Source organism: Hibiscus syriacus, unplaced genomic scaffold (assembly GCF_006381635.1).
Source record: "Hibiscus syriacus cultivar Baekdansim isolate YM2019G1 unplaced genomic scaffold, ASM638163v2 tig00116962_pilon, whole genome shotgun sequence".
NCBI classification, from domain to species: Eukaryota; Viridiplantae; Streptophyta; class Magnoliopsida; order Malvales; family Malvaceae; genus Hibiscus; species Hibiscus syriacus.
In genome coordinates, this window is record NW_024063488.1 from 1,400,145 (window position 1) to 1,472,233 (window position 72,089).

At 34.5% G+C, this 72,089-nt stretch overlaps 6 protein-coding genes across 6 annotated transcripts; 3 read left to right on the forward strand and 3 right to left on the reverse strand.

The window, feature by feature from the left end:
- The first annotated feature begins 21,029 nt into the window (after window positions 1–21,029).
- On the forward strand, window positions 21,030–23,902 carry LOC120190162 (probable transmembrane ascorbate ferrireductase 2). Its single transcript, XM_039193287.1, has 4 exons — window positions 21,030–21,325; window positions 21,801–21,849; window positions 23,145–23,344; window positions 23,449–23,902. Exons 1-4 carry the CDS (start codon window positions 21,182–21,184, stop codon window positions 23,761–23,763), a joined length of 708 nt encoding a protein of 235 aa, XP_039049218.1. The 5' UTR covers window positions 21,030–21,181; the 3' UTR covers window positions 23,764–23,902.
- Window positions 23,903–24,413: 511 nt separating this feature from the next.
- On the reverse strand, window positions 24,414–26,670 carry LOC120190397 (cyclin-B1-2-like). The gene is made up of 4 exons (XM_039193481.1): window positions 26,497–26,670; window positions 26,049–26,149; window positions 24,797–24,888; window positions 24,414–24,685 (listed from the first exon to the last, which is right to left on the reverse strand). Exons 1-4 carry the CDS (start codon window positions 26,620–26,622, stop codon window positions 24,585–24,587), a joined length of 420 nt encoding a protein of 139 aa, XP_039049412.1. The 5' UTR covers window positions 26,623–26,670; the 3' UTR covers window positions 24,414–24,584.
- A 4,076-nt stretch (window positions 26,671–30,746) lies between these two features.
- LOC120189983 (LIM domain-containing protein WLIM1-like) lies at window positions 30,747–34,980 on the forward strand. The gene is made up of 5 exons (XM_039193117.1): window positions 30,747–31,006; window positions 33,779–33,875; window positions 34,065–34,105; window positions 34,294–34,380; window positions 34,549–34,980. Exons 1-5 carry the CDS (start codon window positions 30,869–30,871, stop codon window positions 34,759–34,761), a joined length of 576 nt encoding a protein of 191 aa, XP_039049048.1. The 5' UTR covers window positions 30,747–30,868; the 3' UTR covers window positions 34,762–34,980.
- Window positions 34,981–35,858: 878 nt separating this feature from the next.
- Window positions 35,859–41,352, reverse strand: LOC120190160. Its single transcript, XM_039193285.1, has 10 exons — window positions 41,181–41,352; window positions 40,890–41,071; window positions 39,884–40,792; window positions 39,719–39,796; window positions 38,494–38,830; window positions 38,210–38,409; window positions 37,901–37,977; window positions 36,762–36,863; window positions 36,348–36,534; window positions 35,859–36,070 (listed from the first exon to the last, which is right to left on the reverse strand). The coding sequence occupies exons 1-10, from the start codon at window positions 41,350–41,352 to the stop codon at window positions 35,981–35,983; spliced, it is 2,334 nt and encodes a 777-aa protein (XP_039049216.1). The 3' UTR covers window positions 35,859–35,980.
- A 1,867-nt stretch (window positions 41,353–43,219) lies between these two features.
- Window positions 43,220–53,549, reverse strand: LOC120190161. The gene is made up of 5 exons (XM_039193286.1): window positions 53,366–53,549; window positions 52,804–52,874; window positions 44,384–44,679; window positions 44,019–44,304; window positions 43,220–43,937 (listed from the first exon to the last, which is right to left on the reverse strand). Exons 1-5 carry the CDS (start codon window positions 53,547–53,549, stop codon window positions 43,248–43,250), a joined length of 1,527 nt encoding a protein of 508 aa, XP_039049217.1. The 3' UTR covers window positions 43,220–43,247.
- Window positions 53,550–57,239: 3,690 nt separating this feature from the next.
- Window positions 57,240–59,337, forward strand: LOC120190366 (plasmodesmata-located protein 7-like). The gene is made up of 3 exons (XM_039193451.1): window positions 57,240–58,012; window positions 58,801–58,914; window positions 59,061–59,337. The coding sequence occupies exons 1-3, from the start codon at window positions 57,268–57,270 to the stop codon at window positions 59,066–59,068; spliced, it is 867 nt and encodes a 288-aa protein (XP_039049382.1). The 5' UTR covers window positions 57,240–57,267; the 3' UTR covers window positions 59,069–59,337.
- The last annotated feature ends 12,752 nt before the right edge of the window (window positions 59,338–72,089 follow it).

The window sequence follows — 72,089 nt, forward strand, 5'->3', positions numbered from 1 at the left end:
TACATACAATCAATGTAATACAGATAATCACATATAATTATAACAACACATAATCATGTCCATGACTTCATGCATATTACTCTAGGAAATAGACTTATCGCAAGTCTTATTTCTATTAAACACTACATATCACTAGTATGCACTCAGCTTGGCCTCACTAGTCAATTCCAATCTCTTATCTTTCCCTTGATCGATCTTACTTGCCAAATGTTCTGGAATTGCTTTACGCGCAGAATCTACATAAATGTACATTTTGAGGCAATCATTAGATACCTACACCTTGTAATTGGATACTAGCAACTTAAACAAACTTATTAAACCAATATTCACATTTTTCCTTTAGGGGGAATCGATTCCCTCCTGTGGGGGAATCGGTTCCCCTATGAGATTCTGGAATTTCTGGTTCGCTTGAGGGGTATCGATTCCCCATTGAATGGGTACCGATTCCCTTGAATGGGTATCGATTCCCCTTGCCCAGAAATCATATTTTCAGCACGAAATTTACTTCATTTCATCTTAAACACTTCATATTTCAACCTCCCCTACATACTAAACTCAAACACATACTTAAGCCCATTTGTACTCATTTAATCCATCTTAATTCTCAAAATCCTCTCCTCTTAATGAAATTCAAGAATTATACTCAATTTTCAACATGTTCTAAATTCCTTTCTATCACTCCAAATCTCTTAATTCAACTATTGACAAGTCAAATTCAACTTAAAATTCAACTTATCAACTTTATTTCAAGATTTTATTCAAAAACTCAAAAACTTTAATCTCTCATATACCTTTCATCTTGTTGTTTTATAACCAATTAAGCTTTCCTTAAGCTTAATTACTATCCAATGAACAACACCCAACCTTTAGTTGAACAAATAATCAACTAATGAAGAAACTTACCTTTGCCCTTGAGCTCTTACGGGAGGAGAAAGAAGAAAGGAAGAAGAGATGAAATGTTTTCATCTTCCACGTTTCAATCTCCTATTAAAGGGGATAAAAAATATCTTTATTGTCAAATGACCATTTTGCCCTTTACTACTTTGGATAATTACTAAAAACTTCCAGGGATTATCTCCACATAAATCATTGAACTTTTCAACTTTTCCACTTTAATCACCAAATTCTAAAATTTTACAATTTAGACACTAACCTATAATTTGGGATGTTACACCTTGACCATGTCTTTTTGTTTTTTTTCCTTCGTCATTTATTTATTTATTTACTTATTTTTATTTTACTAACCTTTTTGCTTTTTTGTTTGTTTTTTTAGCATTTGTATCATAACAAGAGGCTATTGATCCTTAAAAAGCATTTATTACACACAACATAATCTGAATAAATGGACAAAGGTATTGTAATACAAGAGATTAAGAACCCCGAGGTACGACTATGGTCCGAGAAGACTCAGACGGAAAAGGAAGATAATCTTTAAGGAAACTATGTGTCAGAGCTGGTTAACTACGCCTCTATCAGCCTAAAACAGAATAATGTGCAAGAACTTCGAGACATTTGGGACAGTTGGAAGAATGATCAGAAACAGAAGTTCAGTCAGCGGTATGGTGACATTGCACTTTTGCTTCATGTTAAGATCGATGAGCCCTTAATCAGAGCATTGGTTCAATTCTGGAACCCGGGATACAGTTGCTTCACCTTTAACCGAGAGGACATGGTGCCCACCATCGAAGAGTATACTACACTACTGCACTGCGAAAGCATTAGACTAGAGAGGGCATATATCAAACACATAAAGAGTCAGTCTTTCAAGAATGGACTGGCCAAGATTGCAGGAGGTGATGAAAAGTGGGTGACTGATCGACTCCGACACAAAGGTAGCGGGGAAGGAATCGAATGGATCCACATAAAGCAACTAATGAAGAACCACCTTGATGAATGGAAGACTATAGATCTTTTTACATTGGATTTGTACGGTTTGATTATCTTTCTGAAGACCTTGGGGTGCATCGACGCAGCCGTGGTGGAATTATTTGAACAACTTCCAAGGCGAGTCAACCCAGTACCAACCATCTTAGCCGAGACCTTTCGTTCTCTTAATCATTGCAGAAGAACTGGTGGAGGAAGGTTCATTGGGTATGTTCAGCTCCTTCAAGTCTGGATTCACAGTCACTTGTGGAAGACTAACGAGGTTGCCTACCGCCGATTCAGCACTACCTATTCAACATTGAGAAAGTTCATCACTATGAAATGGCATGAAGGCGCTTTGAAGGAAAAATGGATGAAGGTCTTCATGCATCTTCAGGATCGGGATATTACCTAGAGAGCCCCCTGATTGTTCCTTAGTGATGTTTTTTTCAAGTGTGGGGATTCTGACACTATAACCCTACTTGGACTTTGGGGTGCAGTTGGGTATGCTCCGTTGTTGGCACTTAGACAGTATGAGGCACGTCAGTTTGTCCCAGTAATATATGGATTATCTACATCGGAGTTTATGTATCATGGTGACAGTTATAAGAAGATGATCAAATAAGCAGTCGAGTCATGGAAGAAAGTATCCCGGATGGATGTCGTGGCTGCCAGAGATATGCTTACTCTGGATTATATGGAGTGGCGAAGATTGAGAAAGAATGATAACATCCCGGTGCCAGACTGTGAAGACACACGGACCATGGAGGAACATCTCAAGCATGTCCCTTCTGAACTTGAGATAGTCTGAACTTGAGATAGTCAAGGCAGAGTTTGAAGTTGTAAATAATGAGCTGAAGCAGAGATTTAAGGAACTTGAAGCTGAACGTTATCAATGGAACCTGGATGCCGACTCTCAGAAAGATAGAGCAGACAAACTGGAAAAGGAACAGAAAAGAGTCCGTTTTGAGCTTGAAGACTTGAGAAATGGGTATCAAGATAAAGTCAAGGATAACTCCAAGTTGAAAGTGGCCTCTGAATACTGGAAAGACGAATATCCTAGCCTAAAAAAGAAGTTTGAGGGGTCTGATGAAAGAGCTTGGAAGGAACAGTTGAAAAATGCTCAGAGGCGCTTAGCAGACAGTCAGCATCAAAACCAATGCTTGAGAATCCAGATGGCTGACTTAGAAAAAAACATGAGAGAGATGGAAAAACAATAGCTGAGTTAGAAGCTATCGTAGATGGATTCAAGAAGCAAGTAGCTGAGCTTCAGATAGTGCCCTTTGATGGAGGTCTGCAGTGGCGTTTCCGTTGGGAGCAAGCACAACAAAGAGTAAAGGCTAGAGACGCAGTTATCCGAGATTTCCTAGATCAAGTTGAGAAGGCAGCCCGTCATCTTCACGGCCTGGCAAGGGAAGCCGGAGTGGTTCGACAAGGCATTCAACCAGTGATAAATGAAGGTAGAAGACTTGTTAACCTACTAGAAGCTGTTCGGGGTCTAGAGGATTTAGTCTGAACGTACCTTTGATTGTTTTTTATGTCTCTTACAAGATAAAACATTTTTATCTAAATAAGGATTATTTATAATAATGGACACTTTTCTAGATCAATGCCTCTAAATTACATACATCATGCATTGCATACTTTGCATTTTTATTTTCATATTTTCTATGTTTTTACATTCGTATTAACAAACATAACATGTCTCATAAAGAGAAAGAGCAAACACCAAGTTTACCACCGCAAGCATTAAATACTCATCATCCACACAATACTCGGGCAAAAAAGAGACTAATGGAGGCCAGAATGGAAAAACTCGAGGAGAACATGGCAAGACTACAAAAAGAACTAGAAGATAAGATGGCTCAAAACTGTCAGAGCACTTTGGAATCCATCAAGAAAAACCAGGAATCATTGGTCGACCAAATTGTGGCCAAGTTATCGGGATTACAATAAGATAGTGCAGTAGGGGAAAGTCCCTCCGAGAGGGTAACCATATCACCAACTCCACAGGTGGTTATTTCACCCGGGGTCTTACCCAAAACACAATAAAATTCTTCTGCTGTCAAAAGAAAATCATCATCTTCTATGAAGGTGCAAACTTCCGCAACTAATCCTTATAACCATCCAGATGATTACAATATCCTAGATTTCAATGAAGATGACAAAGCAAGAAAGATGGAAGAGAAGATCAGGATGTTAGAAGATCGAATGAAGATGGTTCAAGGGTACCATGATTATTATGGAATGGACGCAAGAGAGCTGAGCCTAGTTCCTGATTTGGTGCTTCCGCCAAAGTTTAAAATTCTGGAGTTTGAGAAGTTCGATGGGAACAACTGCCCATCATCCCATGTCACTATGTTCTGTCGGAAGATGACAGGATATGGAGCGAATGACCAACTCCTGATCCACTGCTTTCAAGAGAGTTTATCCGGTTCAGCTATCCGGTGGTACAACCAACTCAGCCGAGCTCACATCAAGACATGGAAAGACTTAGTCAAGTCTTTCCTGGAACAATATAAGCATATCAACGATATGAGACCAGACCGAGTTATGCTACAAAGCCTGGAGAAGAAGTACAACGAGAGTTTCCGATAATACGCGCAGCGATTGAGGGATTTGTCTGTGCAGATTCATCCACCCTTGGATGAAAATGAGACTAGAAAGTTGTTTGTACAAACCCTGAAGGCACCTTACTTTGGGCACCTACTGGCAATTACATATGGAGGTTTCTCAGATTTAGTCATGGCTTGTGAAATGGTTGAGTTTGCCATTAAACAAGGAAAAATCGAGGGAGGAGACCCCAGTAAAAAGCCTTCCATGAAGAACAAAGATAGAGAGATCAACAATGTCAACACTTACAAGGGTGTTACGGTCTCAAACTCAAAAACTACTACAGCTGTACCATCTGGTACTTCAAACCAAGTTCAGAGAGAACCAATGAAAGAAAGGGAAAGGGAACAGTTCGATCCCATTCCCATGACATATAAAGAATTATATCAACAACTCCTCGACACTCACGCAGTTTCACCTTACCCAATGGATCCGATAAAGCCTGTGAATATCATGGTGGTGTGCAGGGGCATTCGATTGAAGGTTGTCTCGTATTCAAGAGGCTTGTACAACGAATGCGGAATAAGAATTGGATCACTTTCAACTCTAAAACACCAAATGTCACCCAGAATCCCTTTCCTAATCATCCAGAGGCTGGAATTAATGCAATCATCACCGAAAACGGTAAGAGAATCAAAATTAGTGTTTCAGAAGTCAAAGCTCCTTTGGCTTGGGTATGGACCCAAATGGCGAAGGCAGGACTTCTTGCACCACAGTCATGTGCAACAAAGAGTGAAAGTGGTAACTCTTGTTGTTATCACAACGAAGAGGGGCATAAATTGCAAGAATGCTCCGAATTCAGGACATTAGTCCAGCTCATGATGGACCAGAAGGAGTTGGAGTTTTATGAAGAAATTCAAGATTCCCCGGAAGTAGACATTTGCGCTACCGGAGAATCATCACACAAAAGACTTGGTAGGGGTAGTCCTTTGATCATTACCCCTAAGGCAAAGATGATAACAGTAACTCCGCAAACAAAAGTGGTGAACACGGCACCTCAACCTTTTCAATACAAGGATAGTCGGCAAGTGCCTTGGAAGTACAAATGTCAGTTAAGTACTTCCAAAGAATGTGACAACAAAGTAGGGCAGAGATCACTAGAGCCCTTTAAGGAAGATGTGTTGGCCATCAATGAACCTATAAAGGAGGAAGAAGCTAAAGAATTCCTCAAGTTTCTGAAGCATAGCAAGTATAGTATCATAGAATAGCTCCACAGCTTGCCAACACGCACTTCAATGTTGGCACTTTTATTAAGCTCAGAAGCACATCGGGAGGCACTGTTGAAAGTCCTGAATCAAACATTCGTGCTACAAGACATACCGGTCAGCAAGATGGATCGACTGGTAAATAATATTCAAGCTGATAATCTCATCTCATTTTCAGATGATGAGATTCCATCCGGAGGAAGAGGCCGAATGAAGGCATTACACATCACTACCTACTGCAAGGGGCATGCTCTGCCAAGTGTATTGATTGACAACGGATAATCTCTGAACGTAATGCCTTTAGTCACTTTGAAAAGGCTGCCAATAGATACCTCTCATATAAGAGCCTGCCAGAACGTGGTCCGAGCATTTGACGGGACCAAGAGAGAGGTAATTGACAAGATTGAGGTACCGCTAACGATCGGACCAGCCACCTACAACATTGATTTTCTGGTGATGGATACTATGCCTTCTTACAACTGTCTTTTGGGAAGGCCATGGATTCATCAAGCTGGTGCAGTACCATCCACACTGCACCAAAAGGTTAAATTTGTTATTGACGGGGCCTTAGTAATTATCAATGCTGAGGAGGATATCGTGGCGAGCGTGACCACGGAGGCCCCATACATCGAAATAGATGAGAAAGCGGTGGAATGTTCATTTTTCTCCTTAGAATTTGTGAATGCCACATTTGTAGCAGAAGGAAGAACGATTCCTGGACCCCGGCTTTCCAAGTGTACCAGAATGAAGATCATGCAAACATTGGGACGATGTGCCAAGACTGAAAAAGGGTTTGGGAAGTTTCTGCAAGGGAGGATCGATCCAGTCCTTCCTATTTCAAAGCCAGATCAGTTTGGGCTCGGCTTTCAGCCCAGTTACCATCAGAAAAGAAAAAAAGTTCATAAGAACTGAGAGAGAAGACTTGCCAGGTTGACTGGAAGTGAACTTTAATGGGAACCCATGACATTCCCGCCTCTATACCACACATTCAAGTCAGGTGGTTATGTATTTAAGACCACCTTGTAAGATTTAGAAGCGGCTTTAGAAGATTTGAGCATCAATGCCATAACCACTGGAAATGCTGACAATGAAGATAGATCTGGGATATGCCCTCTGCCACCTGGGTTCGTGCCTAGCCGTTGGTTGGTCGAAGAACTACCTGTGGTTTATAAGAGTCTTTCAGAGTAATATTCGAACTATCCATATTTTCCTGTACCCGAGGAAATAGGTGATCTTTTGTAAGGGTTAATAAACGTTATGTTTAAGTTCAATAAAAGATGCATTTTTTCTTTTCCCATGGCAAACAAATTTTTCCTTTATTTCCTTTTGAATTCATTGTAGGCACTAATGATCCTGATCCGGAGGTGGATTTTGAATCGGCCATTTGTCTCGGGGAATTTGATGAATACGACACTGAAGAGGAGTGCAACTTTCCTACTGAATTGTTGAGAATGGTAGAAAGAGAAGATAAACAAATATTGCCCCATAAAGAAACAATCGAAATCTTGAATCTGGGCACTGAGGAAGATCGAAAGGAGGTTAAAATCGGCACAACTCTTTCGCCTGAAGCAAGACAAAACCTGATAGATTTACTTCATGAGTACAGAGAGATGTTCGCTTGGTCATATCAAGACATATCGGGATTAGATACAGATATGGTAGTCCACAAATTGCCTATCAAACCAGAATGCAAACCAGTGCAGCAGAAACTGAGAAGGATGCGACCAGAAATGCTGCTTAAGATCAAGGAAGAACTCAAGAAACAATTTGATGCCGGTTTTCTTCAAGTGGCCAAATATCCGGAGTGGGTAGCCAACATAGTGCCTGTGCCGAAGAAGGATGGAAAAGTAAGCATGTGTGTCGATTACTGGGACCTTAACAAAGCAAGTCCCAATGACAACTTTCCACTGCCACACATAGACACTCTGGTGGACAATACAACCGGGAACAACTACTTTTCATTCATGGACGGATTTTTAGGATATAATCAGATCAAGGTGCACCCTGAAGACATGGAGAAGACCACTTTCGTCACAATGTGGGGAATTTTCTGTTACAAAGTGATTCATTTCGATTAAAGAATGCTGGGGTAACATATCAGAGAGCTATGATGACCCTGTTCCATGACATGATGCATAAAGAAATCGAGGTTTATATCGACGACATGATTGTTAAGGCACAGACCGAAAATGAACACATCAAGCATTTGAGAAAACTCTTCCAAAGGTTGAGGAAGTTCCAGCTATGACTAAACCCTAGCAAGTGTACTTTCAGGGTGATATCCGGAAAATTATTAGGCTTTGTGGTCAGGAGAAAAGGCATTGAGGTTGATCCTGACAAAGTTAAAGCTATCCAGAATCTACCTCCACCTCGAACACAAAAAGTGGTCCGAGGTTTTCTAGGAAGATTGAATTACATAGCTCGGCTCATATCTCAATTAACCGATAAATGTGATCCAATCTTTCTCCTTCTCCGAAAGAACAGCCCTGGAGCATGAGATGAAAACTGTCAGATTGCATTCAAGAAGGTGAAAGAGTACTTGTCTCATGCTTCAATCTTAATGTCCCCCATCCCAGGCAAACCTCTGTTCTTGTATCTCTCCATATTTGAGAACTCAATGGGGTGTGTTCTTGGTCAACATGACGAATCTGGAAGAAAGGAAAGAGTCATCTACTATCTGAGCAAGAAGTTCACCGATTGTGAGGTCCGATATCCTCCTATCGAGAAGGATTGTTGTGCTTTAGTCTGGGCTACAAAAAGACTTAGACAATACATGTTGTATCACACCACTTGGTTGATTTCCAAGTTAGATCCTTTAAAATACATTATGGGTGTACCTGCTCTTTCTGGAAGGTTAGCCCGATGGCAGATGTTATTATCTGAATTCGACATTGAGTACGTTAGCCAGAAAGCCATAAAAGGAAGTGCCATATCGGATTTCTTAACAAGCAAAATCGACGAGAATTATGAGTCACTAGACTTTGATTTCCCAGATGAGGACTTGATAGCTTTATCTTTAGAAGAAGCAGGTACTTCAACAGACAGTTCCTGGAGAATGTACTTCGATGGGGCATCTAATGCATTAGGACATGGTATCGGGGTAATATTGATCTCTCCAGAAGGGAGTCATTACCCATTTACCAGTAGACTGAACTTTGATTGTACCAATAACATGGCAGAGTATGAAGCCTGTGTCTTGGGAATTCGAGCTGCACTGAGGCAAAATATAAAGACCTTAAGGATATACGGGGATTCAGCATTAGTAATCTATCAGCTCCGCGGAGAATGGGAAACCAAAGATACAAAACTGCTGGAATACCGTAAGCTAATATTGGACATGCTCGAAGAATTCAATGAAGTTACCTTCCACTATGTACCGAGAGAAGAAAATCAAATGGCTGATGCTTTAGCTACCTTGGCAGCCGCATTCAAACTTGGCGGGGAATTTGAAATGATGCCAATTGACATGCAGTCGTATGAGTACCCGGCTCATTGCTACCAAATTGAAGGAGTAAAGGACGCTAAGCCTTGGTACTACGATGTTTTGCAGTATATCAAGCATCAGAGTTATCCAGAGGAAGCCACTGAAACCGATAAAAGAACTATTAGAAAGATGTCAACTGGATACGTCCTTAACGGGGAGGTCTTATACAAGAAAAGCCATAATCAAGTTCTGTTAAGGTGCGTCGATGTTGAAGAGGAAAAAATGATAATGGAAGAAGTACATGATGGAGTTTGTGGAGCACATACAAATGGACATATGATGCCGAGACAGATAATGAGATGTGAATATTTCTGGTCAACACTGGAAAGTGATTGCATTAACTATGCCAGAAAATGTCATAAATGTCAGATTTACGGAGATAAAATAAATGTTTCACCTCATCCGCTTCATGTCATGACATCACCATGGCCTTTCTCCATGTGGGGCATGGATGTTATTGGGCAAATCCATCCAAAGGCTTCGAATGGTCATCACTTCATTCTTGTAGCTATCGATTATTTCACCAAGTAGGTAGAGGTTGCTTGCTATGTCAGTGTCACTCAATCTGTTATTTGCAAGTTTTTAAGAAAGAGATCATATGTCGGTATGGTTTACCTGAAAGGATCATTACCGATAATGCTACAAACTTGAACAATAAAATGATGAAGGCTGCTTGTGAGCAATTCAACATAAAGCATTACAATTCTACTACCTACAGATACAAGATGAACGGTGCAGTGGAAGCAGCAAACAAAAACATCAAAAAGATAGTGGAGAAAATGACCGAGACCTACAAGGACTGGCATGAGAAGTTGTCTTTCACCTTGTTCGCTTAACGAACCTCAGTATGAACCTAGACTGGGGTAACTCCATTTTCACTAGCTTATGGAATGGAAGCAGTGTTGCCCATTGAAGTAGAAATTCCGTCACTACGGATCTTGACAGAAGTTAAACTGGATGACGTGGAATGGGTGCAATTCAGATATGATCAGCTTAATTTGATAGATGAGAAGAGACTGAAAGCCATTCACCATGGCCAAATCTATCAGAAACGAATGATTCGAGCACATGACAAGAAGGTACGCCCGAGAATATTCCGTGAAGGAGATCTGGTGCTAAAGAGAATTTTGCCAGTTCAGAAAGATTTTCGGGGAAAATGGACGCCAAATTGGGAAGGACCTTATGTCGTAAAAAAGGCCTTCTCTGGAGGAGCCCTTGTCCTGGCTGAAATGGACGGACCCGAATTGCCACATCCCATCAATTCGGATGCAGTCAAGAAATACTTCACTTAGGATGAAAACCCGAAAGGGCGTCCTAAGTCAAAAAAAAGGAAAATATAAGAAAAAGAACAAAAAGTGAAAAACGTTTAGGGTGAAAACCCGAAATGGTGCCCTAAATTGAAAAAAGAAAAAGAACAAAAGGTGGGTTCAAGATGAAAACCCGTAAAAGGCGTCTTGCAACCAAGGATGGGTCCAAATTGAAAACCGAAAAGGGCGATTTGGATGTTTCAAGAAATCCAAACGGTTGAAACTCCTCGGCATCTGAATGTTCCACAGACTTAACAAGTCAGAGAAATGTTGCACTCTACCGAATGTTGTCGCATTTTCAAAGACCCTTTGGCAAAGGCCATATTCAAGATCACCTAACGGCTTTTCAGCTCAGAAGTGCCCACATTATTGAAATCTAAGACATTCATTTACACCTCGTCATATCTTCACCTTCCAGAATGTTTGTCATGTATTATTTGTTCTTTTTTTTCCATGAATAAAATACAATCTTCTTCTCTAGACCAATTCCATTTGAGCATCTTGGATTGAGCTTAAGCTTAATGATTTATTTACTTATGCAAAATATATTCATATATTACTGTACAAAAATTCATTGAAAAGTACAGGTACTCGGAAGCCGATCAAGGCTCATGCACATACTTGAGTTGGTCGAGAAGTATTTCTCAGATCAAGAATAAAAAACATCAGATTTGAAGAATTTAAGACCAGGGATCGAAACTTCAAGATTCCAGAGTCAAGATTCCAGAAAGATTTTAGCTAGAGTCAATTTCAACTTCGCGGTGAAGGATATTGAACTCAAAGCGACACAATTTGCTCGAGAGTAGATTTCAACTTTATGACGAATGATATCTAGCTCGAAGCCGAATTTCACAATAATGAGGTCAACCATGGTTTCAACTTCACGGTTTTAACTTCACGATGAAGGGAATCATGTCCACCCACAACATATGATACTTGAATTTTGACTTCACGATGAAGGATATTCAAGTCAAAGCTCAACTTCACGACGAAGGGGGGCCATCAGCGATTTCAACTCCAAGACGGAGGATATCACGTCACTCGAGACAACACAAGTTCAACTTCAGAACGAAGGGACGATTGGTTGTCAATAAACGATTACTCAGTTTTATTCAGAGCCAATTTCAACTTCACAGCGAAGGATATTGGACTCAAGACAACACAAGTTCAACTTCGCAATGAAGGGATGACTGGTTGTCAATAAAACAACTTCCCAATTTTAGAGCCAATTTCAACTTCACAGCAAAGGATATTGGACTCAAGACAACACAAGTTCAACTTCACAACGAAGGGACGGCTGGTTGTCAACAAATAATTTCCCAATTTCAGAGCCAATTTCAACTTCACAGCGAATGATATTGGACTCGAGACAACACAAGTTCAACTTCACAACGAAGGGACGGCTGGTTGTCAACAAATAATTTCCCAGTTTCAGAGCCAATTTCAACTTCACAGCGAAGGATATTGGACTCGAGACAACATAAGTTCAACTTCACAACGAAGGGACGACTGGTTGTCAACAAAAAATTTCCCAGTTCCAGAGCCAATTTCAACTTCACGGCGGAGGATATTGGACTCAAAACAGTACAACTTACTTGGATTTCAACTTCACGAAGAAGGATATCTAATTCCCATGCTCAACTTCACAACGAATGGGCCATATACAACTTCACAACAAAGGGTATTGTACCTTAGCAGATTGACCCAACTTCACGACGAAGGAGTCATTTGTAACACAACAATACCAAAGTCTTCAGGTCAAGTTTCACCTTCACGACGAAGTATCTTGAGCCAGAAGACGATCCATGAGCTACTGGTCAAAGCTTTGAGTTCGATTATAACTTCACAACGAAGGATTACCTGCTCAGAATTTCCCAGTTTTGACTCAACCTCACAGGGAGGAGGTCATTTTTGGATTTAATCCAAATATCGGGTTTCAACTCTACAACAAAGGACATTCAATATAGTCGAAACTGGTGTCTTTTAATCTTTACTCTATTTTAGTTACAAGGCAATAAGCAAAGAGGGGCAGGTGAAGACACCTAATTTCATCTGCTGGCCTAGCAACCCATGACCCACATCAAATTAGGGTTTCTAGAAACCCTCATCCAAGTCAGCATCGTTTCCAAGAACCATGGTAGACAAGCCTCCAACGCCATTTCCTGCAAGGACTCTTCATCACCATCAAATAACAGTGTTAGAGTTCTGATAGGAATCAAACTCTAGAATATTAGGCTATATATCCCATGTAAATAGAACACACAAAGACATGAAGTTTGGTACACGATTACGAGATCAAAGCAAACCGTGAATACTCTAAGCATTTTGTAACAATTCGAAAGCAATAAAGGTAGTTTTTTTTAACTTGCTGATTTCTTTTTCTCTCTCGCATGTTGTATTTCCTTTGAGATTTGGTGCGAATCGAACCCAAAAAATCATTTCTTTTAGCCGATGGACGGAAAAGTTGTCGAGATCTATTCATTTAGATCTAGTAATCCCAAGGCCTATTTTGAGGAAGAGAACTCGGTTTTTTGACAGAGAAAGAGAAGAGCTTTTTAAAAAATCGAATCTTTTTAGAGGTTTACCGTCGATGAACGGCGGCGCGAGGCGGCGCGGTGCCGGAATCTGGAAAACCGGGTTGTGTTCTTCATCCTCGATGAACAGGCGAGAGGATGAAGAAATAAAGGGGAGGGGCTCTTAGTTGAAAACCTTACAAATGAAGGTTAAAAGAAATTTTTTAAATTTTATACCAAAACCATCAGACCGCTCTATTCGGCCCAAATAGACTCAGATCCGCGTGTTTTTGAAGCAAATAGGGTAAACTACAGTTCTGGTCCTTCTCTGTTTTTTTGAAATTCATTTAAACCCTAAATAGATTTCCCATTTTGGTTTCTTCATTCGAAATTTGTCCTCCACGTTTCATTCCTTTCATTTAAATCCCTTCATTATTTTATATATATATATTTGCTCATTTTATTTTTAATTTATTATTATTATTTAAATTTTTTTCTCTCTATACGTTTACTAATATATATATATATATATATATATATTATTTTCATTTATTTATTTATTATTATTATTACTATTATATTTTCCTTTTATTCTACCTATTTATATTATATATTTATATTTTTCATATTTTATTGTTATTATTATTATTATTTTATTTTTGGTTTTGCTTATGCCTAATATTTTATATGTAAATATTTCTTATTATTTTCTTTTACTTACTTTATCAAATATTATATCTATATATCACCTACCTTTGAAATTATCACCCTACTCCTATTGAGCCCTCTTTCACTATTTAAAATTTGACTTGTGGATGAACAATTATAACATTGCAAACGGTGTAATCAAGTCATGATTTCCATGCCCCAACCATTTCTTGTTTAGAGCATGTGATTGGTATTCAAGTTCATATATATATTTTTTTTCTAAACCAAATTGTTGTTTACAAAGTCACGTTTTAGTGTAATCAATTTTTGATTTTTTTGTCTTTTCTTTTTTTCGCATGTAGGTATATATTGTTTAATTTTCTTTTTTTTTTGTTATGTTTTGTTTCTATCTCTTTTATTTAATTCTATTATTACTTCCATTTATTTAGTTTTGTTTTTGTCTTATTTTTATCATTATTTTTTATTTTATTATTCTTCATTTTTTTCATATTTACGTATTTTTTATCTTAATTCGATTCTGCACTTTATACGAATCTAACACTTTTATCTTTTTAAAGGCAATTTAAGAAATCTAAGGTAAGTAATTTGGATCGATATTTTACCTTTTAATTTAACTTTCAATTTTCTTAATTAAAGACAACTGGAAATTATGTAGTACCGAAAGGGCAGTTCAAGGGTGCTAACCCTTCCTTGACTGTAACCGACTCCCGAATCCGATATATCTTTGCTAAGACGCATATCAGGTAAGAAATACGGTATCCGATCTACCTTTTTATCTTAAGATAAAAGATCAGTGGCGACTCCAATCTATTTTCCTAAGTCGAAGCCCAATTTCGGGGCCCAACCGAAAGTCGGTTATGACAGAGGCGTACAGTTGTGAGGGTTTAGTTTTTTAGGGTTTAAAACGAATGAGAAAATAAACCTTATAAACCCCAAAACCCAACTGATGCATCGATGCATGGCCTTGTGCATCAATACACATTCAAGGCATGCATCGATGCACATTCAAGTCGTGCATCGGTGCACCTTCATGGTGTATCGATGCACATTCACGGATGCATCGATGTACTATTAGGTGTATCGATGCATTAAGCACAAAAATGTCAAAAATCCATTTTAAACACTCAAAATGCTAAATTAATTGGCTCTAGTGGTATTAGCAACTCATATATTGAAAATTAATAATGTTCAATCAATCAAATTAATCCTTAAATTACTTTTGAACATAAAATTAATTTTCATCAAGCAACATAAACTCCCCCTAACTAATAGCAAAGAATGCAATCAAAAATTATTATTATAAGCATTTTTCATTTATACTTAAAAGTGATAAAATTATTTTAAACACTAAGTGAAGATAGGTCAGTTAAACTTAATTCTCTCCTAAGTGTCCAAAATCTTTCCTTGTCTAAAGGTTTTGTAAAGATATCCGCTAATTGGTGCAAAGTATCAACAAATTCTAGAACTACATCTTCCTTAGCGACATGGTCTCTAATGAAGTGATGTCTAATTTCAATATGCTTAGTTCTAGAGTGTTGGATGGGATTTTTAATGAGACAAATAGCACTAGTATTGTCACACTTGATAGGAATGGTACCTACTTCAATTCCATAATCAAAAAGTTATTGTTTCATCCATAAAACTTATGCACAACAACTACCGACTGAAATGTATTCCACTTCAGTGGTAGATAATGCAACACAATTTTGTTTCTTTGAAAACCAAGAAATCAGCATATTTCCAAGGAATTGGCAAGTACCGGAGGTACTTTTCCTATCTAATTTGCATCCTCCATAATCCGCATCAGAGAAGGCATGCAAGCTAAAGCTAGAGTCTCTAGGATACCAAAGTCCTAAACTAGGAAAGTCATAAACTAAGAGTGTCCTTAAGGTATCTAAAGATCCTTTTAACAGTTAGTAAATGTGATTCCTTAGGGCATGATTGAAATCTAGCACATAAGCAAACACTAAACATAATGTCCGGTCTACTGGCAGTTAGATAAAGCAAAGAACCAATCATTGACCTATATAATTTAACATCCACACATTTACCTCCTTCATCTATGTCAAGCTTTATCGATGAGCTCATTGGAGTGTTATGTGGCTTCCCATTTTCCAATCCAAACTTCTTGAGCATATCTTTGATGTACTTAGCTTGATTGATGAAGATGCCATCTTTTCTTTGCTTGATTTGGAATCCCAATAAAAATGAGAGCTCCCCCATCATGCTCTTCTCGAATTCACTTTGCATTAGCTTAGAAAATTCTTGGCAAAGAACATCATTAGTAGAACCAAATATTATATCATCAACATAAATTTGAACTACTAATAAATCTTTACCTTTATGCTTTAAAAACAATGTAGTGTCAACCTTCCCTTTGGAAAAACCTTTCTCAATTAAAAAGTTTGACAATCTTTCATACCAAGCTCTAGGAGCTTGTTTTAAACCATAAAGAGCTTTTGTCAACTTAAGAACATGATTTGGAAATTTTAAATCTTCAAAACCAGGAGGTTGTTCCACATACACTTATTTCTTTATAAAACCATTTAAAAATGCACTTTTAACATCCATTTGATATAATTTAAATTCATGAAAACATGCAAATGCTAATAACATTCTAATTGCTTCCATCCTAGCTACGGGAGCGTATGTTTCATCATAGTCTATCCCTTCTTCTTGAGTATAGCCTTGAGCAACAAGTCTAGCCTTATTTCTCACTATATTACCACTCTCATCAAGTTTATTCCTAAATACTCATCTAGTACATATAATAGATTTATTACTAGGCCTTTCAACTAATGTACATACTTTACTTCTCTCAAACTGATTTAACTCTTCTTGCATAGCCATAATCCAATGTTCATCTTTTAATGCTTCTTTAATATTCTTAGGCTCTATGCATGAGATAAATGCAACATAATTACAAATATTTTTAAGAGAAGATCGAGTTGTTACCCCTTTTGATGGATCACCTATAATCTCACCATCCTTGACATAGTTGTACTCTCTTGGGTAAGATACTTCCCTTTCTTCAATAGTTGGATTCTCGAGAGGATCTTGAGTTTCCTCATCTTTTGTTTCTTCCTTTGATGATGGTTCTCCAACGTCATGTTCAACGTCATTTATATTTATAATACCTACATCATCATTCAAACAAGAATTCTTCCTCGTAAGGGGATTATCATCGAAAACAACATGTATAGACTCTTCTACAACTAAATTTATTTTATTAAATACTCGATAAGCTTTAGAATTTAAGGAATAACCCAGAAAAATTTCTTCATCACTTTTAGCATCAAATTTGCCAAGATTGTCTTTACTGTTGTTTAAAACAAAACATTTACATCTAAAAGGATGAAAATAGCTAATGTTAGGCTTTTTATTTTTGAAATTTCATATGGAGTTTTCTTTAAGATTGGCCTAATCATTACTCGGTTTACAACATAACAAGCGGTATTTGTGGCTTCCGCCCAAAAATATTTTGGCAAATTGTTTTCACAAAGCATGGTTCTAGCCATTTCTTCTAAAGTTCGATTTTTCCTCTCAACAACTCCATTTTGTTGAGGGGTTCTAGGTGCTGAAAATTATGGCTAATACCATTAGAATTACAAAAATCAGTAAATCCAAGATTTTCAAATTCAGTTCCATGATCACTCCTAACAATAGTTATAGAGTAACCTTTTTCGTCTTGGATTACTTTTGAAAACGTGATGAATTTTTCTAATGCTTCATCTTTAGTACTTAAGAATAGAACCCAAGTATATCTAGAATAGTCATCTACCAAGACAAATGCATATTGTTTTCCACCCAAGCTAGTAGTCCTAGTTGGCCCAAAAAGATCTATATGGATCAATTGTAATACTCTACTAGTTGATACATCATTAATGGATTTAAAAGAAATTCATTTTTTTCCTTTAGCACAAGCATCACAGATTTTATCATTATCAAATTTAAGCTTAGGAAACCCTCTAACTAAATTTCCTTGAATTAGCCATTGCAAAACACTCATACTAACATGTCTTAGTCTCCTATGCCATAACCAACTATCATGCTCATCCTTAGCAACTAGGCATAAATTAGTCATATCAATAGAGTCTAAATGCACCATGTATATGTTTCCTATTCTATGACCAACAAGCATAATCCGATTAGATGCAATGTCAATAACTTTACAACCATTAGTTTCAAACATGACATTGAATCCTTTATCACATAATTGACTAATACTTAAGAGGTATTACCTATGGTACCTATACATTCGATGTATCCTTTTGAATTATCACCAAAAGTCACTTCTCCTCCATTTTTGGCGGTAAGCTCTATGAACCGGCTTTTGTCTCCGGTCATGTGTCTTGAGCATCCAACCATGAGTTTGAATTTGTTTCCCGTGCCTTGTAGCAATGCTCATTTTCCTACAAACATAGATTAATTTCTAATTTTTGGTACCCAAATTCTTTTGGGTCCATATTCATTAGTTTCCAAAATCCTAGTCCCCTTAGGTATCCATTTGTGTAGGATATCTTTATCTTTAGTAGTAATGAGTCTTTTAGGAACCCATATACTTCTAACAATTTTTCCATTAGAGGTTCTTCGGGGACCTCTATGATTGTAGTTTTTAAGACTTTTTCTAACAAAATTGGATTTTAAATTTTCTCCATTTTCAAAACGTTTTGTTCCAACTTTATCAAAAGAAGCTTTAAGATCATCAATTTTATTTTGATGATCATCATTGGCCTTTGAAAGTAAATTTTGTAAATCTGAATTTTTCTTTTCAAACTCTTCTAGTTTGATTTGCAAATCTTTGATTTTACTTTAAAAATCATTGTTGGTCTTAGATATGAGCTTATTTTCATTTTTCAATTTTGAGACATCATTTTTATATTTTAAAAACAATTTCTCAGAATCCAAAGCCAAACCATTATATTCCTCTAATAACTCATCATAAGATAAATCATCTAATTCAAATGAGTTAGAGGTTACCTTAGAATCTTCCCTGAATTCCATCAAGCACAAGTTTGCTACTTCTTGTTCCTCCTCATCGGAACCCTCTTCATCGCTCCATGTAGCCACATGAGCCTTGTGCTTATTCTTTGATTGACCATTTCTTTTCAATTGTGGGTAATCATATTTGACATGCCCCGACTTTTTGCATTCATAGCAAATGATAGTCCTTCTCTTTTGGTTCATTTTTGAGACCTTCATTTCGTTTGAATTTTCTTCCTCAATAAGGTCTCATCATTTTTCTGAACCGTTTGGCAAACAATGACATTTCCTCATCATCATTATCTTCATCTGAATCACTCTCATCTTTTGTGGATTTGAGAGCAACTCCAATGTTTTTCTTCTTCTCCTTCTCTTTTGGTGTCTCATCAATCTTATCGAGGTCCACCTCATCTTCAAGCATCATTTCATGAGTGAGGAGGGAACCAATTAGCTCTTCAAGAGTTAAGGATTTTAGGTTCTTAGCCTCGATGATTGTCGTCTTCTTGGATTGCCACGATTTTGGAAGTGAGTAAACTAACTTCCTCACACGCTTTTCGTTTGGAATGATCTCTCTATATGATTTGAGACTATTGACAATCGTTGAGAATCTATCCGTCATAGCTTTGATATCTTCATTTGGTTTTATCCTGAAATTTTCATAGCTATGTGTTAGAAGACTAATTTTAGATTCTTTTACCTCGTCGGTGCCTTCATGAGTGACTTGTAGTTTATCCCATATTTCTTTGGCGGTTGTACAAGAAGAAACTCTTCCATATTCATCTGGTCCAAGAGCACAAAATATGATATGGATTGCTTTGGAGTTGAGCTGGAACATTCTTATCTCTCCTTCACTCCACAATCTTGGATGAGTGAGAGGCTTGATATATCCATCTTCTACAACATTTCATGCTCTCATGTCACTTGCTTGAATGAAATACATCATCCTATTCTTCCAATAGGCATAGTTAGCTTCATTGAAGAAAAGAGGTTTGTTGACGGGCATCAAATAGAGACCAGAGTCGACATTTGAAGTAGAGGCCATTGATGACTTGATAATCGATGTAACTCTTCCCGAATCGACTCAAGAGGAGATTAAAACTTCAAATGAGTGAGGCTCTGATACCAATTGTTGAGTTAATCGATTGACGGAATCAGCCAAGAGGGGGTGAATTGGCAATTAAAATTTTGGTGGAAGCTTTTGCAGAAAATTAAAAGTAATTGCACAGAGATTTAGAGTAGTTCAACTTTCTCAATCAAAGTCTACGTCCACTACCTTAGCTATCCACACTAAAGATTTTCCAACAAATTCACTAATTTGTTCTTTCTTTTGAGGCCAAAGAGATAACCTTACAACTCCCTCAAGAATATACCTCAATTCTTGAGAACACTCTTTCTCAAAGAGAAGATTACAAATTTGCAAACTTACAAGGAAATCCTCACAAGGTAGATTGTTTGCACAAAAAGAACACTAAAAATGAATACAATTGAGTACAAGTAGTGTTATTGAAAGCAAAATGAATATTGAATGAAAAATAGGCTTGAAATGCTCAAACTTGAGGTTTGATGCTTTCTCTTTGATTCTCTCTTGATTCTTGTTTATTGTTGTTTCTTGTTTTTGTCAATGGCTTCTAAGCTTGTTTAAATACACCTTCAAATGATTCTGAATGTTGGGTATGCTTAGTGGAGTCAATAGAACCGTTTAAGTGTGAAAACAATTAATTAAAGCAGTTGGGAGCGTCAATGCATCGATGCATACCCATGGTGCATCGGTGCACCAGTGTAAAATTCAAATATTTTGACCGTTGGACCCGTAGTGCATCGGTGCACTAAGAGTGCATCACAAACAACAGTGAAATTTAACATTTATGGTTATGTTTTGAGGGTTTAGGGTTGCTGCTTCAAGTTTAGTTTGTTATGAAGATTTTGAGAATGTATTATGAATTTGGGGTTGGGCATGTAATTAAAGTATTTTGGAATTTGAGGGTTAAAATATAATTGAAACATTTTAGAATTTAGGGTTTAAAATGTAATTGATGATTGTGTTGCAATTTTTAAAAGTTGGGGGACCTAAATGCAAGCGTCTGAAAAGATTAATCACCATTTATATAATTTACACTAACAGCAGTGAAACAACCGTTATGTCGAGGATCATATTGCAAACGAACTAAATATTTAATGGTTGTATTGCAAGTTTTAAAAGATAGAAGATCTAAATGCAAGTCTCTAAAAAGTTTAGTGACCATTTATATACTTTACCCTATATTTAATTGGCACCCACGAATAGGGTGGCAATTCAAGTATTCTACATATTTTCCAGTTAGGCCCAAAGGCCAAAGCTGCCAGTCAGTTGAAACTTGAAACGCTTGTGAAATCTCTTTCTTCTGATCTATATATCATCTTCTCTGCAGATTCATCACAAACAGATACTTCTCTTCTTTGAAACCAAAAGTCATCAATTTTCTTATTCTCCACTCAAAACCCATCCTATAACCCTTCAAAAAAAATCAAATCTTTTCTCTGCATCTCTTTCTTCTGTCATAGAAAATGGGGGTTCCAGTAATCAAGTTTCCCATATTTATGGTTATTAGAGTATTGGGAATTGTAATAGGAGCTCTTGTTTTCACATGGACTTTTCATTGCAGAGGAGGATTGGCTCTCATCTCCGATAACAAAGATCTCATCTTTAATGTAATCTCTTCCTTCTTTCACCTTTTTTTGGGTAAATTATAGAAGCAACGATTTTTCTTATAATTTTATTTCCCAGTTACTTAGTTTGGATATCTTTTTTAGTGGGAATTTGCTATAATTTGCATTGTATGATAATTTATAGAAATTAATGGTGTTGTTTTTTGGATATAAAAGGTGGGGAATGTTTTTCAGCAAGTAAATATGAACGTTATAATTTCGGTGCAGAAGATAATATACATATCTTTACTTTTATGCTGAATAGATTTTATCACAGAATTGATATTTTGTGTTAGTCCTTTCAATTTTTTTAATCAATTGCGTTTATGTTTTGCTTTATAGAAACAAGGTAAGCTAAGTAATGAACAACACCACAAGGGACGCTTATATTAGTCTCTTTGGTAGTTCATCCTATGAAGAGGAGTGTTTTTCCTTCCCATTACAAAAAAATACTAATTTTGTTTTGTATTTATTGCAGGTTCATCCTGTTCTTATGGTCCTTGGACTAGTGCTCCTGAATGGAGAAGGTGAGTGTCAGTTGTCATTGTTTTACTGAGATGCTCCAACTTTTAGTTATATGTATCCGATTCTCCTTTAAAGTTCTATACGAGTCCTTGTGAGATAATTATTTTCAATTTATCAGATTAAATTACATCAGCTATACATTGATGCATGTCTAGAAGTTTGGCATTTTGAAGTGTTCTTACCCTTTGTTGTCACTGGTAGTTTCATTGAGGTTTTCTCAGGACTTGAAAAGTGAGATGTTATTGCTAGTCTGGAAGATCTGCTTAAACTATTTTAAGAGTTTGTGAGCGATTAATGTGGTACAATGATGTTAGCTGATGTTTGTCAAACCTACTATATAATTATGATGCATACATAAGCACGGGTCTTTTTTTCTTTAATATTCCCGGATACTATAGGCGTCAATTTTATGGTTTTGCAAGAAGAATAAACTTTGCTTCTCCTTCTAAGTAGGGAAGTGAAATCAAGTTTCATTATGTTTGCCCATTGCGATTGTAGGCTTCCATTTTCATCGTCCCTTATTGCTTCAATATCTTGTCCTTAAGTTTAATTCATAACTCAATTTCTTAAAGGAAGGGTCATCTAAGCAGTCATCTTTAGAAGGAATGATGAAGTACTTTGTTATGTGATAATCTAGCTTCGAGTTGTTGCATCTATTTTTCCTTGATTTGTAAGGAGAGCACAAGGAACATTTCTGCTGACTTTTGGAATTCAAACAATAATAATATGGAGTTGTACTTCCATGATATATACTACAATTCTAGATAACTTGAATCTCAACTGTTGGTATATTTTACTATAATCCTATACAGTGAATTATAGGTGATATAAAACCTGTAAGATAACAAAACCTCAACATGTTATCGAGCCTCTATGGAGCTTTCTTCTTTTTTGAATTTGAGTCTTCTATGGTAGTTAAAACTTTGTCTTAGTTGTATTCTATGGTAGATAATAACTTTCTGTTCTCTTTATTGACAATTTCAGTCACACATACAACCAAATAGGCTGAATACTAGCTGCATGGTTAAATACTATTGAGGTTCGTTTACCCTTTTTCCACGGGTGCGGTCGGCAGATTTTACATAAATTATCTGCTCATAACTTTATCTTCTTTGATCTTCCATAAGCATGGTTATCCTTATGCTATGTCTTGTAGCCTAGGCCATGAGACAATGAGTCTTATAGGAAATTTAATTACAGAATTGTGAATGCAGAATTTTATGGAATTTTGATTGAGGTTACTTTCATGATTCTTTACAATCCTGCTTCTGTCACTTGTTCGGTATGATTAATGCAGCCATGCTGGCATACAAGACTGTTCCGGGGACGAAAAGCTTCAAAAAATTAGCTCATCTTACCATACAATGCATTGCTTTTATCTTGAGTCTTATCGGTGTATGGGCTGCTTTGAAGTTCCACAATGATAAGGGCATCGACAACTTCTACAGTCTGCACTCGTGGTTAGGCCTAGCTTGCCTTTTCTTATTTGGCATCCAGGTCTGTCTTTACACCCTTTACCAGTGCATTTTTGCTCCACTTTTATCGAAGTCGTGCAGGTGCTCAATGATGTTCTTGTTTTGCTTTAAATTTGTTATGAACAGTGGGCAGCTGGATTCGTGACCTTTTGGTACCCAGGCGGGTCAAGAAACAGCAGGGCTGCCTTGTTGCCATGGCATGTTTTCTTCGGTATGTATGCATATGCCATTGCCATTGTGACTGCTACAACGGGTATCTTAGAAAAGCTTACATTTCTTCAGACTAACCAGGTAATATCACGTTACTCCACCGAGGCTTTGCTTGTAAACTCTTTGGGTATTTTGATTGTCGCGGTGGGCGGTTTCGTTATTGTCGCTACACTCACTCCGCTGAACGAAGAAAGCGATGGGCACAGCTACAAGGGATTAATAGTGGAATAGAGTTTTCCCTGTAAAACCCAATGAGTGATGATGATGTTCTTTACCTATGAAACAACTAGAGAATGAATTAGTTGATAAGAGCAGTGCTTCAGAAATTAATACATGTTTTTTTGCTGGGGGACATGGAAGTTAAAATTATCTTCTAAATATACTGTTTACACCATATTTTCCTCTTTTCCTTCTTGAGACGGATCTTAAAATTATATATGAAATTTGGATTCAACGTTCGATATGATATGAACTAATTTATTTATTTTTATTTGTATTTATATACATAAAGCTTTGACTAAACTACATTTTTAAATCATCCACTTATTCTTACAATTTTGTTTTGCTCACCAAACTTTTTTCTTTCTGAAATTATATTTAATATTACATTTTGACCATCAATCATTAAAACATAAACAAAAATAAATAAAACTGTCAAATATATTATTTTTTATTTTTCAAATAATGATTGTGATATTATCTTATGATAACATATCAACATTATCATTAATTTTTTAACTACAAATAATCAAAATGAAACAAAAATGTAACATCAAATACGGTTAAAAAATAATTAAATGATCAAAATAAAAACAAAATCACATGTATAGATGGCTAAATATATAATTTATTTAAATAATCATAAGGTAATTTATCCAAAATTATTAAAATAATTTGATAATATTTTATATTTCTAATATTTTTTAAAATAAAAGTCTAGTTTATAAATTCGAACCAAACACAATAAAAAGCAGTTTACAAGGGGCAGAACGGTTACGTTCATTAAAAAAAAAAAAGACAAGCAGAAGTTCAGCATGTGATTACATTTAAGTTCACATAAAAATAGGGCAGACGGGTCCCTTGGAGAGACCGAGACGGACTTCCATGCTATGGTGCAAGTCCAGTGGCCGTACAGTCTCCGATTCTCGAGGATCTGCAACCAACAAACCACTCATTTTGAATATCCACTAACCCACATAATATAAATATCACCATGAGACAAGGAAAAGAGAGCTTATTTTGTATTATCTATGTATTGTCATACCATTCAGATAATCCTCGAAGCCAAATTCATCTAAAGTTCCTGTCATTGCTTCCAGCCCTAGCATTGAAGATGGGAGCAATGGCCTCTGGAACCTGCATAATTTTTCAATGATTATACATCAAAGATATTCTCGACAATTCTGAAACTTACTGAAATTTCAATCCTAGCTTCAATGGTCCTTGGCATTATCTTAGTTCACTCTAGGCATAACTAGGCTTCTCTAATCTATGTTCCCACACATAAAATAAACACTAACACAACATGAAATGCAATTGTGTCAAATCTATATAACATGGATCAATAATGAGTCATAATCAAATTTTTTATATATATACAACCCCTTAATCAAGATTATAACATAGAAAAATGAACAGAGTAGTTATCATTTCTTCCTATTTCAAATAAATGCAGAGATTTTATTAGAAAAGATACAGAGATCTTTTTGAATAAAAAACCATAATCCATTTCTTAATTGGATTTGACAAGAAGATTTATGCTTCTTTCACCTAATCCTTCTTTGCTTGGATTCATTTTATATTATTGTCAAAAGTCTCTTCATTGTACCCAAAAAAGTAACAAACGCCTACATTTTGAAGGTGCTTAAGAGTTTGCACGAATCTTTGAAATACAGAGGATTCAAGGGGTGCAAGTCCCTTGAGTGACGAAAAATTGGGAAGAAAACTTGGATACATGGTACAACCTAAACCTATAAAATATAGGGATTCTAAAAGTTCTTTGTTAAAAAGAAAAATCAAGATTGTGTATCAAGCACTGTGACAAGGAAAACCACGAAACAATGATGCGGGTGTCTAAAGAAAGGGTAGAAACTCCCTCTCTCTCTGTATTTGTGTGTGTTAGCTCTCACTGCCCCTCTCTTTTACTTAATTGCCATCTACTTGCATGAATTGTTTATATTTTTCATCATGCGCTAATTTCTATGTACTTTTTACTAGGCTGCAATTTCACTTCATAGTTTTTTCAAGAACAATTCAAGCCCTCTTGGTTTCCTTCACCACTTTGAGCTAAAAACAATTATTCAAGATCTCTATTCTAATTCTCTTCGAGCTTTAATATCCATGTTTATGCCATTAAAGAAACCGCAGAGTGAACGTGCTCATAAAATTATTTTATCAGGGAAGACAAAATTCTAATTATGAAGAAAAGTCTAAATCAGTCCGTTAAGCGTCAACAGCTCAAAATTGGGATTAGAAGAGCAATACTTGTTTAAAAATATCGAAAATGGAGGTCATACCGCGAGAGAATTTGCCTATCGAGATCCATCTTAAGTGGAAATGCTGTTCCATAAGTATTGACCAGGACTTTCCTCTTCATCCCCTCCTGCGTTATATTCGCCTAAAAAAGAGAAAAAAAGCGTTCACATAAATAAATAGCATTCCAATCCTAATAGTACCCTCTAAACCTAATTAAAAATCTTAAAACAAAACCCCTAAAAATAACTACGTCTAATTTCATATGAACTATCCAGCTTCTCTTTTTTTTTTCTTTTTCAATAACAAAAACACTAAAACCACTTCTTAAAAAAAACATGTAAAATAACCAAGTTCACGGGCGCTCTCGAGATCTGAGAAGTGAACGCAAAAATAATTTTCGAACACACAAACAAAAGAACAAGATTGAGTCTAATTTCAGTTTTATGTATTTTCTCGGGAAACAGACAGATGGAGGGGAAGAAGATTTACAGATTCGTAAGCAAATTGGAGAGGGTGAGATCCGACGAGGTCGCTCTTAACGCCGTGAAGACCGAACCGAAGAGCGTCGTTCTGGACTCCCCCGATTTCGTGCTGAATCGTCTTTGATGCCTCCATCTCTCTCTCTTTTTCGTTTGTTTTTCTGTCCTTTTTCTTTGAGAATTTTATAGATTGTTATCGTCTTTGTAAGCAAGAAAAGGCTAATAAAGGAAAAAGTCACTCTCCTTGCAAACGATGTCGTTTTCATTAATCCAAGTGCCCGCAATCCAGTTCAAACCCGTCTTTTTTTTGGGTTAAGAAGAAAGGCCAAGTGTGGTTTTGGGTTGAACTTCTTTAAAGCCTACTACTTTGAATTTGATAATATAATTATTTTGGTATTTTTAAATAATAATTTTTTAAAAAAATATTTTTTAAAATATATGATAATTATAATCTATTCTTAAAGTTATAAATATTTTTAAAATTATAAAATTTAATTTTTTACAAATCATAAAAATTTGTGATTTTTTAGTGGGCCTCCAAATACAAGTTTTAAAAAGGCTTGATGAAAAAAAAATAAGTGTTCGAACTATATTCTAAGTTAATTTTAGGTGTCTTAAGAATTTTTATTTTTTAAAATAGACATCTAACTTTTTCGATGTTATACTTTTAAGTGCTTATGTAGTAACGGTCATTAAAAAAACTTGTTAAGTGACACATGTTATGTTTATATTTTTTATTTTTTTAAAATTTAATAATATTATTAATTTAAAAAATATATTTTTTAAAAAAAATTTATAAAATTATGCAACCTTTAAATCTCTCATTTCAATCTCATTTTTTAGTTGTCGTTGGACATCACCTGTTGTCTTCATCATCGTCGAATAACCACTCATCTGTCGTTAGTCTTCCACTGCCGATCATCCTCTTGTCGTTGACTCAATCATCATAAATCTATAAATCCAAACTTAAATGCCTAAAGCTAATATAATAATACCCAAATCCCTATCCCTAATCTCAGATTTATATCATTCTCTCCATAAGTCAACTTTGGGGATTTATGGAAACGATGGAGGGAGGTTTTGAATGCAACTGGAGGGAGAGAATTTTCACATAGGCTAGAGGGAGGGAATTTTTTTTCTTAAAAAATGTTTTTTTAGATAATATTTTATTTTTTTATAAAAATAAAACTTTTTAAAAATATATATAAACACTACACATATTAAATAACGATTGAATTTATTACATCTCATATACCTAAAAGTATGACGTTAGAAACATTAAACACCTAAAATTAACATAAGATATAATTTGGACACTTATTTTTACATTGAGTGTTTTAAAAAACACAAATATACCCCCACCTGCTTGCTGTTTAGGTCATTTATCTGCTGCTGAAGAACATGCAGAAGAGTTGTGATTCCTAAACAGTACTAATGATAAGTAAAAAGTGTCCCGGTACATGCCACATGCTCCACTGAAATGCAGGATATGTCCCACTAACATGACAACATCCAACAATATCTAATGAACATAATTGTTAACTTCAAGTTTAGATCATACCCAATCACATATCTTGCTATGCAGAAACTCATCCACAATTGGATAAAGATGCCCTTCATACAAAATGGCAACATGAAAGTAAGTGAAACCCAAAAGTATTCACTATGTCACTTCTTCACCTAAATCATATTTGGCTCAAACATAAACAAGGTCAAAGTTGAGTGATGAAAAAGCATATTTGACTCAAATTTTCAAATCTTTCACCTAAATTGTGGGTACCTTTCTACTAGTAATGTGTAATTTTGGATAGGTACGTGAAAAGCTTATTTATTTATTTATTTATTTAGGGTACTTATAAGTGGTAGTATCTCATTTAATAATAAACACTCAAATATATTGCAGTGTCTGGCGATCGAACCGAAAATCTCTAAAAATAATAACAATTCCTTTAATCACTAATGTAATTTAGTTCATACGTGAAAAGCCATTTTCACCTTGCCTAGTTGGGGCCAATTTTGTAACTGTTCATGGGCTCAAGTAAAAATCTTATAATAGGGGGACTATTGACATTTTACCCTAATTTTTATGGAGATAAAACAATGAACCTACTCAACCTTGATTGTTTTGATTGATCTTTATTTCAGATTTTTATCATTTATGGGGACAACAACTAGTTAACCTACCCTACCTGGATTATTTTGATTGATCTTTATTTCAGATTTTTCTTTTTCCTCTGTTTCTTTTTCTTGATGGAAAAACAAATTTGTTGTAGCCACTTCCAAGTTAGGTGAACTTGGTGACTTTATGGGATGTATACTTTTATCTCAAGGTATTGTTTTAATTAGTAGTTGCACAATACAAGAAAGTTAATTTCATAAAAGTGGTGTAAGAATTTCGCTCTGTTCTTTCTTTTATACGATCACCTGTAATACCTTGATAAATATGTATGTCTTAGTAAGTATCAACTTGTGTCATTAATGGAATCCTCAAAAGGAAGCTTTAAGCTTAACTGTGATGGTTCATCCCTTGAAAATCCTGGGTTTGCAGGGCTGGTGCTATAATCTGAGAAAATAATAGGGATTGGGTTGGTGTATCTTATCGATTTTTAGGGGAAGCTGCCAATATGTTTGCTTAGGGATGGACCTGAAGTTTACGGGGCGGTTGTTGGGGTTGTAAATGAGATGAAACGAGTTCGGATATATTTTTTGAGTTGTTCGTAAGTTTTTCGAGTCGGATATCAAGTAGCTCGTTTCGACTCGTTATGAACTTGAGTTGAATCCATTCAAATCGAGTGTTGACTTAGCTTTGACCGAGTCAAAGTCCAGTAGCTTGTGATCTATCTCGCCTCATTTACAGGCCTAGCGGTCGCCTCTTAAAAATTTTAAATTATCCTATAATTTATGTATTTTCAATTGATGATTTGTTTTTACCAAATTCGTTCTCCTAAAATTTTATAAGTCCACTCCTTACATCCGTCCCATATTTACTGATGCTTAAGCCTCAAGAGATGACATTTTGCTCGCTAGACAATTTTTCATTCATCATCTTGACATTGAAGTTGATTTCGTTGCTGTGACTATTTAAATTGTTCTATCTCAAATAATGTGATCATTGAACCTATTCTACATGACTGTAGACTATTACTCATATTTACAAGACTAAAATATAACAAATTTATTCGTAAATATAAATGAACCCAATACATATTTATTTATGTTCGTTCGTTTATTACATGAACATAAAATTTTTGTTCATATTAATTGATTTAACATAATAAGTCAATATAAACGAACGCTATACAAATAATTAATCGATCACTTCTTTGTTATTGGTAGGATAATGAGAGGGTAAATGGTAGGTAGGCTTTAGTGGAAACATGCATATGTTGGGTTGTAGAGCTTACGAAGCATTAATTCATGCGTGGGAGTTGGGCATCGTATCTGTCGGATGCATGAATTTGGAGAATAGCGAGGCTGTTGGTTAGCTCTCAAATGACCTAATTAATCATTCTCACCTCACAACATTTACTTTATCAATTTACTGTCATATTTTTTTTAAATTCCAGATAGATATATAAATATTTAAGAAAAGAATACTATTTAATTATCAACTAATAGATGACAACGAAGTAAATAGGAAGCTGACTGATGTGTAGTCCACGCGCTTATTGGAGAGATTTGTAATCCAAAAGAAGTACAATTATGTTTAAATCACTATTTGGAACGCCAATAGAAGATGGTGGATTGCCTACTCAATCCTCGAACGACAGAAATTTATATTAGAAAATTTTAAATTTTTGGGAAAAGAAAAATTTATAAAATTTTAAACGGTAAAAATAGATATTTTTATAAAAGATATATAAAAAAAATCTAAATTTTAATTTTTTAAGATACAACTATTTTCACATGTCCTTGTCTCAGTCCATCCTTTAACATATATAAAAAAGAAGGAAAAAATATTACAATAAATTCATAAAATTTTTGGGAAAATAAGAATTTATAAAATTTTAAGAGGTGAAAATAGATTTTTTATAAAAAATATATATGAAAAAAACTAAAAACTAAAATAATTTTAATTTTTTAAGATACGGCTACTTCCACCCGTCCTCATCTCAGCCCATACTTTAACAATAAGTTCATAAACCTAAAAAGACTTTTATTTTATGATAAAATGTGGACAGCTAGCGCTTGTAATTGGTCAAAAAGGCCACGTGATCTGGAATCGCAGACAGAGAGAATTTTTAATAATACAGGCAAAGCACTGAGTTTCCATTATTCAAAAGCAAAAACAAAAAGGTGTTGTGATCATTGATCTTAGGTTTAAGCATCAACCAAGTTTGGTAAAACTTTATCAAAATTGTGGGGCAGAAAGGAAAGATCTGATGGCAAGCTATGGAGGGACAACCCAGAAGTGTAAGGCATGTGAGAAAACAGTTTACTGGGTTGATCAACTCACTGTTGACAGCAAAGTTTATCATAGAGCTTGTTTCAGGTGCCACCACTGCAAGGGTACCCTTAAGGTATTTCTTTCTTTTCTTCTTCTTCTTCTTCTTCACAATTTTAGATTTCTGGGATTTGTTTGCCCTTTGCATGTAGAACCAGATGGATTTTCTGTTATCAACTTAGATCCCCACTTCTTTCTGGAATCAAAAACACTTCCATTTTATATGTACATATAGAAAGAGAGAACTTCAAAAGTTGCCTGCAAACTGCAATGAAATGGTTTGACAAAATCTTATAATACGATTGTATAATTAAACTAAAGATAAACAAACACCAGAATTTATATCACTACAACAATAGTAACAGCCGGAACCAAGGATTTAAATAGTGGTCTACTATCGGAATAGCAGTCGTCGTTATATGACATTAATGGTACTGTCTGAAATCGTTGTTATAAGATTAAGATATTTGCAATCAACTTTATAGTGTCAGTCATGTCCATAACAGCAATAAACACAACACAACTGAAAATACGACCACAATCGCAGTTAGAATCCCTGATCGTAACAAATCCCTTGCTTATTTTTTCAAATGTGTTCAGATCTTAAAGTTCCATAATCAAACCTTGGTGTGAGAGTTACTTGATCAAGTAATGTGTATAATCCGATTGACACTAAACCATATATTCTTTCCAGTTATATATATCACTCAAAATAAAAGGCAAAAGACCAAAGGACGACATCTGGGATAGGCTGATGTGTTGGTCCTCTTAAAGCAATAACATTTTATTTTAGTCCCTTCAAAATTGTTAAATTTTAAATTAGTACAATGGTAATATTACCTTTGCCCCCTTAGAATGATAAATTTAGTATTTAATCTCTTCAGAAATTGACAAATTTTAGGGGTAACTACATCATTAGTCACTAAACTTTGAGCGTTGTCTTGTTTTGGTCATTGAACTGTAAAATATTTCAATTATAACACTATGCTTTTAGAATTGTTTTTCAGTTGCTTGACTATTACTTTTTAAAAACATGATCACATTGCATTTTTTAAATGAAATCGATTGATGTGGAGGCCAAAATATATGTTTTGTTTATTTTATTTGACATGAAATTTTTTTTTCTCCTCTTCATCTTCTTCATTAAAGGTTTTCTCACATTTTTATCAACCACCAAAAATTGTCGTTCTTTGATGTCTGTTGCGGTCATCTTAGACTCTAGTGAACTCATCTTGTTGTCCTATACCACTTAATGAGTTTAAAATTTCCAAAAGACCTCTTTAAAACTCATTTAATTAAATATAAGAAAATCATTATTTTGGGGGTTTGCGGAGTTCATCTACAAAAAACAGTGAGAAAAAATATTTCGAGAAGGTGAACAACATAACTCGAAATTAGTTTTATCGAGACGCCATTGACAGAAATTGAAGCATTAGAAGCTCTGAGCTTTAGATTTTTTTTAAATAATTTTGAATAGATTTTGAAGAAAACCAATCAAAGAAATGAAATACAAACATTTTGGTATCACTCTTGTTTCTAACTGTCACAAATGATTAACTATAATAGAACGACGACAACAACATGAGGAGGTTAAGGTTTTCTTGTAAGAAAGGAGGAAGACAATGACAAGTCTAACGATGTCAAAAATTTAATGGCTCATTGACTAAAAGAAGCAATTCAAAGTTTTTGGTTCTACAATTTAACCTTTTTATATTTCAGTGATCAAAATAAGATATTATCTAAATATTTTTTTATATAAGAAAGAGAGGCCTCGTTAAAACCCCCTTCATAACCATTAAAACACTAAGGTATCTTGACGGACATTAGAAAGAGGAAAAGAGCGCCTCAAAATTTTAAGCAATACAAGAAACCATTACAACAACACCTAACATCTGAAGTAACCTCCTAGAAAAACCAAAAAACACAAGCTCATCAAATTCCTATCTTAGCTAATTCATCCGCTTTACAGTTCACAACTCTACTGACATGTTTTACAATAACATTCCTATCTACTACCAAAAACCCAATTTCCTTCACTAGCGAACTAAATAACGTAGGACAAGAACTCGAAATCATGATCCAGTCTACGACTTTACTGCAATCGCTCTCCAAAATGTCTTTCCCTTGAGCTCCAATTCGAATTCATGAAGAATAATATACCGACTTTGATAGCCAACAGTTCGACCAAAATTGGAGGCCCAAACCAATACTCTCAGAAAATGTCCCCTACACCGAACCATCTTCATCCCTTAATAAACCACCTATTCCCCCTTTATTTCAAACTCATCCACAACTCCATCCACATTTATCTTGAAGAAACCCTTAAAAGGAGGACACCAAGACATCAAGCTAGCGCCAGTTTGAATGCCACACCCCCATGAATCAACTAGAGTTGTATTACCCACAAGACAATTGAAAATAATTGGGACAACAGGAAATTTCTCCAAGAACCAAGAAACCAGTTTGTACCTTGTTAGGAAGAACAGGTGTGTTGTCTAGCTTCCTACCTTCAAAAATTATTTCATTCATATATTTTCAGACCGATCATAAAAGTGCTCCCGGAATAAATTCCCAAATTTTCGAACGAGGCATCAGCATCCTCCAAACTGAAACTAGAGCAGCCGAACTTTCTGGAACAACAAAAGGGACATCCCACATCATCAAAAAAGTAGACCATAATTTCCAAACTACCGATCACGCCACAAACAAGTGAGAAACCATTTTATATTAATGTAATAATAAATTTATATTTTTGACACCTTTAATAACTTTTAATTCAACTTTGACCCCCTAGATACTTGAGGCCATTTTATATGTTGTGTGCTTATCTTTTCCTACAAATTCGCAGCTAAGCAATTATTGCTCCTTTGAGGGTGTCTTGTATTGCAAGCCACATTTCGACCAATTGTTCAAGAGAACAGGCAGCTTGGATAAAAGTTTTGAAGGTACTTATAACTTCTTTTACATATATTATTTCTACTTTTCATTTTCCCCGAATTGTTCGATCCATATATTTTTATATGACAATCATATCGAGTTTGGATAACATAGATTTTTAAACTTGTTTACTTTCATTTTATCTCTGCTACAAAAGCCTAATTGATATGTTATTTTGTTTACTTTCTCTTTGTCAGGGACCCCAAAAACTGTTAGGGTAGACCGATCAGTAGACCAGGTACCTCATACTCTTAAATTGCACTATTAATTTCCCAACATATGAAAAAAAAAATTCGAAACAATATAAATATACGAACATTAAACACATACTTGTATCAGATGCTTACACTCGAATTCGGATAACTGCTACCATACTTGATCACAGGGTCTTTATGTATAAATTATTACTTATTTGGATCTCTGCAGGTTGCCAACAGCAGAGTTTCGAAGCTGTTTGCTGGAACTCAAGAAAAGTGTGTCGCTTGCAAGAAAACTGTTTACCCCATTGAAAAGGTACTCTTAGCTTAGCCATTGAACTTCATTAATTGCATAATTTGTTGGAAAAATAGGTAATCTCCACGCTGGCCATAACGGTCCGCTTCCCTAAAAATTTTAAATTCTCATATGATTTAAGTTATACGGTTGCCCGTGATAATATCTTGTCAATATAAATGATTTCAGGTTGCAGTTGATGGCACTTCGTACCACAAGGCTTGTTTCAGGTGCAGCCATGGAGGGTGTGTGATCAGCCCATCGAATTACGTAGCTCATGAACATCGTCCCTACTGTAGGCATCACCACAGTCAACTGTTTAAACAGAAGGGAAACTTCAGCCAATTCGACAAGCATGAACAGGTCACCCTAGTGGTCACTGACGACAACATCATGGTCTAAAATTCCAGTTTTTGAATGCCCAGAATAATAATATCAGAGGAGCTGTTTCTTGGTTTATTTCTCTCTAGCATACGAGAAACAAAAATAATGTGATTTACAAGCAGGGAGAAATGTTCAGCACAAGTGTGTGTTTGTTGATAAAAATGTTTTTCTTTTTTGGTGTGTGTGAGCTTTGATACATTGATCATAGGAAAAACAGTAGTATGTTGCTGTCCTGCATTTATTTGAGTTCATCTTTTTCCTTTAAAATAAAACAGTTGCAGATGCCTTTTCGCTCAAAAAATTAATCCTCCTCTAATATTCATATTATAGAGTTTCTCCCATCACTTAGATTAATCCTAACAAGTGGCAGTTTAATGCTTACAACATGCTTAATCAATTGAACAACATCCTCTCATTTTTTAGGTAAACTACATTTATAGTATCCTAACTATCATTTTTATTTTGTTTTGATCACGTAATTTTTTTTTAAAATCATACCTAATGTTATATTTTAGTTTCATTTTAATCACCCACCATTAATAAATCAATGAGAATGTTAACATGTCACCATAAAATAATGTCACATCATTGATTTTTTTTCTAAAAAAATATCACATCAACATATCTTTTGATTTTTTAATGATGAATAACCAAAATGAAATACTAAAATATGATTTTTTAATGATGAATAATCAAAATGAAATACTAAAATATGATTTAAAAAAAAATAATTAAGTGACCAAATCGAAACAAAAGTGATAGTTAAGATACTATACGTATCTTCTTTTACTATCCTCATAAAAGTACCATTAGTTTCTTAGCACACCATATACACAACCTTCATTCAACTGTCCCTAGAGAATATGCAATTACCAAAGAAAATAACAAATCTAGAGTATTAATGGCAAGTTAAGTTACATTTTTGAAGGGGTAACTACGAATCTCGAACATAAATTATAGATATGCAAGTAGTAACTTAACTAGAGTTCTAAAAGAGGGCAAGTTTTTTGTTTAAAATAAAATTTTAAAACTCTATTATAATGATTTCATTTATAGTAAGCATAGTAGTAGTTTAACTAGAGTTCACAGTAAGTTTCCTTCATAGGATGCTCACATATAGTCTCTGAAGTAAACTGATGCATATATGGATGAGGCCATTTCCCTATTTTCATTCTGTTACAGTTCCAGCTTAGGGAAAACAAAAGAAAAGAAAAAGAAAAGCAAGCAGAGATCCTTCTTATACAAGGACGGCGGAGAAGAAGCATCTTTTTCCAATGGCTTTCCAATTACTTACTTGCCACCCTTCACCGTCCTTGTACCACTCCACCTATCACCCATCCAAAAAAATTATAAAAATGTTACGAAAAACACACGATATGAAAACGTAACATGAGAAAATATAACTAAAAGACGCAAAACATGACATCAAAAAAACTATCCGATAACCAGACAACTGTGTCTCAAGTGCCAAAAACCAAGGTTCTTAGTACAGTACCAGTGGGGTATATCATTTTTGTTCTAAGATTGGCATGTTTATAATATCTATTTGTTTTTTGTATCATTTCTAACATCTATATATTGAAGATCAGGGAGTAGTTACATACCTTGTCCAGAACTTCCCTATCATCCTGCAGCCCCCCAATAACATGTATTTCATCTCCAATCACAACAGTGCCAAAATGTCCCCTACAACTGTTCATGGAGTCCATCATCATCCACGAACCAGCACGAGGATCAAAGACCTCAACTGTTGACACCATTCTGCTTCCATCAAAACCCCCTATAGCGTACCTACAAAAAGTATTTCCGTTTACGCATTTGATACAAAGGTAAGGTATTCTTTATACTGCAATGTTATTTTCTATATACAAGAGAAGAAGGAAGCAAATATGTTATCAAGAAATTGATTGTTTGGTACTAATCTATATTAATGTGGAAATAAGTTAGATTGTTGTAGATCACATGAACTGTTGGGTGATTGCTCCATACACAAGGGTACATACAAGAAATGAACTTACAACTTTTCATTGAGCACAACCAATGCATGAGATCCTCTCTTTGCGGCCATGCTCGGAAGTTCTTCCCATGAATGTTGTCGAGGATCCAATCTCTCTATTGATCTGATATGTATGAAATGTAACTGTCAATAAGAATTTGGGACCAAAGTATTTTACGCTATAAACAAGTCCCCAAAAGAACATTAGGACATAAAATAAATATAATCATTTTATTAAAGAAGAAAAGATCAACCAATAAAAATAGTGGGATTGGTCCAGAATTACAGCAAAATCAAAAAAGGAAAAAAAAGGACAAGAAAACCAAATCAGAAATGATATTATGATAAAACCAAAGAAAAAAGGTAAAATAGGTCAGCTCTGCAGATAGATAAGCTGAAACCAGCAAGCATGTGAAAATACAAAATCAAGAAAACGCCAATCAGTCCATGACTTTGCCAAAGCGTTCACCTTGAAGATACTCTGGGAAGCAACCCAGAAAGAACCATCAACATGACAGCCGAGAATGAAAATCATCATTTGCAAGGAAACCACGATTCATTCACTTCACAATTTCAAGACGCAAGGGCATAAAAACATTGCAAATTAAACACACACAATCCCCTATGAGTCCACTTTCCTGTTGGAAGAAATTCTTAAAAGCAAAACAGTTTCCGAAAAGCTTTATAAGCACCAAAAAAAGAATCCCAAAAAGCAAGAAAAAATATATGCAAAAAACAATATCCTCAATAACAGGAAAACAACACCATACAAAATCCAAGCTGCTTCACCTCAGAAGCAGCAAAATACCCCAAAAGTTTTTCCAAAGCCAGCATCAGCTTGGCCTCAGCATGGAAAAATTAACACCAATTTAGAAAGACCCTGTCTGACCAAAAAAAAAACAATAGCAAAACATCATTTTCCCCTGAACGAGACCTCCACCACACCTAAACAGACACCGTAGACCCCAAAAAGGCAAATGCCTGACAAATTATTCTATAAGAAACCTGGCAATTTAATCACCGTAGACCTAAAGAGCTTTTCTTTGTTTTTCAATAACTTAGAATGTTAGTTTTTACATGGATAATCATCAGTTTAATCACACAAAGGCATTCACAACTCTGAAGTCTGACCTTCAACATGATAAAATAAAAAGTACTTACGTCAAGTACTGGTTTCCATTGTATCCTCCAGAAACATAAAGTATCCCATTGACTTCTGCTGCAGCCAGAGCAAATCTCTTCAGAAACAAAATGGTATTAGTTAATAAATCGGGAAAAGTTAAGATAAAGAAAGTTCTATATGATCAACGAAGAGTTTTACAACTTTCCCACAATGTCTAAGCAGCCTCTTCAGTGTCGGTAGGCTACCAACTAATTACCAACCCATGGCATTAGATATATCAGCTTATACATGCATCCAAGAATATGATATATATATATAAATATATACAAGTTATCATAAGAATATACCTTATGCAATAGTGATTGAGTAGGAATCCATTTTCCAATGTTTGGATCAAACATTTCTACATCTGAGAAACATTCAACTCCATTTCCACCTCCAGCGACAAACATTCTATCTTCTAAAGGAAGTAAACCAAAGCTTCCTTTCTTTTGATTGAAAGGGGGATGACTAGTCCACCGATTACTTCGTGGATTGTATGATTCAACTAGGGGAACAAAGACAAAAGAACAATTACCTTGTTAAGTTAGAAATGATTGCGAAAATAAATGACTAAATAGAACAATCATACCTGTGTCATACCACAAATTACAATCTACACCACCCAAAATATACAATTCATCACTAAATTTTGCTGCTGAAGAATATGAACGTAGAAAGCTCATTGAAGTCCATGTTCTCATCATGTCCTGAGAAGAAAAGTAGATGTCCAAAGCAGACATCCATGAACAACCATCAAATCCTCCCACCAGACAGATGGATACATCGCAAGCTGGATGGGGTTGATCATCCATTGATTGAAACTTCTCTTCGTCAGAATCATCCACCTCAACACACCTTGATACAGACCCCATTTCCAACATACTGCACTTCCTTTTCAACTGCTGAATTTCTACACTTGATTCAACCTAAAAGGCCAAGTTGTTCAACCATCAAAATTGCTATCTCCATCGAACACACCACTTAATAAACTTAGTATACATTTAGTTTTCCCAACTCCAGTTACAGTATATGCAAATATCAGGTAAAAGAACTATAACATGGTTTTTGAAAGAGAATGATAAATGCCTAAATCTGGAAAACAAAAATGTATTTCGTTATTAAAATCTGAACTCCGGCAAAATAAAAAGTTCAAAGCTGGCATTTCAAAACTTTGCTAATATAATCTGCTAAGAAGATGCCACTTGCAAAGAGTAGAGTCCTGCTTTAAATAAATAGTGCACCAATATTGAAAAAAAAATATACATCATGGCATAACACCGAAAAAGGAAAAAGGCATCAATGGAAAACGTTGAGTAATCTGGAGATAAAAGCAAGAGATTATATACAGCACAATTATGAAAAAAAAGGGATAAAAGATGCTGAACATGTTCTACAACCAAGGGTGCAGATTAGAAACCAATATTGTTTTTACCAAAGCTTAAACAACACAGGTTCACTTAATAAGATGGAATTTTGCGTTAAGCTCGCTTGACATTTGATAAAAGCTTTCAAATATGGTCACTCATTTTCTTTAAATTTTCAAGCTAACCTGAAGTAGAAAGTAAAAAATAGCAGGATTCGTTGGGCAGTTCACCTCTGGCTTCCCTACCAATAACAATGTTTGGCATTCTAGTTGCAGCTAGGACAAGCATGGTGTTTAACAAGGGAGGGTAATGATTCAAGAACATTGATAATATCATATAATATGTGTATCTACCACCACAAAGCTATCATGTACAATTATATGAAACTGTACGATGAAGCACAATGTTTAAAATCAAAAGAAACAACTATCAAGGAATCAGATATCATACCAGCTCTTTCTCTAAAGAATTGACCTTTTGAGCTTGCTTGAACTGAGACAACCTCAACTCCCGCACTTCAACCAACAACTATAAGAACATAGCACATCATAGTAAGGGTAAACATAACTGCATAAAAATGAAACAGTTAAAGATTTATTGTAGTGAATAAAGTACCTTGGCCACCGTCGAATGAATGCTAGAAGAGTTCATTTCAGAGGCCAATGCTAATTCTGGATAAGAGAGATTAATCGACTGATCTTCACTGTCTTCCGATTGACTATGTGTTGGTACAACCTCTGTTGGCACACACGGAGACAAAGGCCAATCATTATCTGAATTGAACAATGTATCTTCCCTAGGTAACTCTAATGGATTTTCCTTTCTAGGAACTTCCAAAAGAAGGTTCAATGTACTTGGCTCTGTCACCACAGAAGAACAAAAGGCTTCACAGTTTGGTTTTGAGCTTGCAACTTCTCCATATTCTTGAACATCCTCAGGGTCTAACAGAGCTTCTTCAACCTCGTTACTTTCATCCCAACAATCTGGAACACATTGAGCATCAAATTCTCCATTAAACATATCTAAATGACCAGGATTCACTTCTGCAGCTGGCAAATGGAATTCTTCAACTTGCTTTGTTGCATCAGGACAAGTTTCCTCTTTGAACAAAGCACTCCACTTTTTCTGTGGACATCTCACAACACAAGAGAGCCCAACACTAGACTCAGGTTTATTAGCATCAGTAATATTCACATTTCTCACTACAGAAGAAAACGAGAGCCCAACACTAGGATCAACAGTGGGACCTTGCAATTTCAAAGTAGATCTCTCTCCAGAATCACAATTTAGATTTACATTGGGGGCCTTTAATGCTTTGAGTTGAGTACCCCTCTTTTCAGTTTTATTTGAGAGGAAAGTACTAGTTACTACAGGCGAAGAGGAAAACACAGATATCAACTTTTTTGTTTGAGCCTGATCTAGTTCAAACCAAAAAAGCTTTTCTTCATAATAGTTATCTGCAATTATTGGTTGGAACTGGCGTTCCAGCAATGGTTGGCATTGCATTCGTACTCGAATTTTCACCTGAAAACAAATGCAGAAAGACCAATTACACACTTTGATCAAATTATCAAATCAATACACAAAAGCAGCATAAAGTACAGTATATCACAATTAATACCTGCGCAGCATAAGGGGTGTTCTCCGAACCATCTATGGTCCAAGCACTGGAGTTGATAGAAAGTTTTCCTAAGCTTGCAGCCTCAAAGATACCATGGAGCTTCCTGTCACTATAATTGAACAAGAATAGTGGCAATCCTGGCTCAATGTTCTTTACATAGGAATAATGACCTGAAGGTAATCCTGTTAAAAGATTTAAACACCACTTTTTTCATAAGACCCTGGACAAAATTATGTGCATATGTTCATCAAAAAGTAGATCAATTGCTCCTAAGTGTAAGAGGAAACCAACCGAACAATTGCTTAGACAAACATTCTCCAAATGTACTATGTTTGCATCCAAAGATAACACCAGCTAAATCTCTCTTCCTAAGATTCCTAGCAGTCGTGCAACAATTAACCGTAAAACGCTGCTGAGCTTTTTCCTTTGCAGTGAATGTCTGTTTCTTCCTCCCAGCACCCATGCTGTTATTCAAGGAAAATATCATCTTTAAAGTTCCATCAAGCCAAAGACGCAAAACTACAATAAACATTTGCCACATAAAAAGAAATTAACACACAAAAATATCTACAAATACAAGAATATGCACTCATAAAAATATAATAGCCCAATGTAATGAATTTGAATGGAAGAATCTATTTTCCCTAAAATATTATCAAATAAAAGAAATAAACACTCGATTTTGCAGTAAATTCGACGTAAAGATAATGTAAAAAAAACACTAAAACAAAACTAGTAGTCAGGGAAAAGGAAAATACAATCAAGCATGGAAAAGAATCAAAATGAGTTTCAACCACGATACGCCATTTTATCAAGTTTAAAGAATTAAAACTTCAACCGAAGTCACTCTAGATAGAATTTTAAAAAAATGACAACAATAATGAGCAAGTATGCAAAGAAACGACCAAAATCACTGAAATCAGCAAATTAAATGGCAAGAATGTCTGATTATTGATAAAAATACAAAATTAATAAAAATGGCATGATCATTGCATTAAAAACAGAGTTGATGCTTAAAATAAAAAGTTTCCAACATTCTGGAATTCCCCCCCCCCTGATTACAGGGAAAATATCGTCATTTCGTATGACAAAAAAAACAAACAAACAAAAGAAATGATGAAAAAAAAAGAGATAGAAGAAGATCAAAAGACATGAAACGTCGTTTCTTAAACAAAAACAGAAAGGCTGTACTCTTGACACTCTTCCACTCCAAGATAAGAGATAAAAACAAATGAGCAGAACATAAAAAATCAAAATAAAAGTTGAAAAAAATAGCATGATCACTGATCAGCAAGAGTGAGACCTGCACTGAAAGAGAAAAGAAGAATGAAATGGCGTTGATAGTTTCTCGTGGATGTTACTAGAAAAGAATTGAGGAAATGAAATCAAAAAAACTTTAGGGTTAATGGGAATTGATTATTTTTTGGAGAGAGAACAAAATACTGTACGGAAAATTCATGGGAAAGGAGAGGTTCTGAAGCGCGAAAATACTATTTTTGTATGGCAGAGTACGGTTTCATTTCAAATTACTTCTTTGCCCTTTATGTACATTTTTTTCATTTTTGTTTCATCCCACATGTTCTTATATATTATACGGGAGAAGCCTCTACAATATGTTGGGAAATATTACCAAGTGGATGGATTAGAATTTGGACATGTGATTACCATGTGTCATTTCTTTAATGATTTTGATTTAATTTAAATTCATTTTTTATATTTTTTATTGATTTGATTTTTCTGTGAATTGAATTGAAACTTATTCTCTTTTAATTATTAATTTTACTTCCATATTAGCTTGGTGTTAATTTTGTGGAAATTGACGTTTGATTTATTTCCATATAAAAATATGGTAATCTAATTACCTCTGAATAAGAAAAATAAGTGGGTTACCAGAGAGGAGATCAAACTTTCTATGTCGGGAATCAATGTGGAGAAAGCCCCCGGACCTGATGACAATACCTCTTGTTGGCAGGTTTAATTCTTTTGGGTTACCCGATTTCTGAAGGGTAAAAATCCTTGGCAAGAGAGGTTTTCTCAGGGGCAAGATCTGTTGCACAGTATTAAGGATGAGTCGAATATAAATTGTTGGGTAAATCTGTGAATAGGGAAGGCTTTGTTAATATTAACTTTTGTATAGATTGGAGATGGTATAGAGCTACTCTGTAAGTAGTAATTGTTAGTTGTTGTTGGTGGATGTTGTATTATTTTGGTTGCAGCTTGCTGTTTTCGAATAAATAAATACATAGTTATCCAAAAAAAAAAGATGAGTCGTTAGAGAACAAAATAAAGAGATTAACAATATCAGATCAAGATACAAACAAAACTTCAAAACAATTAAAAATAAATAAAAATTAGATCCTATTGGCCTCTTCTAGTCCTCATTGACACCCACTTTTTGTTCATATGTGAATGCAATTTCTCTTCAAAATCTAAGCTTTCAGTGTTCGTCAGCTTTGAAGATTGATATCCCAACTTGCTGTCATCCTCACTGATTTCTTCATTTTGGGTAATATCAGAGCTCAAGTCTTGTGGCTCTTCCCACTGTGTCTCCTCTTTTGCCTTCTCCATGTCAGCATTAAACATGTCCAAAGACAGTTTTTCCTCAGCTGAAATGTCTGAACTTGAAGTAGAAAGTGTCCTTTCTATCCATAAATCTTGTTTTTTCTCTTCAGTTTCGTTCAGCTCGATGTCATTGCTAGTTTGGGTCATTGTTTGTTCTTTTGATTCCGAATCGAGCTTGTCGAATGCTATGGCATCTGGCATTGCATCAGAATCATCTTTTGGTTCATTTTTATGAATGGAAGCAGTTTGATCATCTAGATCGAAGTCTTGGGGTCCAATTCTTGAGAGCTCAACAGCAGCTCTTGCTGCTGCTGCTGCATAAGCTGCTGATTCAAATGCCTCTTGAGCAGCATCGGCCACATCTCTGTACTTCTTCCTTGCTTTTATCGACTCTGTTAGCCTTTGATCTAGGACTATTTCATTGTCTGACTCTTGCAACTTTGCGGATTTATCAGCAATGGATTCATCCTGCTTCTCATTGACATCCTGCAGTAATTGAATATTGTCATTTTGGAATCGAAATTCCAACTTCGACGGTCGATTTTCATTTTATTACAAGTTTCTCACCTCTACAGCCGTTGCCTCCAAACGCAAGGTGATACCCTTCTCCGATGCAATCTCCTTAAGCAACTTCAATTTGGTTTCCAAGCTCGGGCGTCGTGTTGAAAACTTCTGTATTATCTTGGGATGCACACTGCAACTGTTGCGTAATTCGACGGCACGAGCGACAAATTCTTTCCCGAAAGTCGACGATAAAACGCCACGAATGTGAAGCAGCTCAGGGAATTCTCCACATCTTGATGAAGCAAACATCAAGCTTGATGTTGCCTCTTTGAGCTCATCAGGACATTCCCTATATATATGATTGAAACATGTCAAATTTCAAGTATATATGTATGAATCAAACCATGAGAAGATCAATCAAATATTACTTGTTCTTTTGAATCAGCATGACTCTCTCAATCAAAAGATTACAGTAGCCTTCCATGATAGTAAATGCATCCACCATATTCTGTTCTTTAATCAAATAGTCCACCCGAAGAAGGGCTTGTTCGTGGTGACCGAGGTTGAGGAGTTGGACGACATCAGACCGGGCATGTGAATACCGGACTTGATGCTGGTTCTTCAGGATACCAATCCTGGAAACAGCAAGTTTGGTCAGAGTTATGAACTTGGAAGTCTTGAAGTTTCTCCCCAGCAAAGCATCCAATTTCCTCCCCATGTTTCTCTGCAATGAACAAAGTTTGAAGCACAAAATTGGCTTATAAATCGCAACATGGTAGGCTGTGGAGCTATTTGAAGACAACAGTGAAAGAGGCACGTGTCAGCCTTGGAATTGTGAACTTTGATTGCACTTGGTCTTTTGGTTTGAATGAGTCTAAAGAGATTGGTCAATTTGTGGAGGCTTGTCGTTTTTTTAAATTTTTTTGTCTAGAACTTTTCCACACGATTGTTTTTGGTGAAATAATCAATGCCCCAACTCAACACACAATGTTCAACCGCTACCACTTTCTCAACCTCATGTATTTTCGTGCTAAAGTTTGAATTTACTGTACCCATAAATCTAATATATATATATATATAGATTAAATAAACATAGTTATTTAAATGAAAGTTTTCTTGATAGAATAATCTCTTTTATTATCGAAATCATTTAATATATTTTATTTTTTGAATATATATAAGAAAATTAAATTCAACCATTTATGTATAGAATTAAATAAATAGGTATATGGAATAACTAGTATTCGTATAGTTGATGGGTGCATGAGGTTGCGTGAAAATGAACCTTGACATTTGCGATTTGGTGGGAAAGGCGGTCACCATTGGACATCATCGCCGTTGGACATTTGTCATTTGGGGGTCACCATTGGACATTGTTACATGGAATCTGCGGATTGCACTTGACAATCAACGCTGCATATGATTTGCAGTTAAGGTAACCAAAAATCCTTCACTACCTGCATTTTCCCTTCATGCGATAAGTCTGTTCCTACCATATACCATAACCACAAATTACAATTGCAAAACTCTGCTCTTTTACTTGGACCGTAAACGAGTTTGTTCATGAATATAAACAAATAAGTCATAAACAAGCTTGTTCATGAAAATAAACGAACTTAACACACATCTATTCGTGTTCATTCGTTTATTAAATGGATATGAAAAATTTGTTCATGCTCGTTTATTTAGCTTAAAAAATGAACTTAAACAAACATTTTACGAACAGTTCGCGAGCGGTTCACTGAAAACTATGGCATTTGCACCCTATTCATCAACCCTGCTATGTTGGTGTTCAAATTATTAACTAAAAAATAAGTAAAATTATATTAAATTATTTTTATTTAAATTATTTTTCATATATTATGAAAATAATTAAAAAATAAACTTCAATAATTATGATAAATTATACAAAATATAATATAATTTTAAAATATAATGTGTAATTATAGATTATAGGTGTGATGATCACATTTTAATTTTAAAATATAAAGTTTGGAGCATTTTTGTTGACTATAATTGAGGTTACATTGTAAATGTGAAACCTGCTTCCCATTATATATTAGTTGAGATTGTCTTGCCTATTAGGTGCGTATGTTTGAAAGAAATACCCCGAGTCTATCATTATTATTAGTTTCCCCACTTCGCATGGGAATTATATATATATAAGTGTCTTGATTACTAAATATGGTGAACATCTTTTTCATAAGGACGCTAGATATTAGAGTAAACTACTTAATTAGTCATCAAAGTATTGAAGGTATTCTGATTTCATCATTAAATTAAAAAATCTAGCATATAGAATCATTAATGTTATATTTTAATTTCAATTTAGTAATTTGCCGTTAAACCGGTAACCTAAGTTAATTTTTAATTGACATCATTAAAATTTTAGTCCTTGAAACTTATAAATTTTATCAATTTCGTTTTAGTTTTAAATAACTCAAATAAATCACCCTCACATTTACAAATTGTATCGATTAGTACTTTCACATTTATGCATTTAGTCCTCAACACTTACAAATTTTGTTGGGATTCCAGTTGATACGAAGAAGATTCAAGAAATTGTAGAATGGAAGCCTTCGAAGAACGTTGGTGAGGTATAAATTTTCCTTGGTCTAGTCGATTATTACAGTAGATTCTTTAAAGGATTCTCCATAATAGTTTCTTTGTTAACTCAACTTCTCTATAAAGATGTATAATTTTTTGGTTTGAAAAACATCAACAAAGCTTTGACCAACTTAAGCATATTCTGACTAATGTTTCGATCCTAACTCAACCTGAATAAGAAAAATTACTTCACAATGTTCATTGATGCGTCACACAACAACATGGGTTATGTTTTGATGCAAGAAGGAAACATTAGTCTTTACTTTAAAATTTTGGAGACATTAACTCAAAGAATTGATTTCATCTTAGATTAAAAAAATATTGGGTCTATTTTAAGATTATTAGACAAAATGTCAAATCCAAAAAATAAAATAAAAAAAGTGAATATTATTATTGAATCAAACAAAGCAAAAATAAATATAGAATTAAAATTAAAGAACAAAATTATTTACTCGTATATAGATATATAATTAGATGAGCAGAGTTAGGTAAACATAAGAAGATTTTTTTTTTTGTCGAGGCTTATATAAACAACTTCTTTAAGATAAATTCGTCATCTCCTCGGTACTTTGAGTAACATTGGACGTTAGTCTCCCATGATACAATAACAAACGATCACATTAGTAAACACAACAACAACGAACAGCCAAACATAATCTTGTTTTTCTCTATCACCAGAAAGAACAAATTTGGAAGGAATTTTTTCAAGTCTTTCTTTTTTTCCAAGTCTTTCTTTTTCTAACTTGTGTCTAAATTGTGTCTCAACTAGCCTTTATATATTGGAGATGAAATGAATTGAAAGATTAAGACTACTGGATGAAGATAATTGTTAAAAACTAATAGATATGATTGAATGGATATAACTTTAAACCAAAAATTTATACGTATATTCACCAAGTTATATAACTTATTATTAATAAGTCTATTTACCAAGTGACATAACTAATTATTAGCATGAATATCATTAAACTAATTTGTTATTTTTTCCCAACATATAAGTGATGGGGTGGAATTTGAGTATTCGTATGAAACTATTGTTCACTTATGCTATACTTTGTGCTTTCGAATTGCAAAGCATGCTAATCTTATAATTCATGTATGTCATCCATGTTTAATTACTTTTTTGTGCTTCTAAGTGATATGCAATGCTCATATGTATTATGACTTAGTGATTTCCATCATTTGATTTGCTTTGATTAATTTCGACTACCTCACTGAGCTATATAAGTTCACTCAGTATATTTGATTGTTTCTACGGGAAATCATTTTTATAAAGTGTTTGAGATTACATTTTTGAAGATTATAAGTCAAACTTGTTTCAAAACAATGTAAATGATCCTAGTTCTAAACTCCTAAAATAGTATCTATACAATCATATTTTGTTGTGTAAATTGAAGTTGATGGTTATGTTTGTTTGCTTATGATTTAATATTTGTATAACTTTAAGATGCATGATCATGCTTGTCTTTACCTTTTTGATGCTTGTGATGTGATGAAACTATCTGATAATATGGAATAGCTTGATAAATGAAGCATAAACTAGTAAAAATATGCCCAATTACAAATCTCTTGAATTGAATCTCAATTTGTGTGTGGTATAACTATGATTGATTTGTGTCTAAATGTTGTTATAAACTTGTGTATGTGGCTTGCTTGTTAGTTATTTAATGCATGTTGGATATAGTTTAATGATAAAGTTTGTATTTTGGAGTTGCTTGGTCAGCAAGGTAACCAAATGTATTTCTTGTGCTTAAAGGTAACATATTTGTGTTAAACATGAGAGGAGTTTTCGAAACCTCATTGAAGGTTCCAAAATTTCTTAGGCCGATTGTTTAGAGTTTCTAAACCGTTGTTGATGATTTTGAAACCTTCGAGATGGCCTATTCAAGATTTTAAAACCCATCATAAAGGTTTTAAAACCCCTACTCAAAATTATCTATATTACTTATTTAGTCCTCTTATAATGTACCATGTTGTATTATAACCCATATACTTATTATGTTTGTTAATTTAATCCCTTAAAAGGGTAAATTATGATGTTTGATTGATTATAATTTCAGGGACGACTGCCCTCGTTTCTCCGTGGTCCATCCTTGTGGGGAATACTAAATCAAGCTCATGGTCCGAATCTGGTGAACTAAAATTGTCGGTTTTGTACTTTTGTTAGTCGAAACACATGGATACGAAGCTACATTTCCGTCACATCAGATCTTATGTTTCTCCGATATATGTAACCATTGACTCAAACATAGAAAGTAGATAAAACAAGTGATAATGAAGGAATTTGCTCAAATACTACTCTTTTAAATTAAATTGCAGAAATCATGAACGATTAAATTAGCGGGAGTTCTGATAGGATTAAATTGTGGGCTCTCGAAATGACATGTCAAATAAGGATGATAATTTAAATTATAAATTTAGATATTTATAGATATTTAATATATATTTTTATAAATTTAGAAATTGTAAATTTGAATTATCTCAGATGTTAAAATTAAAATTTAGTGTAGATTTAAAGTGAATATACGTAAGTGCAAATCGGTAAGAAGAGTTTGGGCGAACATGTTTAAACGTAATTGATTGTCAGTTAATCTTCGCAATCAGTGAGACTTTTCTATAAATGGATAGCATTGGGTCGTACTTTTTACGATGGTATGCTGGAATATTTGGAAGCAAAGGAACATCCTACTCATCGTTGGAAATTTTCTAGAAAAAAAAATTATTCTAAGAAACCAACGAATGATGAACAACATCACCACTAGTAGAGAAGCTCGGCAAAGATCCGATGTCTACGTGAGAAATAGAGGCCTATGACGGAAACCGGAAGCAGGTTGGGTTAAAATTAATGTTGATGGTGCTGTCTGTACAAAAGAAAACGAGGCTGTTGCGGGTGGAGTGTTTCAAAATAAGCAAGACTCATGGTCTTTTGGGTTCTCTAGGAGCATTGGTATCTGCTCTGTGTTGGTAGCAGAAATATGATCGGTACATGATACGTTAATGCATGCTTGGAGACTCGACTATAGAAGAGTGGAGATTGAGATGGATAATCTTGAAATATCCAAGACTCTTAATCACACACATCATGTGCCTTGTCGGAAAATGCTATTGTGGCTGATATTAAAACTATGTTGCTCAAAAACTGGGGGGTGAGAACGAAATATATTACGAAGAAAATAAATACCGTGACAGATATTTTGACGATGATAACTTGTGGTAGATTCGTTAGAGAACTCGTTTACGATGAGCTACCGAGGGAGGTTGCAGACTTGGTGCTGCAGGAGCCTACTAAATGTCGATAATGCTCAAGGGTGTATGAGCACATATCTCACATTGGGAAGGAAAATGTCTTTGCGAATGTATTTAAAGGGATATCCTTTCCATTCCTTAGTGAAACTGAAAGCTTTAATTGTTGTAATTTGCCAGCATTTTATTTTATTGATTAATTATTGTAATTAACAGCTGAATATTTGGAGAACTGTCTGGCTATAGATTAGGACGTACCTGGGCAGTAGTTACAAGGTTTAATTACAATCGTTTGACCTGCTGTTATAACAAATATTTGAGGTCAGGTTTGAGGTCAGGTTTGATTTGTTACAACAGAGTAACTATAGCAATTAATCAACAGTTTTCACGAAATTCAAAATCATATTTTATTATTGATTTCTAAATGACGTTTTTAACCCAGGTTTAATCCTATAAATAACTGAATATTTTAGCTTTTCAAAATATTGGGAAACACTCACATGCGGCGCCTTAGTATACAGCAAAAATAAGACGTTATTGGTTTTGTTATTATTTTAAATAACAAAACCGGTAAAAAAATGACCGAAAATATCATTATTTTGAACGATTCTAATTACCCATAAACGTAAACGCGAAAAAAAAAACCAAATATTAAAAAGCATCATTCTTTGCTTACAAAATATTCTTTGTCCTCTAAATGTTGTAAAATGCTTTATGCTCTTTTTTGGTATTAAGAGAAGAGCGGTATCACAGCTTGTTCACTCTGATTTTTGGGTCTACGAATTTTCAGAGAAACCGTGCTAACCTCGAGAGACGACCGTCTATTGTAGTGATTACACACATCGAAGAAATTTTTTTTAAGACAGTGGTTAATACCACGACATAATTGTTCATTTATTTATTTTTTATTTTTTATTTTAAATCCATACATTAACGGTTTGATTTTATAGTTTCCATTTCACCAACATTGAAGTCAATAAATCAATCTTTTTCCATTTCATGTTTTATAAATATATATATATATATATCTTTGAATATTCATTACCTTAAACAATATTATTACGTGGATTGTAAATTCATATATTTAAATTTGATTTCGAATTATAAAATGAAGAACATGTTTGTTTATAAGGAGGTTAAAACTCAGTCATTCAACTTTTAATGAATTTAAATTTGTATACATTTTAATTTTAGTCGTGATTTAAAATTTAAAATTTGAATTATTTATAAATTCAGATATGTAATATATAATGTTATTTAATTTTGAATAATACTACTCAACTAATTTATAATAAAATAAATTTCAAATACATTTATAAATTTAAATAACAAAAAAGTTTCATATACCTGCAATGGTATAATTCTTAATACCAACAATTAAAAGTAATAATATCTGACTGGCTGAAGTAATTTATTGTTCTTTTTTCTTTGAAAAAGGCAGCCAACCCAAAGATGAATAATGAGCAATTAACACTTGGTTCGATGAATACAGTTGTTTTTGTGTCCTCACTCGTTAAGGCCTCGCTGCATTATAGGGACCTTTTTACAAAGTTGGAAACAACAAAACCTCAAAAGAATAGATTCGAATTTTATTTATGGATTCCAACGTAACTGATTTTGCTCTTTCTTAAAGTTTATTTAAATTAGTAAAGCATCTCAAAACATATATTTTAAAATTATTAATGAACCCTGATTAAATATATAATTTGATATTAAATCATGTAGTTCCTAACATAAATTTTGGTTGAAACATGTAGTTTAATATGTAAATTTTGATTTAAAATTAATTTTTATATGTACAATTAAAGTAAAATTAAAATTGTATGTATATTATCGCATAAATTATATTAACGTTTTTTTTTATAAATACGAGGTAAAATCAAAGTAATGTCTACTTAAAAACTCTCAATCGTTTGAGAATAAACGTCCATACACTTACATACGCATTGCTCGAACTCGGGATCTCAAAAGATAATATCAAGTTCCTTAATCATTAAGGTCACTTGGTTTGTGCATATTATATTTATGTTAAATTAAAATTAATATATAATTATAAGATTTAACCATTTGAAAATTAAGTGAATCTGAATTTTAAAACATTATTTTTTCCTGAAACAACTTAATACTGCATTAATCCAAAAACAATTAAATGTAGTATAATCTGAATTACTATGACCTTAAAACTCTGTCATAGAAAGGATATGATTGAGACACAAAGAACGTTAAAATTTAAAGTTTGAGCCTTATTATATATATATTGAACAATTTCTACCTAGAGAAGGGAAAAGAACAATTTTACTCTATATCCAATTTTATTCCTTCTGGATATTGAATTCACTACCTAAGAGAAAAGAAAAATATCGACTAAGAACTTTTAATTATCTACTCTAAAAGTTATTGATGAATCTTATTATATTTAAATTTCATATATTAATGCTCATTCTATTTATTTTAATTCTGAAGGTAATTAATTGTACATATATTATATGCAATTAAAATCATAACGCAATTATATCTGCAATCATAGTTTTTTGTAATAGATATCTGTAAGCATACTTTAACATAAAGAAAAACATAGTATGGAACAATATTAACTTGACTAAGATTTATTTTGGGAATGTTTTTTCAACGAGTTTTTTCAATGTGAAAACACAATTTTTTTCAGTTTTTTGGTTTGAATCAAAAAGTTCGTTTGAAACGTGAATTTTTGATTAAAAATGAACTGTTTGAGATTACTTTTGTATTTAAAATGGATTTTTGGATCATAAGCACTTCTATAAGCAATTCAAACGACCTCCTAAATCTATGTCTCAAATTCGAAATCTGGATTATTCAAATTTTAGAGTATTTAATCAAATTATTATTTTTAATTGAAAATGTCACAATTCGGAATTGTAATCGCCAATTTTACCCATAAAAATAATAAAATAAAATAAAAAAGGAAAAAACAATCCCTGAATATTCAGGACATTCAATGCCCCGATTACTGTAGTTGCACCGATCCCAGCTCATCCCCATCTGCTGCCATCACCTCTCTGCCATCTCCATGCTGCCACCAATTGATCTCAGCTACAGCAAAATCACAGGCATACAAGCAACGAAAATATTAAAAAAATTGGGGATTTATTTTTTAACTCGGGAATGGTTTATTTAAACCCCCTAAAGTAATGTAAAGCAGTCTCTTCTTCCCCGATTCGAAAGGATTAACTATGTAAAGGGGTCCCTTTTTCCCCAACATTTTCTTTAAGCAATAACAGAGAACAAAGTTTTTTCTTCCGATTTGTTTCATCAACTAAATATAAAATTGTTAGGTATGGCTCATAAATATATGTTACAGGGTTATATGTGTAAATATGTACAAAGGTTTATTTATTATAAATAGAGATGTAACCTAAACCTATGAGACATTGAATAAAACTTCTAGCGCCGCCTAGGCACCGAGGACGTAAGCACAATGATGAACCTCGTTAAAATTCTTGTGTTCTTTTGTTTTTCTTTACCCGATTCTTCAACAAAAATTATATTTCTTATTTTTACTTTTTATTTCCTTTCGAACTAACCTAAAAAAAAGGGAGGAGGAATATACCTCTCGGCAGGATCTCTCACCGGTGATCGGAGCTCTGTTGCCCAATCCAAACGGTGAGGAGGTACAGTGGTGAGGAGAACAATATACTCCGGAATCAAGGCGATCCAACGGTGGACGGTGGAGATCGAAGCATTAGAAGCCGAGAGGTTTTCGGTCATTTTCGTGGAGCTTGGGGCTGATTCTTGTGAAACCGTGAGTAGATCCGTGACCACCGCATCGAGAAGAGTCGGTCTAAAAATTTTGGGACCGAACAGCCACTAGCGACGATGACGACACGGTGGCTGACGGCGGACGGGCTCCGTCCGAATTATGGGGAAGTTTTAGAGAGAGGGGAGAGAGTTTGAGTGATAAGAGAGAGAGATTTAAGAGAAAAATGAGGAGAAAAAAAAGAAAGAAAAGGGGTATATATAGCACAGATCGGACGACGTAGTTTTTGGGGCTCAGGGGCATGTTTTAGGATTCGAAGGGTCTAATCCCTTAAGTGGTCCACCTAAGTTCCTGTAGTTTTCATTTTGGTCACCTCTTTATTTACTTTATTTTTATTATTTTAAAATATTTGTCCTCACTTTGTCATTTATCCTTTTTATTTTTAGTATTAATTTTTAAGTTATTCGTCATCGAAATTTTAGGGTTATTTTCACTTTGACAACTGAACTTTGCTTGGGTTTTCGTATTTTGGTCATTGGACCTACCATTTCTAACTTATTACAATTTTATCATTCTGTTTTATTTTATTTTAATTTAGTCACCTATTTGCATTGTTATTTATTTGGAATTAGTTATTGTTTCTTTATTTTGTTTAATTTTAGTCACTAATTTGTTTTTTTATTTTAGTTGTTTAATTTAAAATTTATTTTAATCTAGTCCTTGTATTATATGTTTAATTTATTTTCCTTTAAATCCATATAATTTAATGATAATGTGATTTAGTCTCTTTATATTTAATTAGTTGGATCTCAATTAAAATTCGTATTTGTGTGCTTATTTTATTTTACTTTTTATTTTATTTATTTGTTTATTTTATTTTCACATTTTTTTATTAGTAGTTTGATATTTTAACATATATAGTTGTTTTACATTAGCCTTTTAGAGTGTGTTTAAATTAGGATCTTTAAGTTAAAAAAATCTTTTAGTAATTAGAGTTTCACTTTAGACTTAATTAGGGAACAATTCGCTAGTTTTCGCAAAATGCTCGATTACTTAAATCAATTGTTCGAATCCTCAAATTATTAATCATTAGCTAACTTTTAATAACTTATTTAGTTTAACCTTTCTTTTTAGAAGTTAATTAACACAATTATTAGAACCTTAATTTATTGGCTAGCCTTTAAACTTTAGGTACTATAGATTTAGTCCTTTATGTTAACTTACTTACACTAAGGTCTCTAAACTTTTAAGTTTTATATTTAGGTCCCTAAATTTAGTTCTCTTACATTTTGGCCCTTAAACTTTTAATTAGATTTTTTTAATTAACATAATCAATTTGGATAATTAGAGCCTCATTTTAAGCTTCGTTTCAAACTTATCCTTAAACTTAAGCGGATTTTTAATTTGGTCCTCGTTTTTGCTAGAGGTCCCATTTTAACTATTCGAATATTCCATAATTGGTTAAAATTAATTAGGTTAATATTAGAGCCTATACTTTTAGGTTTAATTACCTAGATCCCCTAAATTTTATAATTTACATTTTAAGTCAGATAGAAGCCATTAACTTGATTAGTATAATTAAGTTTCATAACTATTTTTTTACCACATTTTTGTTTTTTTAAAACCTAAGGCAATGTTCACTTATTGAGGAATTAATGGTATATCTCCCGCTCAGGGGGTGACTACTGGTGATTCCCGAAATAGATCGACATCCTTTTCAAAGATCGCATCATGATTTTCTTAAAATGAGATAATATTCGGTTATTAGGAACAATAGCTGATCTCCCGCATTTACGCTTGGGAGCGAATGCTATCGGTTTAAATAAACGAATACCCTTTTCAACTTTGCATTAGTAATGTTTTTCAAATTAAATAAAAATCGAACTCAAAATTTTTGGTTTTAAATATAGGGTAATTTATTAGGTATCCATTCTTGGGCGTTTGTAGGGGTGCTAATCCTTCCCCACGCATAACTGACCCCCGAACCTGATTTCTATATTTTCGCATACCTTAAAACTCTGTATTTTTATAAAAATAAAATGTATTGTTAAAATTACTAAGTTTTTATGGTATCCCAAACGGACCTTAAATTATTGGTGGCGACTCTTCACATTTCGAAAATTCATTTCAAAAAGAGAATTCCCGAATCAGTGTCGGTCTTTCCCTGCTCGGACGAAAAACGAGGTGGACAGGAATGATCCATCACCCTACCTTCCCAGTTGCTATGTCTACTCCTATAACAGAATAAAGATTCCATCATTTTCGTGTCCTTTTGGAATGTTTTGGTTGGTGAAGAGGAATTTTCTTTAGGAAAATACGACGCAAATAAAAATGGCAATATTTTACTTTTCTTTTCTTTCGCATTACCTCTGTTGATGGAAATGAAGGAATTATGTCAACTAAACGTGATTCATCTTTTTTTTACTTAAATAAAAAATTATAATCGTCAATTAACGATCTACTGATAAAATTAATGATAAAGAGACAGAATAGAATATGGAAAGATTCTTCTTCTCTTTTAGTGTCTGGAAACTTATATAGACACATTGTATTTGTTAGATTTTTTGAATTTGTCAATTGTTTTTACATGAGATTATGAGACAATGACATGTCAAATGATTTAATTAATTTTGGAGGTGTGGTGTTTTATCGGAAATATAATCATTCATTTCACTATTGAAGTTGTTTGATTATATATGAAAGTGTGAGATTAGTCTACCTTTAATTGAGGAAATGTTATAAAATGACTTACTATTTGCGTAGCAGAAAAATCTAATCAAACTAGATTTTTTCGAGTAGATTTACTACTTTCAATCAAATTTGATATTTTTATTTTTAAAATTTTCTTTTAAATATTTATTTTTATCTATTGTATTCTATTAAATTTGAGCTATACTCTAACCATAGTGTAAAACTTTAATTTTGATGCAGCTTTAAAAACTTTGATTGATCGCTATAAATTTTGGTGTAGCTTTAACAACTTTGATAATTCGCTAGAAATTTTGGTGTTTTTTTTTATAGAAATTTTACCATATCGATTAAAAGTTTTGTTTTATGAAAGATCGTTTATAAGGTGCATATAAAAATTATACATTATATATATATATTTTTAAAAATTACAAATACAATTACAATCATATTTATAAATAATAAATATTTAAATAACTATTACCAAAATTAACTATTAAAAATATAATAAAACGAGTAACTAAAATATATCAGAATATAATTTATACATAATAAAATTCAAACTAAAAGTTCATTAATAATATTTAAACCTAATAAAACCAAAGAACAGAAGATTTGAGTTTTCTTCGTAACAGTTCATTTTTTTTTATTAATCTTGAGTAAATATAAGATATTATTTGTTTAAAAATAACTCTCAATCATTTGATATTGAACGTTCATACTCCTAGTATTTCTGGTGCTCAACCCCACAACCTCAAAAAATGACAACAATTCATTTACCATCGAGGTTGTTTGATTCGTGCAATTCATTTTTATTTATATATATATATATATTGATTTTTCCTTATCCAATTATCCTAAAAAGGTATAAAATTAAGTGTAAATAGATCATAACACTATATATATATATTTCAAAATAAAAATTATAAATGAAAGCGTCAATTAAGACCATGCATCCCTTTCGGCAAATATCTGCTTTCAAGTGTGGATGAAGCACAATATAGTCTGTGAACCCCTCACTCTCCCTTAAGCAAAGCGACAATGGCGACTTCCCTGCTTTCACTCTCCTTTTTCCTTATCTCTTTCCCCTTTCTCCCCATCCAAACAATACTTTCTTCTTCGACAGATGCCTTCGTCTTCGGGGGCTGCACCCAACAAAAATACACACCCGACTCACCCTACAAGTCCAACCTCAACTCGCTGCTCACTTCCCTGGTTAACTCAGCCACTTACTCTTCCTACAACAACTTCACCATCATGGGTTCCAGTCCCCAAGATGTCGTCTACGGCCTTTACCAGTGTCGCGGGGATCTTTCGATGCCGGATTGCGCCACCTGCGTCGCCCGCGCCGTGTCGCAAACCGGGTCCTTATGCCCCAGCGCGTGCGGTGGCGCGGTCCAGCTGCAAGGCTGCTACGTCAAGTACGACAACGCCACGTTCCTGGGAGTTGAAGATAAGAATGTGGTGACGAAGAAGTGTGGGCCGTCGGTGGAGTATGAGAAGGAGTCGGAGATTGTGGGGCGGAGAGATGCAATGATGGCGGTGTTGGAGGGCGGAGGAGGGTTGCTCAGAGTAGGTGGGTCGGGGGAAGTTCAGGGTTTGGCCCAATGCGTGGGGGATCTCAGCTTAGCTGAGTGCCAGGATTGTTTGTCGGCCGCCATCCAACGGCTGAAAGCAGAATGCGGCGCCGGTGCTTATGGTGATATGTATTTAGGCAAGTGTTATGCTACGTTCACCACTTCTGACTCTCGAGGTGATGATCACTATTATCCCAAATCCCATAATGGTAAAATCTCTCGTACACACCCTTTCTTCTTCTTCTTCTTTTTCTTTTGCCAATTCTAAGTTACTAGTCGGGACTAGACTTTTGACTGGCTAATCTGTATGGTCTTAAATCAATGTTGAATCTAGAAATAATGTTTAGAGTGAATACACATATGTCCAGAATTATTTTAGGGTAAATCTAATCAATAAAACTAACGATTAAGGGAAGGAAATTAAAATTTTAGGATAAACACTTGTTAAACCTCAATCATAAGTAAATCCGTTGGCATATTAAACACTTCTCGGTTGGTTCGAGCGCCTAAGTAAATTTTAAAACTCTAAACGAAGGCGTTTAGATCGATGCAAATGCGGGAAATTAAATCATGAAAACCCTAGTTTTAGAGTTTTAGAGTGTTCGCCCATGGTTTGTTTGAATGAGAAAAACTATGGAAAAATTATGTAAGGGCTAGAAATGATTTGGGGACCATTTGATAATTTTTGAAAAGTTGGGAGACCAATTCGGTAATTTTTGAAAAATAGTGGGTCGTTGTGTAATTGTTCTATAATTGATGTACTATATTGGAAATTGTTGTTTGGGAATTGAAATGAGTGCTAGAATTTGAAATTTGATCATTTTGAAAGTTTGGAAAGTTTGGTGATTTTAATGCAAATTTCGAATTGTTTAAATAAATATACACAAAAACAAGATAAAAGTTTGAATGAATGCTCTCACCTGTATTCACATAGTCCAGATTTAGTATTACTAAAAAAGATTGATGAATTTGGTGATTTTGTTTTGAAATAATGTAGATAAATCTAGGATGGACGGTGAGAAGACATTTGCAATTATCATTGGATTATTGGCTGGGATCGCTCTGCTCATAATTTTCCTTGCTTTCCTAAGAAAAGTGGTGGACCGAAATGGTAAATTACTTAAACTTTGTTAATTTTAACTCAAGTAGATTACATGCATCTTTTAATATTAATATATATTAGAGAACAGAGAAAATTCTATCTTTGATTCAGTAATATACTGACACGATTCTTTGGATTTGAATTGATTAATGCAGGTAAATAAGAGTCCAACTTTTCCCCAGAATTGATTTGCTTTTATTCTTTTTTTGCTTTACTTTTTCATTCATGATGTCCGACTTTTTTTTTTCTTCCAAAAAGAGAGCGTGCACAATGCAAAGTTATAAAGGAAAAAAGAGCTAAGATTCCACTTCACAAAGCTGGCTTTTTCTTGTATTGTCTTAATGTCAAGAAAGCATTGCTGTTGTTGATGTAAATGGTGTTTTTTTTGTGATTTTGTTTGTGCATGTATTCATCTTTTTCCTTACTTTGCCCTAAGTTTTCACTCATTTTATTGATAATAAAATTTAAGCCCCCAAGGGGGATTACAAAATTAGATAATTCTGCACCAAAGGCAATCGTTCTCAAAGAGCACAAGACATACTAACATGACAAAGGCATACAAACAAACACATCCGGTTGTGGATTCAAAAATATTTTTAAAGATGAAATGTTGAATTAAAATCTATAGTTACCACACAGTTATAATCTATAATGCTATCATAGAGTATGTCAGAAAACAAAACTTTTTTCAGTTCTCATGGTTACTTACCAAGAAAATCTGCAGCATTCTTGCCATTACAAACCTCCCGGTTGGTTTATTGGTAGGGAAATCGATTCCATTGTGAGTAAAATCTGCTCTGGCGATCGAAACCGGGAGGTAATCGTTGTTCCCGACGTTGACCAAGGAATCCCCGAAAACAAACACCGCCGGCACCATTTGAGCCGTCGTCGAAAGATTTAATCTCGAACGGAATACAGAAAAGAAGAACGATAACAAGTTCCTCGCCATAAAAGCTCTCCTATCATCCATTAGTTTTCAGTAGGATATTTTTATTATTTGAAAGGAGAAAGATACAAATGTTCATATGCATAGACAACTCAAGTAGGAAGAATATGGATAAATTCATTATGTCTCAGGCGATGGAGGATACGAGGGGCAAATGTTTCACGTTAATTGTTTTCAATGTACCAGAGAATCTCCTCTATCAAGGTCTGCGACTTATCTTTGACAACTATGGAGTGGTTGTCGACTCTTTCATCCCTAGAAAAAGAAGCAGAGGGGGAAGCAGGTTCGACTTTGTCCGGTTTGCATGGAATATGGATGATGCAATATGTAGTCAAGGGTAGGGTGGACGGTAAACTTCATCCGGTGACTCATATTGTCGGCTACAATATTGATGAGGAAAAGCAGCTGAGACTTAAAGATAGTCTTGTAGGATGGTGCAAGCACTTCATGAAGATTAAAGACCTTGCAAAAATGATGCATATGGATGGAATTCAAGGTCCTACAATAATGAGATTAAGTGGATTAATAGTTTTACTGATTTTTGAAGATGAAATGAGAAAGGATAAAGTTTTAAAGGATTATAAAAGCTCGTGGGAAAAGTGGTTTGCGAAGGTGAAAGTCTGGTCGGAGGAGGTCAAGTGTCAAAGCTGCCAGGCATGCATGGTTGTCTTGTAAAGGAATCCCAACGTTTGCATGGAGCCAAAAAATCATAAAATACGACACAAGATTTCATAGATATTAAAGTACCGTTGAATTAGAGTGTAGATCATACCTTAAGTTGTATTAATAATGTCGTAACCGGTTTTCGTCCGGGCACGAAATTTTTACTTGGTGGGAAAAATAACACGAATAAATAAATGATTTTATTTTAAAAAAATATTTTGGGAGTCGCTATTGACCTTTTGGGTCAAGTAGGTCAAATACCTAAAAACAATCTTTTAAAATAGTTTTGAATAAAACATAATTTAAAAGATAAATCTGATCTGCATATAACCAAAAAAAACTTTAAAAAATTCGAGGTCGATTACGTTTAGGGAAGGATTAGCACCCCTATAACGCCCAAAATTTGGTACTCATTAATTATATTTTGTCTCTATTATTATAAATTTAAAAATATATTTAATCTATAATTATGTCATTTCAAATTTACTAGTATAATTATAAGGAAATTTATTAATTTTTATATAAATAGGATATTTATTTATTTACAAATATCAGAAAAGAACTTCTAGGTGCTTTAAGATAGCTCTTTTCTTCGATATTAAAAAATAAATATAAATAAAATATTTCTTAAAAATAATATATTTTATAGGGTAAAAATATCAGAAAACAGACTTCTAGGTACTTTAAGACAGTCATTTTCTTTAATATTATTAGAATAGGATTATTATTATTATTTTATAAAAAATAATTCATATAAAGATTTTAATAAAAAGAAAAATAAATAATTATTTATTATATATATATTTGTAATAATAATACTAATAATAATAATATATTACAAATAAACATATAAAATTAAATCAACAACTAAAATAAATGAAATTAAAATTATATAAAAATGATTAATAATTTAAAACTAATGACTAAATTAGAATATATTAAAAATAAATATCTAATTCATAATTAATTATTTAAAATTTCGGTGGCTAAACATGCTATTCTACCCCTTTATTAATTTAGTGACTAGATTAAAATTATATCAAATTTGTATATCAAATTAAAAGAAATTAAAACATGTTATTCGGGGTTTAAAATATTAATTAATAAAGTTACGAGGACTAAATTGGTTATTTTAACTAAAATATATTTTATGTTAATGACTAAATTATAAATTAAATAAAATTAAGAGATCAAATTAAAAAGATCATAAATTTGATTCAGTGACTAAAATATAAAATTACAAAACTGATAGACTGCAGACGGGATTTAACTTTTAATTAATTACAGACAGACCCCTCCCCAAAACGGCGTCGTTCGGGGAGGGGTATTTAAGTCCCAAACCCCACGGCCTTAAGGCCATTTCTCTCTTTCACTTTCTCTCTCTAAATGAAAGAGTTATAAAACTCTCTCGCTTCTCTCTAAAACAGAGAGAAGCGGCACCGGCCGACAGCCTTTCGCCGCCACCGGCCACCGCATCCGGTGGCCGGAAAAAAAAAATTTACACCAAAATATAGATCGGACCGTCCTATTGACGGTTCCGATGACCGTTTCTCTTAAAAAACTCCCGATCAGAGCAAATCTACGAAAATACCTTCGAGTTTTCGTAGGCCTTTGGTGATGTTTGGAGGCTCGTGTGAACTCTGGCGACGGCGGGGCTTCGTTGGTAAGTATCCCTCGTATTTTCCTTGCTATTATGGTTGTTGAGTTGCTCTCTGTATCTTCTCTTCTCTTTTTTTTTTACTTTCTATTTTTCTCTTGGGTTGTTGTCGTGTTCTTTTGTTTGCAGGTGAACCGAGGCTTTATAGCCTCGTCGAGACGTTCATCGGACCGGGTAATGGAATGGCCCTTGGTGAGTCACCGAACTATGGTGGTGACTCACCATAGGGTAACAACGTGGATGGCTCAGTGGCGTTTCTAGAGGCTTCTTTGAGGGCGGCGGCAGCTGGAACGTCGACGTGGGGCGGTTGGAGACAGAGGCGGCGGCGCGTGGTCCCTAGGGTATCATAACCTTAGGGTTTGTATCTGGAGGTCCTTGGACCATTGGATCAAAATCTGATCCAACGGCTGAGAGATGAGCGGCGGCTGAAGCTGAGATTAAACCCTAAATGGGTTTTAGGGTTTTTGTTAGGTTTGGGCCAGTTGGGTCTTTTGTAACTGGACCGGTCCAGTCTTGATTGGGCCTGTAATAATATTTATTAATAATAAAATAATAATAATAATAATAATTATTATTATAATAATAATAATAATTATTATTATTATTATAATAATAATATAAATAATATTCAAATGAAAAAAATGAGTATCTTCAACTGTCCCTCTTTGCTTATTCTTGTGTTAACAAGAATAGAGCAAAGACGAAAAGATAATAAGTTTTCTTTTATTTGACTTCACTTGATTATGATGGAAATGTTGAACTAATTCTTCTTTGGGATTAGCTCTTCTCATTATGAACTTTTCCACTAGGGATGACAACTCATCTCCTTTTGTGATGTAATCTAGCAAAGGTTGAATAAGCTCTTCTCATTGTGAACTTCTTCTTCTTCAGATGAATTCTTCTCATTATGAACTCATTCTGGAAATACTGATGATAATATATCTCCTTCTGTGATAGAGTCATGCAAAAGGTCGAACAAGCTCTTCTCATTATGAACTTCTTCTTCCTTCTTCAGATGAGTTCTTCTCATTATGAACTTTCTCTAGAAAAGTTGATCCATCAAGTGATGAATTTAAGAAAAAAGTTGAACAAATTCTTCTCATTATGAATTTCTTCTTTCTTCTTCAGATGAGTTCTTCTCATTATGAACTCTAACTGGCACTGCTGATCCACCGAGTGATGAATTTAAGCAAAAAGTTGAACAAGTTATTCTCATTATGAACTTCTTCTTCCTTCTTCAGATGAGTTCTTCTCATTATGAACTTTCTCTGGAAAAGTTGATCCATCAAGTGGTGAATTTAAGAAAAAGGTTGAACAAATTCTTCTCATTATGAATTTCTTCTTTCTTCTTCAGATGAGTTCTTCTCATTATGAACTCTAACTGTCACTGCTGATCCACCGAGTGATGAATTTAAGCAAAAAGTTGAACAAGTTTTTCTCATTATGAACTTGTTCTTCCTTCTTCAGATGAGTTCTTCTCATTATGAACTCTACTGGAAATGTTGATCCATTGAATGATGGATTTGAATCTTTACTAAAATCTTTGAAATTCCTGTCAAAATTCAACATGGATAAAATGAATGAAAATGCACCTATTTTTGCAAATGCCTAAATATGATGCATGAATGTTAAGTTTGTCTTTATTTGATTTTAAATTGGTGAACTTAGTCTTTCTTCAGTTGTGTAGAAATCCAATAAATCTTTCTTCTTCGAATCGGAGAATCTATCATCTTTGAAGAGTGTAGATGTAGATATGCCTTATTTTTATATAATGTCATAAAACCCCTTGAGAACAAAACTCAATGGCACAGGCTCTTGAAAAGTTTGCACTCATGTAACATGTTGATTCTGATAACTACTCATCTAATTATGAAGTGATCTCTCAAGATGATTTCACAGATATTGATAGTTCTTCTGATACCGAGGAAATCTTGAATTCTGATTCTGATGAGGAGAGTAAACTGTTATACTTGACGAAAATGGGATACTCAAATGCTAAGTCTTCAATAGTCATAGAGACGTGGTCCTGATTCATCAATTGCAGAGTTGACAGATTTTATATGTGCTGCTCAAATGGCTAAGGCTGCTGACACACTTCTTCCGGTAAAAGATAGGAAGCCATTATGCAATGATCCCAATTACAAGAAAAGGCGAAACTTGGGTTATGATTTTCTTAAAAAATAAGAAGCATATGTAGCTTGGAAAGAAGCTTCTTGATGAAGACAATCATGCAGTTCATCTTCCTAATTCAATGATTGGTTTTGGAGTTCTTATTGAACCAGATCAGATATCTCAAAGAACACTTCCAGAAGATGCTATTGGGCCTCCTTATTTCTACCATGATAACGTGGGGGTTGCTTCAGTTGGTGTTTGGACCAAAACATCATAGTACTTATACGATGTAGAGGCAGAATTTGTAAATTCGAAGCATTTTTGTATTGCTGTATGGAAAAGAGCTATATTCATAATCTGCCAATTGAGAACAGATCTCTTCTTGTTCCGTTTCCAAATAACTATATAATGGTAATAATTTGTTTGCTTTTCAACAATGATTGCAAATGTTGATAAGACTTACTTTGTATTCCACACCCTTAAAAGTATTAACATAAAGTGATATTCAGAATCTTTAGCTTATTTCAAAATTATGTTAATCCATTTACAAAATAAAAGAATAAATTGAATTTCGAAAATAAATTAAATCTAAAAAAAAATTGAATTTAGGGAAACTAAACTTAGAATTTATTAATAAATATATAGAATTGTATTTAAAGTTATGGCAAGCATAGAAATGATAAAAATTCAAATGACTCAACAAATTATTAGCATAAGTATTTCTAAATTAATCAAATTGATATAATTTAGAGTACTGGTGTAAGCTTTTGTCTGGAAGATTTCAAATGTTGTCAGAATGCTTGTAGATGTGAAGTTCCTCCCAAACTAACAAAATCTTAAGAGGGTTCAATTGCCAGATGCCTAATATCAACATGCATTTGAGCCGCCCTTTCAGGTTTTCAACTCAAATCCTTCATTTGGTTGCAAGATGCCCTTTGCGGGTTTTCATCTTGACCCTCCTTTTTTTTTTCTTTTTCTCTTTTTTTCTTTTTTTATTTCATTTTTTCTTTAAGCATAATATTTCTTGACAGAATTTGAGTTTATTGGGTTTCTCATAATTTTTCCATCTATTCCTGCCAAGATCAACGCTCCTCCGGAAAAGGCTTTTTTTACAACGTATGGCCCTTCCCAATTAGGCATCCATTTCCCACGGAAATCTTTATGTATAGGCAAGATCTTTTTTAGTACTAGATCACCCTCTTAGAATTCTCTTGGATGTACTTTCTTGTCATGAGACTTCATCATCCGTTTTTGATACATCTGTCCATGGCAAATAGCTTTCAATCTTTTCTCCTCAATAAGGTTCAATTGATCAAATCAAGCTTGGATCCATTCAGATTCATCCAATTTTACTTCTCTCAAAATTCAAAGCGATGGAATCTCGACTTCAATTGGTAACACTGCTTCCATTCCATAGACTAAAGAAAAAGGCGTTGCCCCAGTAGTTGTTCGAACAGTAGTTCAGTATGCATATAAAGCAAAAGGTAACTTCTCGTGCCAATCTTTGTAAGTTTCAGTGGTCTTTGTAATAATTATCTTGATGTTCTTATTTGCTGCTTCAACTGCCCCATTCATCTTTGGACGATATGCCACTGAGTTTGCATGTTTGATCTTAAATTGTGCACAAAGTTCGGTCATCATTTTGTTATTCAAGTTCAGAGCATTATCTGTAATGATCCTTTCTGGTAGGCCATACCGGTAAATTATTTATTTCTTTATAAATTTGCAGACTATGGACCTTTTAATATTGGCATATGAAGCAGCTTCAACCCACTTGGTAAAATAGTCAATTGCCACAAGGATGAAACAATGTCCATTCGATGCTTTTGGTGTGATTGCCCCAATGACGTCTATTCCCCACATAGAAAATGGCCAGGGTGCTGTCATTACATGTAAAGGAGATTGGGGTACATGAATCTTATCTGCATATATCTGGCATTTATGACATTTCCTTGCATAATCAATGCAATCTGTGTGCATGGAAGCCCAATAATATCCATATCTCATTATTTTTCTAGCCATAGAAAGACCATTTGCATGTGTTCCACATATTCCACTGTGTACTTCCTCAATGATGCTTCTGGCTTCGCTATTATATACACATTTCAATAGCATTTGATCATTGCTTCTTCTGTACAAAATCTCACCATCAAGAAAGTATCCAACAGCCATTCTTCTCAATGTTCTTTTATCAATTGCAGATGCATTTTGTGGATAACTTTGATACTTGATATATTGCAAGATATCATAATACCATGGTTTGTCATCTGCCTGTTCTTCCACACTGTAGCAATGTGCAGGAATTTCATATACTTGCATTTCGATTGACATTATATCAACTTTCTTAGTTGCCTGAAACATAGCAGCTAATGTAGCCAAAGCATCTGCCATTTGATTTTCCTCTCGAGGGAGATAATTGAAGGTGACTCTCTCAAATTCTTTCACTAATTCGAGGGTAAAATTTTGGTATTCCAATAATTTAGGATCTTTTGTTTCCCATTCACCTCGTAATTGATATACCACTAACGATGAATCTCCATATATCTTGAGACATTTAATTTTTCTTTCTATGGCTGCTTTCAATCCCATGACACAAGCTTCATATTCCGCCATGTTATTGGTGCAAAAGAACTTCAGTCTGCTTGTAAAGGGATAATAAATATTTTCTGGAGAAATTAACACTGCCCCGATTCCTCGTCCCAAGGCGTTGGATGCTCCATCAAAGTAAAGCTTCCAAGATTCATCATTTGTTATGACTTCTTCATTCATGGATATACACAACAAATCTTCATCTGGAAAATTAAAACTCAAAGGCTGATAATCATCTGATACACGACTGGCCAGAAAATCAGCTATGACACTTCCTTTTATCGCTTTTTGGTTGACATATACAATATCAAACTCAGATAATAACATCTACCATCTAGACATTCTTCCTGTCAAAGCTGGTGATTCCATTAAGAATTTCAAAGGATCAAGTTTGGATATCAACCATGTAGTATGATATAACATGTATTGTCTGAGTCTTCGAGTAGCCCACACCAAGGCACAACATAATTTTTGTATTGGTGGATATCGAATTTCACAATCAGTAAATTTCTTGCTCAGATAATAAATGGCTTTTTCCTTTCTTCCAGATTCATCATGCTGTCCCAGTACACATCCCATCGAATTTTCAAAGATTGTCAAGTAGAGAATTAACGGTCTATCAGGCATTGGTGATACTAAAATGGGGGCATTGGATAAATATTTCTTAATAATATCTTGACATTCATCATTCCAGACTTCAGGATTGTTCTTTCGAAGTAATTTGAACACTGGATCACATTTGTCAGTTAATTGAGAAATGAACCAAGATATATAATTTAATCTTCCCAAAAAACCTCGAACTTCTTTTTTTGTATTGGGTGGTGGAAGATCTTGAATTGCTTTTACTTTATCTGGATCAATCTCGATTCCTTTTTTGCTGACCATAAATCCCAAAAGCTTCCCGGAAGTTACCCTAAAAGTGCATTTAGCGGGATTAAGCTTTAATTGATACTTCCTCAATCTCTGGAAAAGCTTTCTCAAATTTTGAATATGTTCTTCTTCGGTTCGGGATTTGGAAATCATGTCATCCACATATACTTCATTCTCTTTGTGCATCATGTCATGAAATAAAGTTACCATGGCTCTTTGATACGTTGCCCCTGCATTTTTCAATCCAAATGGCATTACTTTATAGCAGAATGTGCCCCACATGGTTACAAATGTTGTTTTTTCCATGTCTTCAGGGTTCATTTTTATCTGATTATATCCTGAAAAGCCATCCATGAATGAAAACCATGCATGTCCTACAGTATTGTCCACCAAGGTGTCTATGTGGGGTAATGGAAAGCTATCTTTCGGACTAGTTTTTTTGAGATCTCTGTAATCCACACACATTCGAACTTTCCCATTTTTATTTGGTACTGGAACAATGTTGGCTACCCATTCTGGGTATTTGGCTACCTGTAGGAAACCTGCATTAATCTGCTTCATCACTTCCTCTTTGATCTGCAACAACATTTCTGGCCTCATTCGCCTGAGCTTTTGTTGGACCGGTTTATATTCTGGACTGATTGAAAGTTTGTGCATCACTATATCTGTACTCAAACCAGGCATATCTTGATAAGACCATGCGAAGATATCTTTGAACTTTTGAAGGAGATTTATCAATTCTTGTTTTATTTGGATTGTCAGAGTAGTACCAATTTTCACCTCTTTCATTTCTTCATATGTTCCCAGATTTACAGTCTCAATCTCTTCTTTGTGAGGTAAAATTTGTTTATCTTCTTTTTCTACCAGTCTTAATAATTCAGTAGGAACATCACATTCTAGTTCATCCTCACACTCATTGATTTCCTCCAGACATATGAGCTGCCCTAAATTTATCTCTCGATTAAATTTAGGAATAAACATGCTATTAACATTGTGACACCTGCAAATTTAAGTCGGACATATTTCCGAAAGGATATAGTAAATAAATGAATGAAAAAAATGTAAAGAATGTAAAGAATGATTGCCATTTGAGAATTTTAAAGAAAATTTCTTATATTTGTATTAGGTGAACTTAACATAATTTCCTTTACAAGATAACAAAAAGTTTTCATATTATTGGGCTAAACATAAAGATTAGTTCTGAATATTACTCTGTGTTAATATTAAAAACTACAGGGAGGTCTTCAGCAGTCCAATTGTTGAGTGTTTCTCCAGGAAAACAAGGGCGAATTTTAGCCAAGTATTTTCCAGTCTTGTTGTCATTCATGATCATGTTGATAAATAATCCTTACATAGCTTCTTCAAGTATGCTTTGATCTTTTGTCAACTTTTCTTCTTTAAAGGCCTCAACAAGTTGTTGTTCTACATTAACTGTTCCTCCTGATCTGAATGTGGTCTTCAACTGCGGGAAAAACATGTGTTCCCAAGGAATTTCTTCTCCTTTCAACCTTGCCTTTCTATATTCACATCTTCTTTTCATCTATTTGTTCTTTTGCTGAAAATTGGGCTTAAATCCAAGCCCAAAACGATCTTTCTTCATCTTCATACTTACAAGAACTGAACTCCCTTGAAGATTCTTTCCCAAACCTTTCCCAGTTTTAGCTTCGATGCCTAAAGTCTGTCGTACATTCATCTTGGTGCAATCATACAATCTGGGATGTGGAATTTTGCTTCCCTTTGCAATAAAGGTTGCATTGACAAATTCAAGAGCTCGGAAAGAGCATTCGAGAGCATCATCATTGGTTTCAATATACGGAATATCACTTGTTATAGACGCAATGATTTCTTCTTCAACTCCTACGCATATTAGTTGTCCATCAACAAGGAATTTCAATTTCTGATGTAATGAAGAAGGAACAGCTCCTGCAGAATAAATCCATGGCCTCCCTAATAAACAATTATATGTAGGGTGTATATCCATCACCACAAAGTCAATATTGTACACGACTGGTCCGATCAACAATGGTATTTCCATTTTCCCAAGCACCTCTTTTTGAGTGCCATCAAAAGCTCGCACTACATTCTGATAACTTTTCATGTGCGATTTATCCACTGGCATTCTTTGAAGTGTGACTAGAGGCATCAAGTTAAGAGCGGATCCATTGTCAATCAATACTCCTGGCAAAACATGACCATGAAAATGTGTGGTAATATTCAAAGCTTTTACTGACCCCATTCCGCCTTCAGGTATTTCATCATCCGTGAACGTTATGTAATTATCAGCGGCTATATGTCCCACAATTCTGTCAAGCTTATTGAGGGATATATCTTCAGGGATAAAGGTTTGATTAAGCATTCTCATCAAGGCATTTCTGTGTGCTTCTGAATTCATCAATAGATCAAGAATAGAAATTCGGTTGTTTATGTAGTTGTTCAATCACACTATATTCACTATTTTCAGGAATTTCAAAAATTCTTGTGCTTGTTTTTCTGTTACAGGCTCGTTGAATGCTGGAGGGGATTCATCATTAAATACCTTTTGGGGTATTACCATGGCTTTTCCTTTTGCTTTCACCTGTTCTGATGCATTTGATGTTTCGGGAGAGTAACATCTCCCGCTTCTTGTAAAGAATCCGACTTCACTTACTGCTTCAGACGTAGAATCCACACTCTGTATTTTCTCTTCTGATTTTTCCAGAGAAACACATCCTCCTACCATTGAAACATTGTTAGTATAATTCCAAGGTACCCTGCGGGTATCCTTATATGGAAATGGTAAAGGAGTTGTGATAACTACTTTCGGCTTTGTTGGTGCAGGAATCACTGTAGATGATTTCACATTAATAATCACGGGATCACTTGTTCTCTGATTAGGTTTAGAATCTTCTGATGAGCAAACGTCATCTTCTCTTTTCCCTGGTTCTTCTTCAAAGAATTCTATCTCTTTGTTATTCATCAATTTTTTCACCAAATCCCTAAATTCAGGACAGAGTTAAATTTCATGTCCCTTCTCTTGATGATATTCACAATAATTCTTGCCTTCATTATGCTTTGGCCTGAATTCTTGTAGAATCATACCGGATAAGGAAAGTTGTTGAAATATCCAACCAAAAGGAGATTTAATCTCATAAACGTCAGTTTTTGCTTTCTTTCTATTCTCTTCCTGAATTACGTTCACGTTTTTATCTCCATGATTTGGTAGCGGATGATTTGATGTAGATGGTGAATTGAATTCCAACTTTCCAGTGTTGATCAAATTTTGAACCACCCTTTTGAATGCCAAACAGTTTTCAAAAGAATGACCCGTAATTCCTTCATGGTAAACACAGTGCGCTTTTATATCATACCATGGAGGGAATGGTGGTTGCATGGGAACCAACGGATAGGGCCGTATGACATCTGCTTTTAACAGCGAATCATAGATCTCAGCATAGGGTACTGGTAAAGGTGTAAAAGACAACCTTTCACTTTCCTTTCGAGATCCTCTGGACTCTACTCGATTAGTGTTTGTTTCTTCTTTCTTAACCCTTGGCTGGGTTATTGTAACACTTTTCGAAGAATCCTTGTTGACTTCGTTCTCTTTTTTCCGGTACATAGGTCTTTTGGAACTAGACCCCTCATTTGATTCAATTTTGCCACTTTTCAAGACATTTTCAATGAGTTCTCCAGAAATGACCAAATCTGCAAAATTTCTGGTTGCATTCCCCATTAGATGACTTAAATAAGGAGCTTTTAACGTATGGACAAACATTATTGTAACCTCTTTTTCTGATAGAGGTGGCTAAACTTGGGCTGCTGTGTCACACCATCTCTGAGCATACTGTCTGAATGTTTCGTTATTCTTTTTCTCCAAATTTTGGAGAGTCCATCTATCAGGGACCATGTCTATCACATGACGGTACTGCTCTAGGAATGCCTTAGCTAGATCCTTCCAGGATCTAATGTTGGCTTTGGTCAGTTGAGTATACCATTTTAAGGCTGGTCCTGTCAAACTATCTTGAAAGCAGTGAATTAACAATTTCTCGTCTTTCACATATCCTGTCATTCTGCGACAAAACATAGTAATGTGGGATGAAGGGCATGTGGTACCGTCATATCTATCAAATTCAGGAACTTTGAACTTGATGGGGAGGATTAGGTCTGGAACCAAACTCAACTCACTAGCGTCAAACCCATAGAACGATTCAGTTATTTCCACGGATTTCATTTGTTCTTCTAAGCTCCTGATCTGTCTGGTCAATTCTTCATTTACTTTTTCTTTCTCATTCAGCTCATTCAAATCTGGGATTAGATGCTCAGCATTAAAATCCCCTATTTTCACGTCTGATATAAGTGGATTTTTGATTG

Excerpts from the sequence above, each read along its gene's own strand:
- LOC120189983 (XM_039193117.1), top strand. The coding sequence starts at position 30,869 with ATGGCAAGCTATGGAGGGACAACCCAGAAGTGTAAGGCATGTGAGAAA. Across the intron at positions 31,007-33,778 it reads ACTGCAAGGGTACCCTTAAG|CTAAGCAATTATTGCTCCTT; the intron begins GTATTTCTTTCT and ends ACAAATTCGCAG. Across the intron at positions 34,381-34,548 it reads CTGTTTACCCCATTGAAAAG|GTTGCAGTTGATGGCACTTC; the intron begins GTACTCTTAGCT and ends AAATGATTTCAG.
- LOC120190161 (XM_039193286.1), bottom strand. The coding sequence starts at position 53,549 with ATGACCGAAAACCTCTCGGCTTCTAATGCTTCGATCTCCACCGTCCAC. Across the intron at positions 52,875-53,365 it reads TCCTCCTCCCTTTTTTTTAG|CTGAGATCAATTGGTGGCAG; the intron begins GTTAGTTCGAAA and ends ATTTTGCTGTAG. Across the intron at positions 44,680-52,803 it reads ATGGGGATGAGCTGGGATCG|AGAAACATGGGGAGGAAATT; the intron begins GTGCAACTACAG and ends TGTTCATTGCAG.
- LOC120190162 (XM_039193287.1), top strand. The coding sequence starts at position 21,182 with ATGGGGGTTCCAGTAATCAAGTTTCCCATATTTATGGTTATTAGAGTA. Across the intron at positions 21,326-21,800 it reads ACAAAGATCTCATCTTTAAT|GTTCATCCTGTTCTTATGGT; the intron begins GTAATCTCTTCC and ends TATTTATTGCAG. Across the intron at positions 21,850-23,144 it reads AGTGCTCCTGAATGGAGAAG|CCATGCTGGCATACAAGACT; the intron begins GTGAGTGTCAGT and ends TGATTAATGCAG.
- LOC120190366 (XM_039193451.1), top strand. The coding sequence starts at position 57,268 with ATGGCGACTTCCCTGCTTTCACTCTCCTTTTTCCTTATCTCTTTCCCC. Across the intron at positions 58,013-58,800 it reads TTATCCCAAATCCCATAATG|ATAAATCTAGGATGGACGGT; the intron begins GTAAAATCTCTC and ends GAAATAATGTAG.
- LOC120190397 (XM_039193481.1), bottom strand. The coding sequence starts at position 26,622 with ATGGAGGCATCAAAGACGATTCAGCACGAAATCGGGGGAGTCCAGAAC. Across the intron at positions 26,150-26,496 it reads TCCAATTTGCTTACGAATCT|GCGAATATAACGCAGGAGGG; the intron begins GTAAATCTTCTT and ends TCTCTTTTTTAG. Across the intron at positions 24,889-26,048 it reads GATAGGCAAATTCTCTCGCG|GTTCCAGAGGCCATTGCTCC; the intron begins GTATGACCTCCA and ends AAAATTATGCAG.
- LOC120190160 (XM_039193285.1), bottom strand. The coding sequence starts at position 41,352 with ATGGGTGCTGGGAGGAAGAAACAGACATTCACTGCAAAGGAAAAAGCT. Across the intron at positions 40,793-40,889 it reads ACACCCCTTATGCTGCGCAG|GTGAAAATTCGAGTACGAAT; the intron begins GTATTAATTGTG and ends ATTTGTTTTCAG. Across the intron at positions 37,978-38,209 it reads CTCAATCACTATTGCATAAG|AGATTTGCTCTGGCTGCAGC; the intron begins GTATATTCTTAT and ends TTGTTTCTGAAG.